The following is a 72,089-nucleotide window of genomic DNA, read 5'->3' on the forward strand; positions in this document are numbered from 1 at the left end:
AGGTTATGCAATATATATATATAATTTCTTTTTCTGTTTTATTATACTGGCTGTTTGCTGATTTGTATTGGATTTTACTCACTTGAATTTATTCATCAAAATTATGGATTTCTAAATTTATTCACTTAAGAGGAAGCTTTAGCTCGGACCCAACTCCGACATGCTGCCTATTAAAATACATGTAAAACGCAGAAATGCTTTCCTGAGATAACCAATGGACGATTTTAAAGGGACACTAAAGGGAAAAATGATTTCTTCCGCATCTGTAAATTACCGTTCTAAAACACCAAAAACGCCGCTCTTACAACGATAAGACGTTTGGTAAGCCAGAAAAAGCGCAAGAACGAAATACGGGTGGCGACGCCTACTTAAGTTCCCGCGCTTGGGGGCTGTGACGTCTTCGATTTTGATGGCATCTTCTAGGGCCTACTAATTATATATAGCCGTACAGATTGATTACATTGTGTTCTAAAGGAACCAAATATTCAACATGGCAAGCTTCGGAAACCTTTATTCAGCCAACGCGGCCCAAATGCGAAAAACATACTTTGGAATCCATGACGTCACGCTGACGTACCGGCGCTGGGGTTTCGGCGCGAAATTCAAATACTGATACTTGAACCTTCGTTTTCTCATCTAATAATCAAGCAATTTTTTTTAAAATGATTGCCTGCAAGGTTCTCAAACAATGCTTCATTAGTCTAAACTGATTTATTCTTTCACTTTAGTGTCCCTTTAATGAAATTTGTTGCATTTGAGAGGGAATGTTAAATTCTAGTGACTGTTGGAAGCGGAATTTTTATTTAGGGCCTGAATTTCTTCAAATGAATTTTCAGAAATTGCTACGTTTGAAAAGACATAGAAGCACGAAGCTTACAAATTCGTACTTCTACACCTAGAACAGGTATCGCACTTTTGTCAAATCCATCCATTAGAGCATCCAAAGCGAATAAATTTGATATGTCAATTTATATGCTACGTGGATTTGTTGCCATGTTTACAAGGGTTTTGCAAAAGTTCAACTCAGAAATGAGTGGTCTATTTGAAAGCCAGGCATAACATATCAATTTTGTCTGCTTGAGATGCACTATTATGTGCAATTGATATAATTTTTTATTGCGGAGTGAGTTATAGAGTTATAAGTGTGATCAAAATATTGACGACCTAAATCAACAATTCGCAACCAAATGTCACTAATTCTTACCTTTTTTTTTTCAAATGTAACAAACCGATTTGTCATCTCCCATGTACTTAGATAGGAGGCCCCGAGCTAAAGCTTTTGGCACACATGTAAAATCTGCCCGACTCTCGGCAAAGCCCCGTGAGTGGGCGTGTGCCATGGTGTGTGCCAGAGACGTCAAGGTCATCATCAATAAATCAGCGCCAGCTAGTCCTATCGCCATCGCCTGTAGTAATGGCGGCCCCCAGAAATAAGAGTGCGCAAATCGGCAATGACTTGACTGCAAAGACTGCGAGACCGCACTGATTAGTCGTGAAAGATTGCGGAAACAAATCGCCGGTGAAAGGGGGGCTTGCATAAAGCGTTGCCCTAGCCCAAGGTCGATCGGCAAGTCTGCGAAGGACGCAAGGAAAGATATAAAATTTGTGGATGCTTCGAGGCTTTGGTAACGTTTGACGATGCGCAGTGGCGCAGCATGTAGAGATGTCAGATGTTTGCTGAGTGCTGCTATACTGCTAGCCGCCCGCGTTATCTGCGAGCGAGCGAGAGAGAGATGAACTTGGTTTTACAAATTGCTTATTGTGGCGTATAGGAGTAGCGAACGCGACGGCTCTAGGCGCAGTATCAATGGCCTGAAGAGCATCGCTGCATGGTTCCTGAATAATGTGCGACAGCCAGCGCGGGCTCAAGAACCGCCGCGCCGTGATCGCTGTCGCTCTGCAGCATGGATTTTATCACACGCTCGGAACTGCGTGCAGTCGCTGTCGGTACGGTGTGCAGACTTGCGGTACATAAATGCGCGTTCTCATTCCTATCATTAAGCCCGGTTCACATGGTGCGATTTTAGATTGCGTTTTTCGCAGCTACGATTTCCGCAAATGCGAACTTCGCAATGCCATTTCACATGCACCCAGCGCTGCAGCTACGATTTTTACCTGAATACCTGAAAACACAAATACGAGTACTTTGTGTGTAAAAGCAAGGCTGCCTTTTAGCCTTCAACCTACAGAAAGCCTATCATACAATGTGGCAGCATGGCATTGAAATTTTCTTTGTGTGTGTTGTGCTCTTTATATGTCGACTGTATTCAGTTTCCATACAATTCTGTCACCTGTCAATATGTGAACAGCAAACAGATATGACCATTAATAAATGAGAAAGCTGGGTGCTACAAAAGGGCTTGCTGTTCTGTCCAGAAAATACTATACATCTACAAATCTAGAATCCTGCCAGTACTGGCACTTGAGTACTAAAGTACGCCACTTCCTGTAAAACCAGAACACGAATTGGGCATAATTTTTTACCAAAAGTTACATTTGTCCTGCAACAAATGTCTTGTCACAAGAAGTGACTGCTGTCACTAGACATACTCGAACTGTTAACCAACAAATACTTGGACTCATTCAGGATATGCCCAAAATAGATATGTGTATTACTGGAAAACTGAAAAGAACGAAAACTGGTGTTTAGGTCGCCTTCTCATGCTTTAAGTGGCACCAGTGTAACACTAAGCAACATGAGCGCAGAAACCATATTTGTGGAAGCAGCTAGATAATGGGCCAGTCTCATCTTTCAGTTCTCAGATTCTTCCTGAATTACACTTGTGCCAGTCTCGGAAAATTCTTGAACCTGGTCATGTTATTTTGACGACGTCATTGTTTTTTCAACTACGTTTGCCAGGTGTTTTCATCACATCTCGCCAGTTCTGCACGTGTATGCAGTGCCAGTTTCCAGCTAAAGTTGTCCGGATGCCACTTTCGTTGTTGCAAAATAACTTTGCTTGGTCACCTTGTTCACAATGCCAGCACCCCACCTAAACCCTGTGCCCTCCCGTGCTAAAGACATCTGCTTTTTCATTGTCATGTGTTCCTACTTTTGTCACTTATGTCAAGCACCCATTTGCCAACCTTCTAAAGAAAGATGAGCCTTTTTTATCCTTATGCTCCTTTCCACAAATTTTCTTATATTGGTGCACTTTGACCCATGAGCTCCTACAATAATTCCCACAGATACCAGCAGCCAGAGAATGAATGCTGTCCTTGGACAGTGCTGGCATCGTCAAGACTGCATGATAGCATACGATCTGCTGTTCTCCCCCGGAGTGCAACTGCTTGATTGCCAAGCACGAATGCATTGCCTTTGTCTGAGCAATTGCCAACTTTTCTCTGTACCTGCTTGGCTGTTCATTTTCGGTAGCGACGAACCACTACATGCTCTACTAGCTTTTCTCATTGGAGGACCCTAGAAGCTGCCTTGAACGGTGGGATTAGTGTTTAAAGCAATACTTGTTTTATGTAATGTATAAGTCTGGGCACCTGCATCAGCATGCTTGTCCAGATATCCTGCCGACCCACCTGACCTGAGCGACATCAACAACGATGCCTATGCTCTGTCGATAACAGGCTTCCTTTATTCCCGTGATGATAAACAGCACTGGGATCCTGCCTAAAATCCCATAATAGACCATCTCATCTCTGAGGCCTCATGACACACAGCTCTAGAGCTTTACTGTGTACAGTGGAACTTTAGAACACCACCGTGTTCTCGTCAGTGGCCCTGAGAGCCTGTGCTCCACTGTCCTCCAGCAGCTTCATAACATATCCACTGCATCGCTTTTTGGTGTGACTTAATTATGACCACTTTCAGTGTTATTTCTTTTGGCCTGGGCTTTATTCCGTGCAGAAGCATGTTGGCAGCTGTGAACCGTGCCAATGAGACACGAGGCCACCAATGCCTCCCACTGGCCTTCTTCAGCCCATTGACATTCCAATAGAGCCCTTCCACATCAGCCTCAACCTGGTTGCTTGACCCTCTCTTAATATTGGCCTCGATGAACAAATGGGTCGCTATCACGACAGCGTATACTACTCATTACACAATTACTCACAGAAAAGCAATGGATGGGGCTAGTTAATGTTCATAATTTTCTTGCACAATGTTTTTGACTGAAACAGAACAAATGAGAAGGAACAATGCAATTGGTAATGTGGAGGCATTACTGATAATGTGAAAGCGCATAAGAATTCTACGCCTCCATACTATTGGTTGTGTTCCTTTTCATTCTTTCTGTTCTCGTCAGAAACACAGTACAAAAAAAAAAAAAAACATGTAGCTTATTACTCATGCATTTCAGACCAGCTATGCTGCAGATCTTGCTGACTTTCTTCTCTATGGTGTGATTCCGTTTTACAGAGCCCCCACTATCTACAATCTTTAGAATTTGTGCAATGTGACTTTTTTTTAGCCGTTGTACATTGTAAATTTTCCTGCATCTTTGCAACTGGTCCATTCAGTAGTCAGTTTTCTTTTTTTTTTTTTGCATGCGCACAATATAACATCATTTTTTTTCTGCTAGGCTCAAGTTTATTTATTTACCACATGCATGGAGTTTCACATGAGAGGTTGGGATGAGGGAATAAAAGCTGCATTAAAAGCAGCATGATATCCCCACGTCCCCGGTTCACTAAGGCAGCATGGCAGTAAAAGAAAAATACATTTCTACGTCAGTGTCAAATAAAAAAAAACATGATATCCACATAAAACATATTTTACAGAAAGTGAAATTTAACTGTGAACATATTTAACACAGCATGCTTAAAAAAGAAATGTTGGAGAGTGTGCGAACGTTTTCATAAGAAATCTTGGATTTATTTAATGTCTTCGGCAAGCAATAACTTAATGCCATAGTTTGTGCACGGCCATGCCATATACCATTGTTCCGCATGTCTGTTTAGGTGCAAAGAAGGATTTAGTTGCAAGTTAGCTACACTGTGTATATAACCGCGATTTTTTACAGTATCAGATCTAAAGGAAAGTAATAAAGTGTATTCATATAGCATGTTTAATTTAATTACATTATATTTAACGAATAGTTCTGAAGTATGTGTATTAAATAATAGGTTTGCAACAGAACGTAGCTCATGTGTTTGTTCCCTCCAATTTCTAGAACGCTCACTTTCTTAGGAGGCCTTTTTGCCCCATTATTATTCCATTTCAGCCTTTTCATTATCTTTGCATGTAGGCCTTCCTTTATCATAATTGAGCATTTAACTTTCATTACGAGTCCAGTTCGCTAAGTCTGTTTCAGCACATAAATGACGGTGTTTAATGAATGCTTCTGCCTTGTTAATTCTTGTCGATATATGAATTTTTGCACATTTAGCATATAGCCTTGCTGTCATTAGCATTTTATTGTGTTCGGTGCTCGAAGAGAAGCAGTATAACCACACTTGAAAGTTCATTTATTACTACCAATAAATAGTAATTGTACAACTGCTCGAAAGAAATGGATTCACTGAAAATTGGGCTGTTATTCTGCTTGCTGTTTTTTTTAATTCTGTCATTTTTTCTTTCTTACAGCTTGTTTTCTTCGCTGCCTTTAAAAGAGGCACCGCCTTGTTCCTTCAGCCTCAGCACTCGAGCTGTAATGGCGGATTAAGGCAGTTGTTATTCAACTTTCTGTTGTACAGAATTGCATATGATCTGGTATTCTGGTTTTTTATAATGCATGTTTATATAAAAACGTATTATATATACAGTGTATTTATATATTATTGCAGCAAATAATTTGTGTGCTGATTCCTTTTTTTTTCTTTTCATTTACCTATTTGTTTCTTTTATTGCAATTTTAAATTTATTGTATTTTTTAGTGCAGATGAGTTGTGTTTTAGCAGCTAAAGCGGGCCTGGGCCAAAAAATCAGGCCCGTGCAGTGCTATAATCTGGTTCAGCTTTTTACAAATTTAGAACCATCATTTTCTTCATTGTGTGTTTTTTATCTATCGGTTTATTATATTTATTCACGTGTTTTACGCTTCACAAGAAATTGTGATGCAACGAACAGGTGCCACTTTCAGCACATGTGTGCCCACAGAAATATAATTTACTAAGTGTTATGCACGAAATTGCTGAGAATATAAATACCTGCATTGAGCAAGTGTGCTTCTATTCAAATGTGGAACTGTGTCGTACTGCAACCTGCATTAAAAAGAAGTTGCTCTTGCATATACAATGTAAACAGGAGACATCGTGTGTATATGCTTGTGCCAGGAACTTTTGTTTTTTTTTGCTTTGGGGCTTGTGCTTTTTGCAGCAGAGTGCATGCTCTTGCATTGTACTTTAAATTTCTCAGATATAAAACTTTATAGTGAAAAAAAAAAAACTTCTCCTAGTTTAAAGATCAAACCCATTACCAATGGCTTCTGTTGGGCCATTTGTGACTTGAAAAATTTTTTTTACAGCTCACAGTAACTTACATTTTTTTATTGTGATGTCATCATGTATGCAACCTTTAAGTGAAAAATATTGCTTATGTCATCAAGACATTGTAACAGAGAAGGACGAAGTTCAAATATATTTATTGTAATTGTATGTGATAGCGCACAATATGGTGAATACAAGCTTGAGACAAGACACTGCCGCCTCTTCCTCATTTGCTCACTGAGCTCAGCCTCTTTTGTAGCATTATTTTACTAACTGTCCTGTGAAGATATTGCTGAAGATTCAGGCTGCCACACTTGACTGCAGTAGCAGCTTGCACTAATACTACAGTCCAAATACCCTTACTTTATAGTTTTTTACTATTTGAAATATTTTTCTTAGCGACAATGTGTGAATTTTACAAACTTGGTCATTGAGCAATTAGATGTAGATACATTTGTCAAATAAAAGATGGTCAACTAGCCGTGCTCTGATCAGATCAGAAATTACCCTCTAGACTTCTTGAATGAAAAAAATAGCTGATCTTTACTATTAGTATCTATGTTTTCTTTATTTCTTTGGCATTTTATAATTATTCATGTTTCAAATGAAAAGCATTACTCAGGAAACCTGTCTTGTTTTATTTGTGCAGCATCGATGCCTTCCAGCTGTCCAGCAACTGCAGATGGTGAGATGTCACATCAAGGATGTTTCCATCGCTGTAACTCCTGTGACTATAAAACTGACAAACTGTCTAGTCTGAAAGTACACACCAGGGTCCATGCAGGCAAGCGGTCAGTTGAATGCCATTTCTGCCATCGTAGCTTCCCCTATAGGTCCGACCTGAAGCGACATCTGCGTACCCACACAGGCGAGCGGCCATTCCAGTGCCCTTTATGCCCTCAAAGCTTCTCACAAAAGGTAAATCTGAAGTCACACCTGCACATCCACACAGGCAAAAGGCCATTTCAATGCCCTTTGTGCCTGCAGAGCTTCTCACTGAAGGGTAATCTGAAGAAACACCTGAACACCCATGCAGGCTAGCGGCCATTTCAGTGCCCTTTGTGCCGTCAGCACTTTGCAAAAGTCCACCCTAAATGATCACCTGTACATCCACACATGCGATGGGCTGTTTCAGTGAGACTTTGCCCTCAGACCTTCGCACGTTAAAGCCTGCTCTGTAGGCATGTGCGACCACGAAAAGTGAGGATTTCAATGCTAGTTTTGCTCTCGGAGCTTTTTTGTAACAACACATTCGACTGGTCATGTAAGACAGCTGTAGATCTATGGGTTCAGTAGTTAAATATAGCTTTATCATCACTACTGGAGCATTCTTATTCATACAGTAAAACTGAGTGACTATCATACATGAACTTTTTAGCATTCCCATGTAGCATTCCTAACTGACCAGTCAGGTGTGCCATAACACACAACCTCAAGGAAAACTTGCTTATTCACACAGGAGAGTGACCACACCTCTGCATAATCTGCTTTGAATCCTTTGTGCCAAACCACTCACTTGAACACACATTTGAAGACACAGCACTCTTATACCACCAAGCAGGTCACCAGCCATGTAGGTGTACTTTTATGTTTTAAATAAAGTCTGAATGGGGAATCTATATATGTGTGCAGTATGCTGTATGGCATTCTAGTGTATAAGAACGCAGAAGTATTATGGTATGCTCTTAGTACATTGTAGAACAACCAAGTGACTTCGCAGAATGTTCAAGCATAATCTTGCAACTTCTTCCATTATGTCGAGATGCAGCGGAACCCAGAAATCTGAGCTGAGGTTAAACATATGCAGACAACACCATGATACAGTGTAGTACAGGGTGCTTTCTTTAGCTGCACTTCATGTTTAAAAATTGCCTGTGGCAGATAACATAATGACTTCATGAGGCAGCCATTACTTTAATGAGATAAATGATTAACATATACACTAATTTAATTTTAATTAATTATGATTCATATTTCAATCTGGTATTTGTAGTTAGTGAGTATGCAAGGCACGTGACTTGGAACGAATTTTCGACACTGCGCCAGTTTTGAGATATTAATTTTCGAAATGTTTAATAAAGTGCATTGGTTCTATTTACTTTGGTACTTCAATGCATAACACAGCATTTTGTTGAAAAAGTAAGTGGAGCAACAGTGAATTTTTACCGCAAGTTTGACGGCACATATACCAAACTGGTGCCGCCCTCAGAATTTGTTTTGAGTTGATATGCCTTGCATACTCATTAGCTGCAATTTTTATATTAATATTTGTGCCTTTAACAAATTGATTTAAATGTTAATTGGTATAATTGTGTTAATTGTTCAATTAAGGACTTTGATTTCTCATAGAAGTAATGGCCGCCTCATCGAGTAAGTTAGACCAAGGGTTACAAATATGCTATCTGTCAGGCAATTTTAAAGAATTTGGTACACCTAAAAGAAGAAAAGCACCCTATATGTTACGGTTCACGTAGATGCACATGGCGGAAATGAATAGATTCTGAATTAGAAGGTTGTTTCATCTTGTTAAGACATAGTGAGACCACTTGTATTGAATGCTGCAGGGATGTTTCTTGTGATGAATTTTCAGCACATCACTGCAGCCGTAACCTTGGGATATTCCATTATGTAATGCCAGAAATTTGGATATACAGTCTTCTCAAAATGAGTTGTGCCAGTAGGAGCATCAGTTGTATTGGCTTCTGGCGAAAAAGTACAAAGCAAGTCAACACGAATCTGCATTGGAGAGATGCAGAATTTTAGGTGCTGGAAAACAGCTAAGAGTAAGGAAGGTGCTCATTTTCCTCATTGTTGCCTTGAGTGATGCCAATGAATCAAGCCTTCTCGTATTCAGCTACCATCATTCACACTGGGGCTGTATTCTTTTTATTTTTTTTTGACGAGGATTATGCTAATAGTCTTGTGTCTTGATTCTGGCCTGGGAAGTTGAGAAGTTGTGTTGACAAAACTTTTGTTCCCCTTATTATGTCAGTGGTAGATGGCTAATGTTGTATTCGCACGCGAGCTAAGTGTCATGGTTAGAGTGTGTGACATTACTTTTTGTTAGTGGCTGTATCTTTTAGTTTTGCTGCATCTCTGTGACTGGTGCCTGCAGTAGCGTTGTTTGGTGCACAATTATATGTGGTCTTTTTCTGTTAAGCTCATAGTTCTGTTGTGTCTAAGGAGGCGGAGCTTTTTTTTTAGCTATCTTTATTATTATAATACAGCTGTTTGTTGTCTTTCTATGACAATCAGTCCTGCACTCATGCCAAGATAGACAGGGAACACATGTATCATAGTGGAGGGTGTTAACCTCACTGACTCGCTGTGCCTGTTAATTAAGGAAGTGACAGTTGCACCATCATGCAACTTATGACATGGTTACTTATCACACTTTCATATAAGTGCTTATTTGCAGCAATTAAGCACTTAACCATTTATTACGAGGTCAGTTCTGTAAGTGTTTCAGTGGGACTAAATAAATGACTGTGTTTTTTAACTGTGCATTGTTAATTCTTGTTGATAGATCAATGCTTCAATGTAATCTTTCAGGTTATTAGGATTTTATTGTGTTTAATGCTCTAAGAGACATTGAGTGACAGCACTCGCAAGTTCATTTATTATTGCCATTTAATGCAATTGTTACAACAGATTCCTATTGAGAAATTAATTTATTTTGTAAATGTTGTAATGTGTGTGCTTTTCTAATTCCTACTATTGTTCAACTATGGTTGTGGTGGTTCCGAAGTCACCTGTATGACTTTTTTTTCTAGTACAATGTCTTTGCAGTTCTTTGAGAAAATTGAAAGTTTCTAAATTTAAAAAAACCATGTTCTCAAAGTGGTTAACGTTCTCGAATCTTTATGCATCCATAAAACTTTCAGACAGAGCCCATTCTTTGGGAATGCTTATTGTAATTAAAACGACATTAGCAGTCAAGTGGTGGTATACGTGTAATTTGATGGTGGAAGGTCATAGATGGGTGACTTGTCAAGAGCCATCACCGAAATGCATTAAGAGGAAGCTTTAACTCGGCCCCAACTCCGACGCGGCCTATTCAAATAGTACATGTAAAATGCAGAAATGGTTTTCTAATCCTTAGACAGTTTTTAATTAAATTTGTTGCATTTGAGATAGAAAGGTAAATTCTAGTGACTGTTGCAAGCGGAATATTGATTTAGGGCCTGAATTTTGCTAAAATATTTTCGAAAATTCGCAAGCTTGAAAAAGATAGAAGCACGAAGTCTACAACTTAATTGCTCTGCATCAGGAACAGATGTCGTGGTTCTGTAAACGGCATCCATTAGATTATTCAAAGCGAGCAAATTAAATGTATGAATTTATGTGTTACGTGAATTTGTTACATTGTGTTCAAGGGTTCTGCAAAAGCTGTAGTTACACATTACTAAAAATTTGAAATTCATGTGTAACCTATCAATTTTGTCCACTTTAAATGTACTGTGAAATAAAGTTCACAGAATTGTGATATTAGTTTTCATTGCTGAGTTACGAAGTTGTATATAATATAATATAATATTTGGGGTTTTACGTGCCAAAACCACTTTCTGATTATGAGGCACGCCGTAGTGGAGGACTCCGGAAATTTTGACCACCTGGGGTTCTTTAACGTGCACCTAAATCTAAGCACACGGGTGTTTTCGCATTTCGCCCCCATCGAAATGCGGCCGCCGTGGCCGGGATTCGATCCCGCGACCTCGTGCTCAGCAGCCCAACACCATAGCCACTGAGCAACCACGGCGGGTCTACGAAGTTGTAAACTTCATAGTTTCGTTTTCTGAAAATTTACGATGTTTGCCAATTTTTAATAAAAATTTATCACCTAAATCAATGTTTCGATGTCAACAGTCACTAGATATAAAGCTTTTATTTTAAATGCAACAAACCTTGCGAAATTTGGTGCAGTGGTTGCCGAGAAAAACGAATTCTCCTTTTACATGTATTTAGGTAGGAGCACCTGAGCTAAAGCTTCCTCTTAAGTGTGAGCTGTGTATGGCAGCTGAGATCCCCACTTGTGCTTCCCTCAGGACATGCTGCGCCATTTAGTGGCACTCGCGAAATTTCCCTTCCTTTGCCTGGGCACTGCATGTCAACACTGAGAGTTAAAATTGTCAAATATCAGCACATTAAAAAATGTGGGGGACGAACATAGAAGAGACATACACAGCTTCTATGTTCGTCCATTGTTTCTTTTGTGGTGTTATTTGACAATCATGAATAACCAACCTGCCTGAATTATAGCTCTATTAAGAATGACTTTTGAAGGAACGCGCAATACTTTGCAAAATTTGTTGTCGTTCATTCAACCGTAATAAAGTGCCAGTCACAACGAAATTTGTCCTTGCCGTAGCATAATGCATTAAGAGTGCTGTCACTCCCGAGCTAAAAACCAAGAAACTGGCATTGGGGGACATGCTGATTGAAGTACAGTCGAAGAGACAAAGTTAAAGTCTCCAGAAACTGAATGTAATTGCTGAACAAACAGTGACTCTTACGCTGCACTGCAGTCCAAATGGTATGCAAGGTGTCATCTGGGAGAGAGATTTGTTAAATGAGAAAGACACAGACATGGTAGATGCCCTGCATGACCAAGTGACTGCTGTTTGGTGTATAACTGTTTGGTGTGTTTGGCGTAAGGGAGTGGACACCACGTTTCTCCCACTTCCATGGTTGAAGACAGTACGCCGTCATCGCAGCCTGCTCCCGCGGCTCTAGCAACCATGGTCCTTTCGCATCCCCTCAACACCAGCACATTTTGTGGTATGGACAACTGTAACATCGACGATTGGCTCCTATTGTACGAGCGCGTCAGCAACCACCATAGGCGGTATGAGACGCTAGTGCTCGCCAACATCATTTTCTACCTACGGGGCACAGCTCGCGTGTGGTTTAACACGCACGAATAACTGAGAAGTTGGGACGTATGCAAGGAGAAGATGGTGAAAAATTGTTTGGCCGATCGGTCATACGACAAATGACAGCCCGGCACGAACTCGTGGCCAGAGCTCAGACGTTGACGGAATCGTACATCACATATATCCAAGACGTGCTAGCTTTGTGCCGCACCATTGACAAAGACATGCCAGAGGCGGACAAGGTTGGCCACGTGTTGAAAGGCATAGCTGACAATGCCTTCAACGTACTCGTGTGTAAGCACTGCAGCACGATTGACGCCATCATAACAAAATGCTGCCGGTTTGAACAAGCAAAAAGCAGGCGCATTACTCACTGCTTTACCAGTCTCCTGAACATGGCTGCAACATCCTCATGCGAAGATCCCGTGACGCCCCCGCTGTTCTCGACGCCTAACAACCTAACCAGGATTGTTCACCAGGAGCTCGAAGCCATGGCTCCAGCTGCTTATTAGACACCTGCTCATGACCATTTGGTGACAATATCTCGCATTCAAGTTGTCATCCGTCAAGAAGTTGGGAATATGGGCATTCCACAAGCCACCTGTCATGCACCTCAGCCCATGTGCGCTTCTGGTCCTCACACTGAACACTACACCGTCCCAATTGTTGCTGCTGTTTCTGCTCCTTGGTTCACAAGTGGACGACGCCAGACGATTGACCAATCTGTTTTTCTTGCTCTCACGTCAGCCACATTTCACGCCACTGCTGCAATCGTCGGTATTACCGACCAAGTTTCCTGGGTGACCGCCACCAAGATCGTGGCCCGTCCTCTAGCATATCTCTTCTCAACGACCACCTTCCGGCCCATGAACCTCACCATCTATCTTCGCGCTCTGCACTGATGTACACCAATGGTGCTGCTCCAGTACACTGGTCTAACCGACCGCCGTCACCTCAGAGTCGCCAGTTGCGCTCTCCTCAACACCGTCACTCTCCATCCCCCGCTTACTCTGGCCACCACCCAGGAAACTAGCCAATGCAGCTCTGGGAGGTGAGGCTACATTGACGACATGGACCAAAAAACCTGTATTGACACCTACTTCAAGACACCATTTGCTCGGTGTTCTCGTTGACAGTGTGGCCATTACTGCTCTCATTGATACTGGCCGCCACATATCTGTTATTAGTTCTACGCTCTGATGCCGCCTACGAAAAGTGCTGACACCTGCCGTCTCTCCTACTGTGCAAGTAGCTGACGGCACCCGAACAGCGGTTCTTGGTATGCGCACTGCTTGCATTACTGCTGCCGGCCACCACACTTCAGTTCTCTTCGCTGTTCTCGACGCTTGTCCACGCGATGTCATTATTGGTATTGACTTCTTGACCGCCAACTCTGCCCTCATCGATTGTTCTGCTGGCATTTTGCAGCTCGAACTGCCGTTGTGTCCTGATGACGCCGCATTACATAACACTCGCCTACGTTCTGTGGAGTTTCTGTGACTACCTGATCAAGCTGCTACCTACGTCCTTCTGTCACCATTTCCCCCAGTCCCTGATGGTGACTATGTGGTCGCTCCCCTCACGGATCTGATGCCAACCAAGGCACTTCTGAACAAAATGATATCCCCCGACCTTTTACCTTTCCACAGTGAAGCACTCCGTGCTGCCCTATTTTCTTACCTTGATGTTTTTGATGTTGAGAACAGCCTACTAGGCTGTACACATGTCGTTGTCCACCGCATCGACACTGGAGATGCCAGCCCCCTTCACATGCACCCTTACTGAGTGTCTCACTCTGAGCGCCAAGTCATCCAAAAGGAGGTAGAGAAAATGCTTGCCAAAGATGTTATGGAGCCTTCCTCTAGCCCTTGGTCATCCCCTGTCTTGCTTGTGAAAAAAAAAGACAACAGCTGGCGGTTTTGCGTCAATTATCTCCATCTCAATCGGGTAAGGAAGAAGCATGCGTATCCTCTCCCTCGAATTGATGACGCGCTCAACTGCCTCCGTGGTGCCAGATATTTCTCATCGCTACATCTCCGCTTAGGACACTGGCAAATTGCCATCGATGACTGCGGCTGCGAGAAGACCGCTTTCATTACATGCGATAGCCTCTACCAATTTAAGGTCATGCCTTTTGAGTTGTGTAACGCACCTGCAACTTTCGAATGCATGATGGACACTCTTCTACGTGGTCTTAAATGGTCGACCTGTCTTTGGTACCTGGACGACATCATCATTTTCTCGCCCAGCTTTGAAAGCCACCTCCCTCGTCTGTCGGCCATTCTCGACACATTGCGCTAGGCCAGCCTCCAGCTCAACTCCTCTAAGTGCACATTTGGGTGCCACCAGATCAAATTACTTGGACACCTAGTTGGGGCTACTTATGTCCAACCAGACTCTGACAAAGTCCGTGCTCTCCACGAGTTCCCGGTTCCGTGGTCCACGCATGAAGTATGCGGCTTTCTTGGACTTTGCTTCTACTTTCACCGCTTCGTCCTGAACCTTGCAGACATTGCTCGACCCCTCATGGACCTCCTCAAAGAAGATGCAACCTTTTCTTGGGGCACAGACTAAGTGACTTCCTTTGCATCGCTGATTTCTGCCCTCACATCACCACCTGTGCTGGCTCATTTTGATCCAGCTGCTAGAACAGAGCTTTGCACCGACGCAAGTGGCCATGGCATAGGTGCTACCCTCGCCCAAACACAGAAGGGAGGTAACCATGTGATAGTGTATGCTAGTCGCCTCCTGTCACAGTCGGAAAAGAATTACACCAATTACTGAGCGGGAGTGCCTATCTCTCATCTGGGCTGTCGTGAAATTCTATCCATACCTATATGGACGGCCTATAATATATATATATATATGTGCGTGTGTATATATATATATATATATATATATATATATATATATATATATATATATATACATACACATTCTTGGTTGTGTACAAATCTGGCGAGTTACACAATGACGCTGACTGCCTATGTCATCACCCCGTCGAACCATCTGTCTCCACTGAAACAGACCCCTACACCTACATCTTAGCAATAACAGACTTCATCCATCTGGCCGACAAACAACGTACAGATCCATCCTTGCTCTCTCTTATTTTGACCGTCTGCAATCCAGCACTCTCGACTCCTCACTCCACATGTTCTTGCTTCAGGATAACATTCTTTACCGCCGCAATGTGCACTCCTCACTCAACTTGTTCTTGCTCCAGGATAACATTCCTTACTGCCGCACTGTGCACCCAGACGGTGCAGAACTCCTGCTAATTGTCCCGCGTCATCTACACAGAGATGTCCTTGTCCAGCTTCATGTCGTCCAACTTCCGGGCACTTAGGCGTTTTCAGAACTTGTGGTCGCATACGACGATGTTTCTTCTGGAAGGGCCTTTATCGTTCCGTTCACTGCTACGTAACGTCTTGTGACCTGTGTCAGCGCCACAAGAGACCTGCAACTCAATCTGCTGGTCTCCTCCAGCCAATTGATGTTCCAACCAAGCCGTTTTATCGAGTGGGCCTGGACTTGCTCGACCCCTTTCCGATTTCTGTGAAAGCCAACGAATGGATTGCAGTCGCTACAAATTAGTCGAGCGTTACCAACCAGCTGCGTCATGGATGTAGCCGACTTCCTACTGTACAACATCATCATCCAACATGGTGCTCCACATCACCTACTCACAGATCGCAGTCGCTACTTCCTGTCTCGTGTGCATAGCATAGCCATCAATGTACAGCCAAGCACTGCTGTCATGATACCATTTGTTGGTTAGCATAATGGCATCGAACTTGAAATAAAACAGATTAAAAAAGATTACTAATAATTTCTTTTTTGTTGGCTGCAGATCAAGAATTCAGGTGCAGAATGGAAATGTTGGAGTTAGGTTGTAACTGTAAATGATGCGGTAAGATGAACTCGTGATATGCCATGGCAATTTTTAGCGAGTATTCCCAGTAGCTTTAGAAACAGCAGACATAATCCTAGCAAGATCCCATTCTGCCAATATTTGCACAGCATCAGATAGCATCAGGACAGCATCTCTTGCATAGATTTTCCCATTGCTGGTTCACACAGATTTCCATTTATGTTCATATTTCCTTTTCAGGGCCATGCGAAGCAGCCTCTTTAGCGCTGGGCACAAATGTTCGTTCATGTAAACGGAGCACGTAGATTCTAATCCTAGGTCTCTGTTCGTGATTCCCGTTTTCTTTGCTTTTTTCAAGGTGGCGTCGCGTTTGGCTCTAGATTTAGACTGAACGTCAATGTTTGTTTTATCCAGGTTGCGAGTTGGAACACAGTGACAACACTCAACATTAGATGAACTGATTGGCTCATGAATTGCAGTGCCTATATCAGACAAAATAGTAGCAAGGTCCTCATTTTTTTCTTCACAACACCCTGTATTTCCAGATTAGCGTTTCACGAGTACTGCTCTGAATATGTGAGTCGCCTTTCAAGTTCTGCTGCTTTTTTTCCAGTGCAGCACATTTAGCGCGTAGTTTGTCATTTTCCTTTGCCTGACTTGCATTCTGTGAGAGCTCAGAACCCATCTTATGCCTCATTTCTTTGATTGACTCGTGCAGAAAGTCAGTGTTCGTACTCATTTGGCGTTGCTCATTGCACACCTCCTGGATCTCGTTCCCGAGGTCACGTTCCAATGCGTCGTTGAAAGTGTTGAATTCTTGTCTATCTTTTTTTTAGCAATTCAGCCCTTATCTCTTCGTTCAGCTTTGCGAGTTCCTTAACCATATTGGCAATCCTACCATGCAGCAACTGATGCACGAATCAAGCAAATACAAACTCAAATTTTGCAGTGGCGATGACACTGTATAAATAGAAATGTAAATGTATATGTACAATGGGCACTAACCTGTAACCTTTAGTTGAGCGCCAAGCAGCATGGCCACCAATGCCAAGTAAAAGGACGGGTGGCTGGCAGTCTGCTTTTATAGCAGGGGTGGTATCGCAAAGATGCCAAGAGATTCCCTAGAGCTGATGATAGGCACCACCACGCCTCCTGGTGGCAGCCACTCCAAAAACTATGTCTTCCGTGCTTGTGTGCCTTGTGTGCCTTGTGCAGCCTTGACTAGCCAAGTGCTAGCCGTTTACTGTTGAGTAAATACTCCCCGTAACAATATGTATATTTTTTCTTCTGTTCTGAAACTTCTGAGACATGGTTTCTTCCCCCACCCGCATTTATAACCAATCCAACTTTCGCTGACCATATGCTGTGCAACGGTTATTAAGGCACAAACGCCGGGGTCTGCGATTTCACTGTCATGGACCACAGACCTTTTTGTATTCTATATTGTTGTTTTTCTCAAATGTGTTTGCTTCCTAGCCTTCAAACTGCTTCATAATACTTCATGTGCATGAATTATTCGAGTGTGCACAGCATTTTGTAAAAACTAACCTTGGAACCCTATAAATTGAGGGTGTTCATGCTCTGAATGTGAGAACAATATTAATTTCATTGCTTACGTGATAAGTCAGTGAAGGCACGACACATTTACCACACCTATGAACTCACCAAATGTCCATCAATCAGTGATTCTATACTTGCCTTACCAAAGGAAAAAGACAGTTATTATCACTAGTTAAAACAAACCAAACTGAATGCTTGCTGTAAATACTGGGTCAAAATTGTTTAGAAAAAAATTTGAGCGGAACCCAGTCTTGACATTAATTTGATTATCATTGAAGCAAGCTAGTGAGGCTCAAAATTGTTTAGAAAAAAATTTGAGCGGAACCCAGTCTTGACATTAATTTGATTATCATTGAAGCAAGCTAGTGACACAACATATTGCCACCACAGATGATATGTATCAGGCATATATGCAGCCTTGTACCTCTCAGACTTCACACTGAAATGCTGCACCATTTGTCGGCACTGCTGTAAGTCCGCAGGTGGCACATGTGTGAATACATATTCAGACAAAATTCAGCATACAGTTGAACACCTTTATAATCAAGCGTTTAGGGCCTCTGAAATGATTTGTTATATAGGTCACTTCGCTGAGTGAGTGAGTGGAACTCGTGGCGCGCCCGGCTAGTCCCACATCGGGACCGGCAGGTCTAGCCCACCGGCCAGGTCCCGGGCACGCTGGACGGCCACTTCACTGTAAAGGTTGAACACCGTACAGCTCACATTAGAACCGAGACAGAATTATTCCTTCGTTATAAAGGTCATTTCGTTGTAGAGGCGCTTGACTGTACATGATGTGCGTTTGATTACGGCCAGCACCGGAGACATATTTAATGATTCTTTTTGTCGTTGAACAGCGGCACATAACCAGTGGTATATACCCAGTGACCAAATTCGGCATCAAAGCGCTTCATAGAAGAGCAGCACGTACTCGGGGAGACATGCCCAGTTACCCAAGTTGGTCTGATAGTTGGTTTTGTACCCTCTTCCCTCAGCACAGCAGCCCTACGCTGTACCCATTATTGACAAAGAACTACCGAGTGATCCAAGTTGGGGGGGTTAAGGTTATATAGGCAGGCAAATGGTCTTGTTGAGTCTTGCGAGCACTTGACGCAGATGGAGCTTGTGAGCTTCAACATTGGTGCTGTAAACAAGGATGTCGGCAAGATAGGCAAAGCAGCAAGTCAAGCCACATAATACCTGGTCAATGAAACACTCAAAGGTCTGGGCTGCATTACAAAGACCGAAAGGCATGTGCAGATATTCGAACAGGCCGAAGGGTGTTATAATAGCGGTCTTGGGAATATCTGAGGGTTCCACAGGAATAAGCTTTCACCAGGTCGTCCTTGCTAAAAATGGTGCAGCGGTGCAGTGCTGATGTAAAGTCCTGAATGTGAGGTATTGGGTACCGGTCTGGAACAATGGCCTTGTTGAGATCACCGTAATTGCCGCAGGGGCGCCAGTGACCGTTCTTCTTGGGCATCATATGGAGTGGCCAGGCCTCAGGACTGGAAGAGGGACAAATGAAGCCAAGGTCAAGCATGTGTTCAAACTTTTTGGCGACAGCTAGACAATCTGGCGCAAGGCGAAGAACCCGAGCAAACACGGGAGGGCTATTCGGGATGCTATGCTGTGAGTGACCGAGGACTGAAAGGAGGGGGGCCAGAAGACATCTGCAAACTCAGCAAGGATGGCTGACCAAGGGTCAGGAATGGCCATGTGCACCTGGAGAAGCCGAAGTGGTGGAGCGCAACAGGAAACTCCTTGGACGGTTAAGCTTGTCTTGGAGTCCAAGATGCAGGTGTGCCTCATGTTGACGACAAGCTTGTAGTGCCAAAGAAAGTCAGCTCCAATGATGGGCTGGTGCACGGCGGCGATGACAAAGTTTGAGCAAAAGGTACGTCTGAGGCCGAGTCACCGACTTTTCTCTGTAGGTCCGGATGGTTGATCTGTTGACCGCAGTGAGAAGAGGTGATTTGAGGGACATTGCAGAAGAGGCAATATGAGGGACATTGCATTTTACACGAAAGAAAAATCTAGGTGTTTGGTGTCAACATGTTATCCATGTTAGAAAAACACTGCCCAGCGAAGCTGTCATCATGATTCTTATTACTCTCGTGTGTTATTCTAGTTAAATATGGCCTCTTTATTATTGCGTAAAAGAAAGGGTTAGGGGCACATTTCATATGAAAATGTTTGCTGCTACTTTCACCACTCTCTAAAACAGGCCCCCATAAACGAATTGCTCATTGCTGCTAACACAACGGCATGTCATATGTAGAGTATTTACACATATATTTCATTCGCAAATACCATAACAGTGATCACCTGAAACAAAGGTTTCTGGGTTAAGATCGAGAGCCAATCACTTGCAAGCGATGAAGTGTTTCATAGTGGCCCTCAGTAGCCTTTATCGACAATATGGCACACCCCTAATGCCACGGTAGCAACCAACTGTCGTTATGGCGAGGCACGCATTGTTTGCGAAACCCATCAGTTCACTACAGCTTCGAATTCAAACCACGAAGCAATTTTTTACAGCGCTAATTGCAACGCCTAAAGTATACTCGAGGTACTGCAGTGCAGGTAGGGTGCCTAGAAAAGGAAAATTCAATCACCCTCTGCCTCACCATGTCTCGATCCAGCATTATCTAATTATACAAACAGAGAACTATTCACTTCGTTAGTACATAAGAGAACCTCGCAAACCTTCATAAATAAGACACCACAAGCCTTACATATTTCACTTGATTTTTGACCCTCCACTGGGCAATTATATATTCAATATGTCCCATACTACTAACGAGTGACGCTTTGGCTTCTTTCTGGCTGCAGCCATACGGCCAAAAAGGCATATTTCATTAAAACTTTTGGGCAGAGCAGCCTGTGTCAGTTCACCAAACAGATTCGTCATGTATATTCCTCAAGCAACAAACACCAGTAAATTGCTGAAGTGAGTTGAACATGTAGCACGGAAAATGGAATATATACTGGTACATTCCTTTTTGTATGCTGCAAACAGCTGTAAGCCTCAATTAGCCTTACTTCAAATTACTGCCACTTAAAATAAACATGTGAAGAACCGCCTAATTTCGGGAAGCAGTTAAAGAAGCAAGTGGTGCTGGTGGGATCCAAACTGCAGTGTTAGTAAAGTTCTTGTGCTACTGCCGAGCATTTCTGTGAAGAAATGCAAAAATTCGCTGTTATACAATGAACTACTCGTCGTCAGCAAACCTGTTTTAGTGGATTAAAATTAAGGTAACTGTTGTAAAAGTCATATATATCCAGTGCTTGTGACATACTTGTTGCACCGCGGCTGGTATGGTATCATAACTGGATTCTTACATGCTATGTTTTTGCGGTTGCCGATTCACGCATGAAAAACCTGCAATGGGCTGGTATGCACTCCTTCGGCTCTCGCTGTAGCATTGCCTTTGAGAACTGCGTTGTCATCTAAGAAATAAGCTCCTTGAATAAATTTTTACGAACGAAGACGCCCCGAACTGCAGCAAATGACAGGTGCGAGTCCATGCCTTGACGTCACGTGAGCAGCGCTTGCAGCGCCCATGTAGTTTGTTCTTGGAGGTAATAGTAATAATTGGTTGATTGGTTGACTGATTCATTGACAGGTAATCACAGTCTTGTTTTAAAATTTAAAGTGATACTCAGATAAGCTAGCTTGTTTTCTTTGTGTAGCATCGAAGCACTCCAGCTGCCCAGAAACTGTCAAGGGAGAGAAGTCATGGCACAGATACTTTCACCGATTTCATCTGTGCAACTATGAAGCTGAAATACCGTTGGAAGAGAATAGCACAATTCAGGGTTCACACAGGCTGGTGGTCATTTCAATGCCATATACGCCCTCAGTGCTTCTCGGAGATGATTAATCTGGACATACACCTGCGCACTCACCCATACAGTTGACTAACCATACTACTGCGTTCAAAAGACGAAAAGCCAACAGTGACAGCACACTAAGAAGGAAGAAAGACAGGACCAGGCGCTAGTTGCAACTGTTTATTGAAGTCAAAGGCGGCTGATTATATAGCCATGGGGAGAGGGGCAGAAAAAAGAGGGAGCACTGATTATGTGAATGCGCATGCGCGACAACACTGAAGATGTATATGAAGGGAGTCACGATTAATCAAAATCTAAAACTTATCAAAAACATGCTTTCATTTGCGTAAATATTCAGAGATGGGGTGCTGACACAGGCGTTTCCTCTTTTTAAAATCTGGTTGGCCTCCAACAATTCACGCACCACAGAATCTTTGCTTTTAAATGTGATTGTTGTATCATGAAGCCTTGCTTCACATACTTGCTTATTCTCATTCCTGCAGGCCTTGCAATGAAGCGGCAAGTTTGAGTCATAACCATTTTTCAATGAAAGCTTATGCTCCCGCAGGCGTTCATTAATACATCGGCCAGTTTGGCCGATATACTCTTTCCCACACTTTAGCAGTATGCGGTATACGACCCCTTCTACACACTTCACAAAAGGCTTTGTATGTTTAACAGAACATTCTACTTTTTTAGAGTAATCAGATCCAATCAGGCGGCACAAAGTAGCAAGTTTTTGGGGTGTGGACAAAAACCGGAAAAAAAGTGTCTTTGTTCTTTCTTAGTGCGCTGTCACTGTTGGCGTTTCATCTTCTGAAAGCTATGCGCCAACTAGCCCCGCAACATGCAACGGAGTGGAAGGGCTCAGCCATCATCTCCACCTCAGAAGTATTTATGAATGCAGTAAAATAATGAACCATGTACATTTATGAATGTTAGGCCTCTCGCTGGGACATGTCGGTGTCCTGCGGATATACCAGTGCCTATTGGAACATTCCTGAGAGTTGAGACATGTTTATGTATGAACAAGAAAAGCTAATTGTATGTTGCTTTTGTAAGGTGTTAATTCCTTGCCTTGCAGGAAAGTCCTGTGTACTATGGTACAACCAGTATGTGAATGACTTTTGTTGCGATGTGGTTCAGGGAGCAGGCTTATTGGTTGGAGTCAGAGATGCCTCTGAGGGCAGCAGGGAAGAAATGACAACAATCACAGCACACAAAAATATAGTCACACATAAAAAGTGCAAGTACATGGGCGCAGGGCATGGGGCAAGTGAGATCAAGCCTCCCTTCAAAGTTTTCGCACCAACTAACACAGCACGCTCACCGTTTGGCTGGCATCCCACAAAGCTGGCATGGTGCATCACTTAATGAATTGCACAAGAGAAGATGGCAGGCAAGCTATCGCAGACTGTTGTTCATTGGATGTTTGACAGGAGTGGAAAACATGTTGTTTAGAGGTCCCCTCATGCGTTGGCGCTCAACTGGGTTCCTCCGATAGCTGTTGGCCTCCTGAATGTTGACGTCCAACCTAAGCCAATGCACCTTCCTTGCTCAGCTTCTTAGCTCCGTCTGCTCTGCCAACGTGGTCTCTTCTCTTTTTGTAGGCTTCTTGAGCAAGCATTATATTATGGTTTGCTGAGCACTCTTTTGTGTTGCTTGCTTATTCGTAGGTATTTGTCTTCTTCATTTTTTTTTTCCACACCATTAGCGCACGTGCAGGGAAGTGTCGTCTTTGTTCTGGACGATGCAAGCGCCATGGTGCACGTGCTTGCATGTTTTCAACGGCACTTCATTGTCATCATTGAAGCGTCTCGTGGCACTTCACCATAACTTTTTAGAATGACAGAAAGTGCAGCTAGTTGGCAGAGATTCATGTTAGAAAAAAGGTTGGCGTGCAGACACGAACATGAAAAGGGAAACGGACAGCACAAATACTGATTATCATCTGAAAGGATGTATAGTATAAGAATATATTCAAGTTGTCAAGAACATAAGCAGTCTGAATGCCTTCGTTTAAGAACTTATTTTTTGGTTGTTGGAATCTTTTTTAGTCTCTTTCCTTTGTTGCACATGAATATTTGGAAGGCAAGTAAAACGTGGCTGCCAATGTGATCCTATATTCCACTTACTTTGGCGCTTTTGAAAGCTCTCCTCTCTGTGAAAGCGACCTTGCACATCTTAGAGACACTTTTGCTTGACTAAAGCAATGCTTTATGCACACCTCATTCCCAGACAAAGCTAACACTGTAATGAATAGACAGTCGGCCATTTCTCTGAAAGTCTGCCTTTACTTCCACTTCTCATTTTTCTTCCTTTCCTGGTCTTTCCCCTTCACACTCCGACACCACTGCCCCTCATGTGGGTCTTTTGCTCAAAGGTTGTTTTATGCGGGTCTTCTGGTAGTTAAGGTTGTTGTTAGTTACAAGCGCCCTGTTCCTTGAAGGTGGCTATGATGAGCTGAATTGGCTTTATGGGTTGGTCTTTAGTGTCACAGACATTTGCACTCTCATGGTTAGGGAAGGGATACAGCAAATCTTGAAAACAGAACTGACATCAGCCTCACCAATTTTCTGCTAAGAGAAATTGTCCACACAACCGTCAATAGTATCCACGTGTTAGGCACGTGATGAGCTTCCTCAGAATTCATTTCCTTGACCTTATAAAGATATGTCGAGGTTGTGTTCATTGCAATGACACCAAGGATGCAATATTTTGTAATGATGCACGACATCACTGTTGTTAACGTCTTACCACTGCGTGGGCATCAACGGCAGTAGCCATTTTGTGCTTCCAACTTTGCAGGTTTCTTGTGTTGTAAATGCAGATTTGTCACCTGTTCCGCAGTGCAGCGACACTTCTTTCAGCAATCAGCTAACTTGCACAATTGCAACCTGGTCCCTGATGTGTTTGAATCATAAGAGTTTGATGATGACATGTAGCTAGTCATATCGAGTGAGCCATCGGTATGATGGTTACGGGAAGTAGTAGTGTCCAAGCCTTTGCTGGGTTGGCATAGGCAGCAATATCAAATTGGCAGCATCAGTCTGCCATGTGTTTGGAGATTTTGGTGGAGCCAATGGCGTTATTTTGTGAGCTTGTGCTGCCATGGGTTCAAACGAAGGTGGACATGAAGGTTGTGTTGAAAATGGGTTAGAGTTTTCCTAAAACCAATGATAAAGTTCCACTCAATTCCACACAACTGGTACATGTGGCTTTCGTACTGGTCCCACGCCTTTGTGGCACCACAGAATCGTTTCTCTGCAACCATCGATTTTTTGTCATTTGGCCAGGCATGGTGAGCGCCCAATGTATTGATTGTTTTCAACCAAAATGTTAAATCAGCCTGGAACCCATGAAATTCCGGTAGCTTCGAGGTGGCCTGCGATGGTAACAGTATAAAGCTGAATGTGAATGAGCTGATGCAATCCTCACTGCAATAAGACAGGTGGCTTAAATGACTTCTACCAAGTCACCTGGTAAGCTGCTCGAGGAGCCAGGGGTGGCATAAGCAGACAGTGCGGTGGTAATGGTAGCTACGTCACCGGGATTTCTTACCAAGAAAGTATGGATGGCATTCCTCGGCAGCTCGGAGGTAAATGTAAAGCTGGGAGGGATATCCACAACACGGGAACAATAACCAAGAAAGCATGAATGGCATTCTTTAGTGGCTCGAAGGTTGGTGGAGTCCAGGGACAGAGATTTAGGTAAAAGAAAGCATGGACACTGTTATCTGGTATCAGGAACCCAGGACGGGGTGACCCATAAAGACAGAAGGACTCCGCAGCATGGTGCTTGAGGCTTGATTGCTTTACAGCTGGGATTTCGATAACTGTGCCGTAGCAGGGATGGGACAGCTGGCCACTCCTCTGAACAGCTGCATTTTCTCCTGCTTCTAACTTATCATTGGTGCTTTCTTGGTGTTTCCTTTTCCCAAGACAAAAGCTTCCATCAAACTTTCAAATCAATTTTTTGGAAAGCCCACAAGGTGGAGGAAAAATTACGAAAAAAAAAAAATACTTGTCATCCACCCCACATTAGCTGAAGCTACATAAGAAACCTAATACTGGTTTCTTAGAAAATAAAGCTTTGCAATTGCAGAAAAATTCATTATATTCTGAGAATTGAACTCGGGACCAACGCCTTTCCGGGGCAGTTGCTCACAATCTGCGCTAACCAAGAGGCTAGCAGATCGCAGAGCAAGGGCGAATTAATCAAGGGCTAAAAAATTTTCAGTTTCATGATTCTTTCTCCACATTGTGGGCTTCCACAGAACTGATTTGCAATATTCTTTGTCCTTGTGCTTCGTGTTGTCATGCCTAACATGGAAAGGAGGCAGGTAAGGTAATTGGAGCATGTGACATAGTGGTTCTTGCATGTATTTAATTTATAATTTGAACACTTTAATGTAGCTATTCTTTGGATTGCTGCTGATTGAGCAAAGAACGGCTCAGGAAAATATGAAACTCACTTTGTAGGTGAAGAAAACAGTGATAAAGTATGTTTTTCCACAGACATTAATGTAAAAGAGAATAATAATAAATTATACGATAGTATGGGTGACCAAATTTGGTTGCTGACTGCAAGAAATGGAAAACATCAACCAAAGACAAAGTGCATTAAGAAAACCTAAAAGATGAATTAACAATCAACAATGTTGATTCTATGCACAAGGTAACACTGAGCTTTATGAATTGGCCTGAAGAATATTGCAAACATATTAGTGATATCTGTGGAATGGGTTTGTCAAACTGTTCATGAGGTACTATGAATGAGAAAGTTGTCTGCAATGTGGTATCCAAAAGAGTTGAATACCGATCAGAAACGGCATTGTGTGCTTGCTTAATGTGAAATGGTGATCTGTTCTGACCACCTTTCCTTAGATTACATTTGCTGACTGTTGAATATATGTGGTTCTGTGTGAAAGGTGTTTTCAGTATTGCTGTTTGGTGCATGATATAATGAGATCCTTTTAGGTTAGGCTCACATTTTTATTGCATCTTGGTTCTGGTATATATAGACCTTCCCTTTTTTTATTAATAATGTTCTGTTTGAGCCTCTTTGTTGTCTTCTTGCAAACAAGCATTCTCTGCACATTCTGTCAATTTATGTTTGTTTACAATTCAGAAAAGCTTTTCTTAGTGAAAATATCTGTGAACTTCATAAACTCTGTCATTTATCAATTACATGTGAAATTGTTGAGCAAATCAATGTAGTTGACCAGCCACGTTGTGTTTGATATGATCTGAAATCACCTTCAAAACTTCATGAATTAAGAACAAGGTCATCATTAGCATTACTATTATGTTGCTTCATTTCTTCATATCATAATTACAGTTTTATTTTTAAAGGAACACCGATAACCTGTGATGTTTTATTTGCGCAGCATCAAGGCATTCCAATGATCCAGCAACTGCCAAGGGTGAGAATTCACAGCAGAGACGCCCACACCGATGTAACTTCTGTGACTATAAGACTGATAAACTCTTTGATCCTAAAGTACAAGTCAGGGTCCTACAGGTCAGCAACCATTTCACTGCCACATATGAGCTTGGAGCTTCTCAGTAATGCCCACCCTTTTGCAACACCTGCGCACTCGCTCTGGTGAGCGGCCATTTCAGTGCCATTTATGTACTCAAAGCTTCTCACAAAGGTCCACACTGAATTCACATGTGCCTGTTTATAGAGATGAGCAACCACACAGCTGCCCTGTCTGCTCCAAATCATTTGCATAGAACACTGAACCGAGAAAACACATAATCACACGACATCCTGATCTTACACCAAAGTAGGTTACAAGTCATGTGTGCAGATATATTGGAAAAAACAGATTCTGAAATTAAAAGTTGTTCCATCACATTAGGACAGAGGTGTGGCCATTTTTATTGAATGATACAGGGATGCACATTCCGATGAGTCGGCCACATGACAGTGGCCATGTTCACATAAAATTCCTTCATCTGAGGGCTTTTTTTTTTAAATCTTGAATGTTAGGTGTTTTACGGTTATGTTGCTGTTCTTCAAGTATTCTGCTACATATTTCAGTATTTTTATGAGTGAAGAAACGCTTATGTATGCACAAGAATGCTAATTGTACACTTTAAATAAGTTATTAATGTTGTGGCTTGTAAAAGTATCTCATGTGCTGAGGAACAACTAGTATGTGGATGTTTTTTTAAGGCTAAGCTGTCAAGAGCACTACTGGTGGACACAGTCATGCGAGAACTTATTTCATTGCTTTGTCAGAATCTTTTTCTTCCACATTAATCAATCCTTTGCCATACAGTAGTTGAGAAGGGGAAAAGTGGCCATCACTCCTGTCCTATGTTTACGTCATCTTCTCATTTATGAACACTTTTGCTGTAAAAGCAACCTTGGAACACTTAATTCATTGCTTTATCTTGACTTAGTATTCATCTGTAGAGTCCCTCTTGAAACACAAGTGAATAATCTAGCTAAGATCACAGCACACCACAGAAAATAGTCTGGGGATGCTGTAGTGCACAGTAATTCTTATCTGCACAATTAACACCTCAGTTCACTTTGTTCATAGCAATTATTCCATGCTTCATTCCTGGATAAAATGAATACCAGTGCTTTCATCCAAGCCATTTGCAGGAGACTTGTGCTGGCTTGACCATTTGGAGGTTCATTCTAGGTGTTCATTCTCTGCAGTGGTTTCATTATTTGGTAACCTTTTTACAGCTTGAATACCTTCCATGTCACTTTTTCTTCAGGTTCATCTGTAAACCTGATGTTGTTCAGTTGGAGCATGCCTTAATCCATTTAGATATTCTGCCACATCTTGCCCCCCACCCCCATCCCTCTCTCTCTCTCCATTTTTTTTTCCCTGTGAAATGTGTCAGGACATTGTGGTACCAGCTGGACATTTACTGGGTAAAACTGTGTACAAGTATGTGTTGTATGATGTGTACAGCTTCAGTCAAAAGAAACAAGGCCATTATGAGTATACAAGTGTGTTTTCTTAGTTCTGAGGAACTGTAGATGCTTGAAAACTGTGAAAGACAGTGAATAGTGTTCAGGAGCTTTCAGCAATTCCACTGCAGCTGGTGGCTGACAAGATGTCTCATACTCAGCTGCTGTGACTAACACAGCGACTTTGTTTCTTTTGACAAAAGCTGTGCATATGGTATTGATGCTGGCCTGAGAAGTTCATTGTTATGACCTTTGTTCCCCACTTCCTCCCCCTACATGTTTGTCACTGGTAGATGGAGAATGTTATATACCCATCGTGGTTGTTCAACGGCTATGGTGTTGGGCTACTGAGCATGAGGGCGTGGGGTTGAATCGCTGCCGCGGCGGTCGCATTTCGATGGAGGCGAAATGCGAAAACACCCGTGGTACTTAGATTTAAGTGCACATTAAAGAACCACAGGTGGCCGAAATTTCTGCAGGCCTCCACTACCGCGTGCCTCATAATCAGAAAGTGGTTTTGGCATGTAAAATCCCATAATTTTTTTAATGTTATATCCTTATTGCCACCATGTACTACATTTAGAATGTGTGATGCTAGTTTTAGTTAATTGCATGAAATATTTCTGCACCTGCGTGACTTGAGCTTTCAGTGTTGTTTTTACATGTGCAGTAAAAGATATGTGATATTTATCTGTGAGGCTCATGTTTTTTTTTCCCCTGGATTCTAGTACATATAGTTAATTTTGAAGCCTCCTTTGTTATCGTTCTTCCTGAATCTTTTCATTTTGTTCTTTTACAGTGATTAAGGTGAATGTTCAGTAGGAATTCAGTTTTTTCTCTCCATTTCGGAGTGCTAATTGAATTATGTGATTAGTGAACGTGCATTGTTAATTCTAATTCATAATTTAATTATTTGGCTTATGGCATTTAACTAGTGTAATTGCTTGTGAGTAAGGTTGATTTCTTCCTGTCTTTCTGTCACTATTATTAGAGCTTTATTGTGTGGTATGTTCTTCATTGATGGAAGTTGGAAGTTCATGTGATATTGATATTGAATGTACTTATGACAAATATTAATCGGTGATTTAAATTTTGACCCATGTGTTAATGTCCATGTGCTGATTTCATTCTACGAGTTAATTGTAACTATTGTACTGATTCTGCAGGCATTGGCACAACATATTTCTCTAAAATTATTTGTACAAAATTGCATGTTGACTGAATCAAGTAACGACAGCTGTATGTTTTTGTACAAGCAGTTTGAGAATTGGCCAATCACGTTTTTCAGTTCTCAAAAAAGGCTTTTCTGAATAGCACTTGTGCCAGTCTCTGATAGCAGATCTGTAGAACCATATTGGTATCCTGCATGTGTTTTCACATTCATAAAATCCAAATATTTGCTGTGCCTTGCTCACATTGTATGTTGCAGTAACGAGCCTGTTCAGGTGAAATTGAACATGTGAGCATATGTGCACTATAATCCCAGCGGCCCAGTTAGATAAAGCACAGTGTACTAGATGGATACATCACAATTTTATTAATTCTATGTTGCACCATTTGTATTGTACTCTTCTGTGTTGTAATTCCATTGCTGTGTCACATTATTACTTGCTGAGTACACTGGTTGTATTAAACTAGCTCTTGCAGTTTAAGTAGCGGGAGGATGCGTACACCTACCAATTACAATAAAACATATATATTGACATTTTGGCGCGTGAATGTGTTCAGTTGCATGAACATGTGGTGATTCTTAGTACTCACAAGTGTAGCAACCTCCCCAGGTTCAAGCTTAGCAAGGTGCAGGAGCATATCAGCAGTGTGTGCAGCTCAGCACATGATCTGGTCTGTGGTTGAGTGCATGCACTTAGCCTTCAAAGGGAACATAGTGCCATGGTACGACGTAGTAGTGTCGGGAGTTAATGAAGGACAATTTTTTTTTTTTTTTTTGCCTCCGGCACCATCCAACTGTCTGAACCTGAATGCTCGTCATGGGCAGCATGAGAAGCAGAGGCCCCCCCCAGGCCATGAGTGAATATCAGAATGAGCACTTCTAGCTTGTCACTGTGAGAGGAGAGGCCCCTGCAACATACAGGAGACAGCAGCTAAGCTGCATACCCTCACACTAACTAAGCACCTGGTCACAAGAGCATAGGGCCGTCTCCATCACTGTTAGCCTTGGATGAGTGCAGCCCAGCATAGTACAACACCACGTGAGCTCTGTGCTCCTCTTCAGCTTAGAATTCAGAGAGGCACAATACAACGTATGCACTCAGTGTAGGTACTAGGCACTGTAGATAAACTCAAGTTTGAGCAGTTTCCAAAGGGGCCATCAGAAGAAAGAAAAGTGTGTGCACACCTTGACTCTCCCAGAAAGGTTTCATTGCATTCGCTCACACAATTGTGCCTGTTGCACTGTGCAGGGGCTCCAGAAGTGCATTTTGAGTATGGGGGCAGAAGCTGGGATTCATTTCACCAATACAACCTTTTTTGTTTTGTTTATTGTTGTGAAACCATTGGTCAACTTATTAGAGGGAGGTCTCCCCCCCCCCCCCCCCCCCCTTGTATCTGTTCTGGAGCCCCTGGCACCACATGCACTTGGAATAGCGAGGGCACAATTCCGATCAACAAAGGCTTAATGGAAACTAATTACTGGGCCTTGCAGTGCAGAGGGATGTCCGAGTGACAGCCCAGCTGTCCATCCCACAGAAGGAGGAAAGGGAAGAAGGGCAGGGACAGAAAAATAGGCATGCATCCACACAAAGGCAGCGAGGCATGCAATTCTTACTTTGTACATGACCTCCTGAGTGAACAATAAGCTCATCATTAGCCCTAGTATCTGTGTTGTCATTTCTGTAGTATTTCATAATACCAATTTCACTTTCAAATGAAATGTGATACTCAGGTAGTTGTCTCATTCTCTTTATGCAGTATCGGGGCGTTCGAGCCGTCCAGCAGCTACTGAGAACGAGAAGTCTCAGCAGGGACGCCTTCACCGTTGTCATCTCTGTGACTATGTGACTGAAAAGCTGTTTAATTTTAAAGTACATTACCGGATCCACACAGGCGAGCGACCGTTTCATTGCCACTTCTGCCCTCAGACCTTTTCACAAAGCCCCCACCTCAAGTCACACCTGCGTCTCCACACAGGCGAGCGACCGTTTCAATGCAAGGTCTGCTTTCAGAGCTTCTCTGTAAGGTACAACCTCAAGTCACATATGCGCCTCCACACTGGCGAGCGACCATATCGCTGCACAATCTGCTCCAAGGCCTTTGTGCAGCGCGGTCAATGGAACAGACACATGAGAGCGCATCAGCTCCAGGATACCACCCAGTGAAGTAGATGATGTAGTTGTTTGAGTGGACTTTGCAATCTCAGAAGTCAAGTGAGGAACTTCTTGGTACATTAGAGCAATGGGATGTTATTTTCCTCCAAAGAGCCAGCTATATCAAGATTCGTTTATTTGGTTCCCTAGACAGTGTCTAATAGAAGCTGAAGGCTAAAGGCTAAACTGCCTGACGAGGCCTTGACCTCTTTTGCATACAACATAATTACGTTCTACTTTTTACACATCAGCTTGTTGAAAGTGCGCACAATACCATGGAAGATAATAACACAAAAATTAGAAGCATAAGAAACGTAACATATAAACACATATAGCAGTTACACAGCTTAATAAGCCCTATCAATAAACAGGTAGTAAGCATCAAAACATCTGAGAAAATGAAGCACTTCTTCTGTAGATGTATGCATAAAATTGTGACGTGGTAGGTGGAAGTGAAAAGGAAATATACAATTTATGTCCATGGGGAGATCGTAGGAGGAGAATGAAGTACATGAGTAACTCTCAAAAGGCATTGCATGATGCATCAATGAGTTACAATGGCACAATTCAGTGGTAGTAATACTAAGAAGTCAGCGTGCATACCTTTTAAGTAAATGACATGCTATTGGAAATAAAACCTGTCTTCACAAATAATAGCACCTGTCCATTGTACCTGTCTTCTTTTCGTCCTCGTCTCCTTTGCGCTGTTTTTTCTTCAAGTATGTTACACCAACTCACCCACATCAAGCTCTTACAACTATTGGAAATAAGGAAGCCTCTAGTTTCTTGATTGTTAGGAGAGCTTTTCTTGTTCATGCTAAGGCCACTCAGATTCTGAAACCAAGCAAACAAGTTGGTTTATTATCTTGTGACAAAATGAAACTTTATGACACTTTAATGACATTTTTTTAATGACAATTTATAACACTCTAAAGACTAACATGAGAATTTCTCCTGCTTTCTTTTCACCAGTGCTTATGTGCTTGTAATGTTTCTGCATGTTAGGACATAGCAGATTAACACTGAGGCATGCATTAAAAGACTCACCCATTACGAGCTTTTACTTGTTTTGCTTGATGTTGCTCAGCAATTCAAATGCGATGCTCAGATGCTGCTATTGCTTTTTGCATCACTTATGGGTGCTGGGGACACTCAGCTAATGCATTATGGTATAGTGTAAAAGTGAGGGCCTTTGTGATGCATTTTGACTGCATCTGACTTTCCAGTGATCACGCAGCACTCACTGGTGGTGCTAAATGTGCCAGCCACCATGCGGTCAAATTATTGCATTTGAATTGCTGAGCACTATACTAATCTTATCACTTAGTTGTTTTTTCTGTGTCGAGGTGCTCTGTCCAATTTGATAACTATTGCAAACTTTGGAATGTTTTTCAGGCGTACAAAAGAAGTTATTCTCCTCACATTGTTCCTAAGAGCTAATTCGCCAAGTCATGGGAATGTCCAATTAACAAATCCTAAGATATTGGAAAATGTTTAAACACCTTCGCATATTGCAGCATAGTAACACACTTTGTGAGCTTAATAATTCTTTGCAGCAATAGCTGTTATGGGCTGTTAACATGTTTGGATGTGCTCAGAGTTGTAATTGTTCCATTACAAATATAGTATCGCTGCAGAGTCATGGAAGCAAATACTTAAAGGGCTTCTGACATAACATTTTTGACTTGTCATATTTTTGCATTAAATAAAGGTCCCCAGCACTGTAAACCCTATAATAAATACAGCAAATACAATAAATGGCAGCTGTCAAAAGTGCCATCAATAATTTACTAATACTTTGTTTCATGAACTAGTTTCGCTACTAAGGAGATGTATGTGTCGTAACATAATGACGCACTGCATTCCTGTGATCACTGCAGCTGCCGCACATTAGCACAGCCGGAAAAAAATTGTGCCACAATATTCAAATTTTTAATGAGCAATCTCATCATAGTCATCCTTATTGTTACATGTCGTCACCAAATTTTGCTCATGGTCATGGGGTCATGAGAATGTTCATGACGCCAGGTGTGGCATATAAAGGCCAACTATTGCATTAAATCAATGTATCTTGAGCTTTCCAACCTTCATACTAAGTGTCATCCTTGGACATGTGAGGAAGGGTGTGGTAAAGGTTAGGATGCTTCCAAAATATGTTACAGCACCCTTTTAAGGGTTGTGGCACATGTGGCTTTTGGTCAGCACAAATGATTTAAGACACATGCACAGAGTTACCACCGCACATCACGAAATACAGAAGGCTCAATTGTGTAAGCTGTCACACTGGTCAGTGCAACCCTGCACACGTCTTTGTGTGTCCTGGAAGGCACAAAATGACTGCTCAGTTGCTACTTCCCTGCATATTGTGCAGCATACAGAGCACTCCAGGGTCTTTCTTATTCTTACATATTGCTGATGGCCAAATTTTGTAGGAGACTTAGATTCAAAGCATGTGAAATGTGGTAAAACTTTCAACACGTTAGAAACATACCTTCTCATAAAAGCTACGCTGTACACAGCAAGTTTTTGTCCAATATTTTTAAAAATTTAGTTGCCCGAGTAAACTACTGTGTGCTGGCACAACATTTCCTTATATAATAAAGGGGAAAATGAGACATCCATTCAATCGTAGCAATTGCTACAAAAAATACCCGTACGGGTTCCTTGAAAGAAAAGCCTCGCAGTTGAAGAAAAATTCTGTTGGTCGGTCGGTCGGCTGGTTCGGTCGGTCAGACACTATCGCCAACTGAAGCGCCTGTTAGAGTAAGCCCATAACAGCTTACGCTGTAAAATATGAGTGCTTCAAGCAATTTTTTGTTACGCTGTAGCTCATTCACACTTCTCTTTTGCCTACTATTGGTTATGCCTGTCTAATTTTCATTTATATATAATCTTGTCCACAAGCATTAATCCCAGTATTGCTCTATAGTAGCCGTTCCTTCTTTCTTTTTTTTTTCCTATTTGAAGAAGTAGAGATCCCCTTGCTTTCATATAAAATGGTGTCACTGTGTTTTCGTTCAGTAGTGGGTAAAAAAAAAAAAAATGGGCAGTTTCACCCAAAGGGCAAAGCATCAACGATTGCAAGGTTTAGCACTGCTCTTCAACTCCTCAGACAATGTTCTAACCATAAGTGGGTGTGACATGTTGGTGTAATACAGCACGCAGCGCAAGTGTTGCTGGGCGCAATCATCCTCGCATACGACACTGGTGTGACAGGGATCGCCACCAGTGGTGTTGGATGCGTCGCACCTCGAAAGTGGGCACGATGAGACCAACCACAAACCGTTGGCATTAGTCAGCACTCACTAAAATATTAGATAATGTTAGCTTTATGTATACTATTAATTAAGCTTAGACTGGTGCATACACACAGCAACTCAGAAGTTGTGTGCGTGCACACAATGTTCTTGCCAGCAGCGAAAGGCAGAATACTGTTCTTCCTCTGCCATCAAGACAATTGAGAAAAGCACGGGTGGTGCATCCACTTCGCCTCGTCGTTTTTGCAGCCAAATGCAGTCTGCATCTCTGGAGACCCTCTAAGTGAATGAGTAGTGCATGTGCTGTCAATACCGGGACAGCATGACAGTGCGTACTCCAATGACATCACCTGTGGCAATGGTGTGAACACACCTCAAGCATGCATGTAATTGCTGTCGGAATAAAAAAGAAATGTATGTGTCTGCAGCTCTTATAGCTTTGCAAACAAATGTCTTTTATATGAGTGTCATACCTCGCACGCATGCACCAACATTGGGAGCAAGTACACCGCAGTTAGCTTTATCTCCAGAGATGTCAGCATACCTTTACATGCTTAACCCTTTAAGGATTAGGCATGTAAATAACCAGAAAAAATATTTATTTTCTATTTAAATGTGCAAAACACATCAAGATTAAGCGTAATCAACAACAACAACAAAACAAAGATGTTGCAGAAATTTTTTCAGCAATAGGGGGAAAACCATAGTCAGAAAACTGGAAGTGGGCTTCACTCCGAGCTGCCTAAGGCTTCGTTTTCAATTTTTGTAGACAGCTCTCATCATATGTGAACCATAGATGTACATTTCATTTCCTTTACATCACGTGTGGCACCACTGCAGCTGGATATCTTGCATCGGCCTGTCTCCTCTGACCTTGCTTTCAAAAAGCAGTGAGTTGCGTGCCAAACTTCCTCCTTGTCCAACGTTCCTGCTCTAAACCAACAAATGACACTTGCTGCCTGTCAGTCAGTGTTTGCTAAAGATGTTTAGCCAGAAACTTTGTACTTAATCTTGAAACTCAGTAAGAAAAAAAAAATTTTTTTTGGTATGTTGCCTTTATGGCAACACTCGCCAATAAAAGGTTAAAGTGGTCCTGAACCACCCTTTGGGCTTGGCGAAAAAACATAGTCCACTGATAGCATACACTGCTGTGAACATGTCAGCACTTCTCTTTTCAACAACGCTCGCTTTTCAACAGAAGCCTGCTCTTCACTCTTTTCTGGAAGCTTTATTTTGTAATATAGAAGATTCCCATATGCGGCTTGCTATAGGCCACCAGCTGACATCAATCAAGAACGGTGTTTGGATCAGTATGCTGCTTCCTATTGTTACTGTGTGTATTTATTGACGCAGTTTAATAAAAAGACTGAAGTAAGAGAAAATATGCTTTCAAAGTTTCATAATAATTGCGTATTTCAAGAAGAAGCCAACTTTCGTCTGCTCCCACTCGGCTGCTGTGGCCCGTGTAGGAATTAAACTGTGGCCACCTTGCTTATCGGTGTTGTAGGTGTCAGGTCTCACTAATTTCAACTAGTTTTGAACACTCGCATCTAGCCTTGAGCCACACGAAACTTAAGGTCAGACCACATGATACTTGTCAGTGCATGAGCACTCGCTCTTGGCTGCTCCTGGTTAGATGCCTTGGCAGACTTCGCTTCACGTTGAGCTATTCATAGTGCTTCAAAAGGTGCAAGTTGCATGTGGCTACTATATGTCAGTCAAGCTGGTGCAGGAAGAAGCTGGTCCGCTCTGTGTAGCATGGCCAGACTGGAGCATATGAGCACGAGCATGCACTCAAGCCCTGTCGTGCTCACAGCATATGCTGCACACACGCACTGCAGTTGCACACAGGTGTGGCCTGCTACATAACGTAGATATCGCGGCCACCGCAGGGTGCCGTGACAAGTCCGCTGGCTGAGCGCACTGGGGCTCGCTGAGGACACCCGCGTTTGGCGCGTTGTAGGTGCCAAAATCGGGAGCAGTGGCGTCTGCGTGAACGTCCAAAATCAATTTTGAACTGCACACCATGGTGACGTTCAGTAGGCCGAGCATAGTGGCCACGTTCGCTCCGCCGTAACCTTCATAGCGGAAGTCATTAAAGAAGGAGTGGAAGCAACACGAGGGGGATGTTTGATTGACAATAACTCTGCTTCTGCTGAATGTATTTAAGTAGTTTCCGTGGCAAAGATTTCTGAAGTAGTCTAATTGAACTTCAACTGCATTTCTGGTGGTTTCTAGTGGTGCAGGGCCCCTTTAAATTTGTTTCTGCTTCATCATCTTAATTTATGTCCACAGCAGAATGAATGCCTCTTTCAAAAATCTCCAGTTACCCCTGTCTTGCATCAGTTGGCTCCTCCTTCTGCTTGAAAATTCCTCACCAAATCATAATACTTAATCCCCTGCCATAGTGAACTTCCGTCACTGTAATAGACCACTGGCTATCTGCTCTGCAAGTTGCATGACTTTCTTACCTTTTAATCTCAACTAGCAATCTATAATTCATAGTGCTGTCTGTCTGTCTCTGTAACAGCACTACAACTATCATTTTCCTTTCTTTAGCTTGTTATGTAATCATTAGTTTTGCTACAGTGAGGGCTATTCAGCTAACATGAAATGTTACAGTAGTGCCAAGACACTTGCACTTGTCTGTTTGACACAACTAGTTTCAGTGTTACAATTGTACAAATTTCCTGTGGCTGACATGTGTGGTGTGGTTCTGAAATCTGTTTTATTGAGACTTGCAGATGCCAAACACCTACTACACCCCTGATTTATTTTTAACAAGAGTTTATTGAGAATGACTTTGTCATTTGGAGGTCTGGCTTCAGTGTAAATTTTGCAGTCTTCCACAATTAGTCTAGCTTGAAAAGTTGAATGCCCTCTCACCAGGCCCCATTGAAAATTTTGGTTATAGACAGCTTGGAAGCTGTAAAACAGCGTCTAAGGAGCGTTTTACCCATTAATCTTTTTCATATCAGTTCATTATTAGAGAAAGAAGAAAGTAACTGTCCTGTTATCATGCCAACAGGAGGTGAGCCTCACTGCTAATGGAGACTCTCTGTCTCTCTGCCTCTAGTATTATCCCAAGTGGTGTTTCTTCTCCGCCTTCTCCCATACCGGAGTCGAGGGACATACTGCGGCATTGAGCCTCACCTCCTTTTTTCTCTTCGTTTTTTTACGGCATTGTGCCTTCCGCAATGCATGATTTGCCATGGTGATTGACGAAACATGCACTGTGAAGATGTGTTTGTGCGTGTAACCGTGACTGTCCAACACGCAGTAAGCTTTCTCAAAGGGGAAGACATGCAGTGTTTGGTTATGAAATTTTAGCTGTTCTCACACGATCGTCAATGCATCATGTATACCCTACACTTGTTAGTTCAAAATGGCCAAACCTAGTGGCCCTTTAAGGCCACTCACAATGTTAAATACAATACATGTCTAAAGATTTGTGGCATATGTGATTTCATGATGCAAATGTTTGACCTATTCCCATCTATGCATATGAATTACCAAACATGTTATGTACAGTTTGGAGATTTTGCACAAGATTGCATGAATTTTACACAGAGTCAAGGCATCTGACGTCATCAGTGACATACAATTTAACATATACTAATGGCATTATATGTCCATTATGACAATGTTCTACTGTAGCACATAGTCGTGCAGGCCACGCCACAGATTGTGTGTTTCTTGGTCTGGACCACAGTCAATAAAGATGTGATGCATTCATGAACACACTTGTATTCTTAGAACTAAATGAATGCCTTAAAAGGATGTACTCAAATGCCATTACGAGAATAAGTGCAAGCAAGAAAGAAATACTATAACAAATTCACAGTAGAACACCAAGTGCATTTAGGAGCTCATTTGAAGTCAACAAGTTGTACTGGTTGTGGTGTTCCAACACATTTCACATTGCCTTCACACATGTTTGGGCAGTGTGATTAAGGTACTATAGTTGGATACAACTTAAGTCTGCAGTGAAGCCTCACCCAGGCCCCATAACCCCAGTCACTGTTTCTCCACGAGGCTGCAAATAGTTTGTGCTTCAAACTTTCCCTGTTACCTCAACAAGACAGTAACCACAAAAATAAAATTATAAGCACATAATTTTATACTTTTTTACTCGTCTATTATAGTAGAACGGTGAAAGCCTAATTCTTTATTGAACTGAAATAAACCGCTTGCTTCATTGCAACTTTTTATTGTCAAGTTTCACTTCAGTTGGCAGTGAAGTTTCATGAGTAAAACGGGATCAGCAGTGAAATTAATTGTACCGCGGACTTTTGAAGAGTGAAATGCTCAGACTCCCTACACTTTGTTCGTGTCTGTCGCACACCTCATCACTTCCACCGATGAAAAGACTTTCCAAGAACACTGGATGCTCGTGGGGTATCTAGTATGATGCCATTTTGAAAAGGTTGCATGACGAAGATTTTGTTTGCTTCTGTGATTGGCTGGCAGAGCAACACAACCCCACGCAGTCCATGTGCCTTGCTTGCCAACTGCTGTTTTTTTAAGTTGTATCCTACTATAGCAGTATTGAAACATGAGTGACCTTTTCTTATGCAGTGACTTTTAGAAAAAGAAAATTGCATTTTATTGACATTTTTGTAGATGTTCCTCCTTCAGAGCCCTCAGATGGAAAGAAAAAGCTTTTTTTCAATCTTTTCTTGATTTTATTTTTTTCATGTGTCAGTTTGAAATAGTATGCAAAAGGCTCACATAATTATTTTCATGCAGCAGCAGGAGGCACGCAGCTACTGTCAACACAAAACCTCTGTGACTGCTACAGCTATGCTATCCCATGCCAGTGAAACCTCATAGCCCACAAGCACATGCGCAAAGGAATTGTGATGCTGCTTCTGCCCTCCGAACTTGTTGGTTAAGTCGAACCTCAAGTTGCACCTGCATATCACATGAGGAAGTGACCATTCTGCCGTACAGTTTTCTTCGTGCCCTTTGTGCATACTGGTCAGCTGAGCAGTCACTTCAGAACAGATCACCATTCATCAGTGAAGCAGAATGCCAACTGCATATGTGGACCTTGTGAGGAGTCGCTGGATGAGAAGATGAGAAGATATGTTTGCCTGCAGCATGTCATGTGCTGTTGTGGTGGGCAAGCTAGGCAGAAGAACTGTATATGATGTGGTGTACATCATATTGCCATGTCACTGTGCAAGACACTCAAACATTGATTGAACAGGTTGTTTTCTAGTATATTAAGATGTTATTTCTTGCTGAAATGAAAGTCATGAGGAAGTTTGTTGTAATTAAATAGCAGTGCATGGTGATGTTCCATAATGTGAAGGCACAGCCAAGCTAATAGCTTGCGTATCAAACATGCCTACCTTGGGTAATGAGGCACACATTAGAGGGCTTAGACATCATGACCTCTTACTCAGTGAATGATTAGGTTGCCTTTCATGGAGACATAATTTGCAGCTAATGCTGCTGCATGACGGAATGTTATCATGGAATCAGCAGTGTCTATGTGATACAGTAGCAGCTAGTTGTGTAATGCTGGTATTACCTATGAAATCTATGGAAATATGTTATGTGTACTATGGTATGAATGATGTGCAGATGCTTAGTTGCATGGAAGCTCATTAGTATTTCAAAAAGTGCTATCAAAAACACAATTGGCAGATGCACTCTTATGGCTTGACCTTTCCTATGCTGAGCTATTTTGAATCTAAAATTTACAATTATTCCTTTTTTTTTTTTTTTTTTTTCAGGCTTGGAATGCATATAAAATGATGTCCAGGTTTGTTGCAGCGTTATCGAAATTCTTAGAAATTTTTAGGTGTGAGTTGACATCATGCAGTAGAAACAGCGGGTATGTGTTTTGGTTGAGGTTGCCTTGTTGCTCTAGGAAACAGTCTGAAATCAAGCTGGACTTGCAGTGTGGAACAAGTCAGAATTGTGGTGCTCGCGTTCACCATTACTTGACAACTATGCCTTACTTCTACATTTCTCAATATATGCACAGTAGTAAAATTGGCAGCTTTTGAATTCAGGCACTTGGGAGCAATTATATGTTAAGCACTTGTTGTAGTGTCCCACCTTATGAGTCTGAATTCATCCATTCTAGGCGAATATATTACATAGCTTGCATGCAGACTGAGCCGCTTGTTCCTCAAGTAGTGTCAGGAATGCTTTGTTAATGATGTCATATTGCCTGATTTCGCATAAACAATATGCATGACTGAGTGATTCTATATTTGTAGCATTTTCAGTAATAAGCTTACCATCTGAGTTTGACATTAGGCATGTTTATTGTCCATGGGAGCAATCCTCCTTTGTAAGTGTGAATTGTGTTGGAATCAAGGGACACTGATGAATTGTGATTTGACAGCCCAGGTCACAAAATAGACAACAATTAGATCTTATGCAACTGGCTTATGGAAGCATCAGCACTGGGCCATGTTTCTCTGTAGAACTGCTGTGTGAACTAGTTCTGAATGCAACAGCTGTTATTTATGTGTTTATTTATACTTATTTGTATGTATGTATGTATGTATGTATGTATGTATGTATGTATGTATGTATGTATGGTGCTATGTACCTGTGGGCCTGTGATTATATCGAAATTATATTCTTGTGTTCTTTCAAGCACGATATGACTAGCAGCATGGCACAATAGCTGCATGCACTGATGGTGATGGTGATGGTGTCTTCAGGGAATAAGTAGCATCCATTCTGTTAGTTGGCCAAATGCAGTAGACTTTAGTTGATATATTCCTGTGAATTCATTCTTTTTTTTTTTTTTTTGGCCAATTCGATCTCAACTCGAGGTCTTGATCGGCCTGCTGTTGGACATTGCTGTGCGCCCAAACTGTCGTTATTTCTGGCTTGGGCCTCGCCGAATTGGTGAAAGGCATGTCACTTTCGCCGCATACGCCGATTTTCGGCGAACTTTAGGCAGATTTTGAAGCGATCATGGCGGCTCAAATTACATGGTTTTCATTTTTACCCAATCCTAATGCACAGTTTCATTTTCTTACGTTTTTTTTTTTTTTTTCAGCAAAGCTGTTAAGGGCTGCTTTCTCCACTATCGTGTCCGCGTGTAGAAAAAAGAATCCTGAGGATAGTGAAATGCCGGGCCGACCCGCGGCGGAGGCGATGCAGGCGTTAAGCACTCTCCATGCGTGGGCCGATCCCGAAGATAGTGCAATGCCGAGCCTACCCGCGGTGGAGAGGAGGTGCAGTTCGTCATTAAGAGGAAGCTTTAGCTCGGGCCCAACTCCGACGCGGTCTATTCAAATACATGTAAAACGCAAAAACGTTTTTATGAGATAACCCCTGGACCGATTTTGATGAAATTTGTTGCATTTGTAAGAGAAAGTTAAATTCTAGTGACTGTTGGAAGCGGAATTTCGATTTAGGATTTAAATTTTCTTAAAACGATTTTCAAATATTTGACCGTTTGAAAAAAATAGAAGCACGAAGTTTACAAATTCATAGCTCTGCATCAAGAACAGATATCGCGGTTCTGTAAACGGCATCCATTAGATCATTCAAAGCGGACAAATTTCATATGTCATTTTACATCTTACGTGAATTTGTTACGTTGGTTACAACGGTTTTGCAAAAGGTGTATTTCCCTACGATCAAATTTTTTTATATTCATGTGTAACATATCAATTTCGTCCGCTTTAGATGTACTATTAGATGCAATTCACAGAATTGTATTATAATTTTTAGTGGTTGAGTTACAGAGTTGTAAACTTGATAGTTTCGTTTTTTGAAAATTTACGATTTTTGCCAATTTTTAATAAAAAATTGACGACCTAAATCAAAAATTCGAAACCAACAGTCACTAGATTTTAATTTTGTCTTTTAAATGCAACAAACCTCGTTAAATTTGGTGCAGTGGTTGCCGAGAAAAACGAATTCTCCTTTTACATGTATTTAGATAGGAGCACTCGAGCTAAAGCTTCCTCTTAAGAGGCTCACATACACAGCTTCGTTGGTCATTCTTCTTCACAGAGTGGAAGAGCACTGAACTTTATTATATATATATATATATATATATATATATATATATATATATATATATATATATATATATATATATATATATATATATATATATATATATATATATATATATATATATATATATATATATATATATGTATATATATATATATACTTACATGCGAAACCGAAACTGCGTTCGCGACGTTAGCGTGCGATGGCCTGTAGGGTTTACCGGTTTTACTGTCAGAGCGAGCGCCATCGTCATCACAAGATGGCGGCTGAATTCTTCTTGTTTATGCGTTGTATGGCGACGACGACGCGCTGCATTCAAGCTTACGAAGGCTCATTCAAAAGATAAGTTGTTGTACATGCAGGCAGCGACAACAGAGGCGTGTAACGTGCTTTTGGCGCTGCGGATACTTGCATGCATCGCAAGATCAACTGGCAAAGTGGTTAGTCATAGCGTAGGCCGCCATCTCGTTCGCAATGGTTGCGGAGTTGGTGGACTGCACGGTGAAAAAACATGTGAAAAAGGTCTTTTAGATAGACAACAATAGTCATCAATGTAGGTAAATCTCCCATTATATACTCATTCTTTTTTAACAATGAAAGACATTGCGTGCCACTTTAAGCCGACTGGACGATAAAGCGTCCACAGAAGAAAAACTGACTAAGGTCTCGAAAGTCACCCGTGCTGTGGGCCGCAAAAGCACTAGCTGCTGTACTTTTACAAGGCTACTGAGCTCTGCGATTTTCTTTTGTGCGGTGAAGGTTGTTATCTGTGCGTGCGCGCACCACGTGTTCATTTCCATAGTTTCTGCCAGCTTCTTTCCCTCCCAGTGTTGTAGGGTCGCAAACTAGGTGAAACCTGGTTAACCTCTCTTATCCTTCCTTCTCTCTGTGAAGGTGAGCTATTTGCCATTGCCAGAACCGGCGGCATACTACCGTTGCTGTATTTGTTGTGAACATGTGTGCGTGTGATAACATCTGGCGTGTTAGATTCGGGATTGTTACGTATTATGAACTCGTAGAAACGCTGCGCATTTGATACGGGGGCGCGTTAAAATTTTGGTAAGTACCACCAAATGAAGCAATGGCGTGTTCGAATGTTTTTTTTTTTTTACTTACTGTTTCTTTTGATTCGGCCTGCTGTGTGGTTTGATTAATCTTGTCGTTCTCGTTAAGATTGAATAAACGGACGTTGACTATACGTCGGCACGGTATGTTCAAGTGGGGAATCAACCTGTCGCTGGATATGATTCCTGAACGTGTCACATTTTAAAGCTAAGCTTTTATTGCCTGTCTCCCAGCGGTTTGACATGGCCTCGTTGGTCTAGTCAGGTAGTCTCAACAATGGGTACTTTCACGGCTATACAGCACCAACTAGCTAGTCAGCACTGCTAGTTGACGATGAGGAGATCAATTTTGTGCATTAAAAGAAAGCCTATCAATTCGTGAAGTCATTAATTTGCAACCACAATTCTACAATTTCAGTGGGATAAAACGGCATGTTTATTAAAGCTTTCTTTGTGCCACATGAAGGCTTAGACATAATAGGCGTGGGTGACCCTGTGATCAAAGAGGTCCATACCCGGAGATCCAAGTTGGCGTCAGGTTTATTGTAGAGCGGTACATACTGTGTGTCATTTACCCAGTGACCGCAGTGGTCTGACAGTTGGTTTCGAACCTGGTTCCCTTAGCACAGCAGCCAAATACTCTACCAGTTAGATCATGGACTACCCAATGACCCAAGTCGGCGGTAAAACGGTCAGAGAGATAGACCCACAGATGGATACCAGAATATGCTTGAAGTACTAATATGCTTGAAGAATGCTAATTGCATTATCATTAATGTTTATTGGTCATCATGTTTTTGTTTATTTGTCAACATTCATTTTCACCAAAAACGATGTGTCTTCATTGGTGGTAATTGGACGAAGGACTTAAGATGGTTTCCCATATTTCTGTGCACATGTCTGCAAAGTTGGCTTAGCAACATCACCTTTTATTTTCCCCTGCTTTCGTCTTATTTTTTGCCTGTTCATTCTGTGTATATGGTGGGGCATGTTGGCTTACACACATTCTCACAAAGAACCTTTTGGCTAACACCGTCTTCACTGCTGGGCTGCTGTACTATGCAGGGTGTTTCACATAACTTGTGCTAAGGAGTTATAGTAGTTAGCCACAACTGAATGAAACCAACGGCTTATGGTTTGCTGTCATGTGGCGCTCCTTAGAGTATTTTTTATATTTCGCTTAGTTAAGATGAATTTTTAATATTCATTTTTAAGGCCAAGTGCGTTTTGTTGCACTGTAGAGGAGGTTCAGAAACGACCGATACAATTTTTTGTGGCAATGTACATGCTGCGTGGTGATTTTCTATGCGTTTAAAGAAAGCCCACGAAATTTGAAATAAAACCATGCGATGGCACTCATGCATTATCGTATTGCAGCGCTCTCAATTGCAGTTAGTGCTAAAGAACCGTGCACGCGAACCATGGCGAAGTGAGTGGCCGCAGCTCTAGGCATTGGCTTCACAGTGTGTCAGCATCTTTGGCGCTGGCACACTGAAAGGAAGCACCGTCGTCCCTGATAAGCGATAGGCTTGACGCATGGTTGAGAGCACTGCAATACGATAGCGCACGAGTGCAGTCACATGGTTCTATTTCATATTTCGCAGGCTTTCTTTCACCACCAAAAATCGCCATGCAGCATGTACGTTGCCACAAAAAATTGAATCGCTTGTTTCTGAACCCCTCTACAAAGTAATGAATGGCACTTGGCCCTAAACTGAATATTAAAAATTTTGCATAATTCATCTTAGTTAAATAACTAATTAAGCTCAATGTAAAAAGTACTCTATGGAGCGCCACATGACGGCTAACCACTTTTTTTAAATCCTTGGCACAAGTTACGTGAAACAGCCTGTACATTTTTGGTAGTGTGGTGCATAGGTGTTGTTTATTCGTTTCTTGTACATTCATGGGCAACAAATAACTAATGGATTAGAATAGGTTAAGCCAGTATGTCAGAGGAAACAGAAAAAAAACGTTTCAAATGCTGTAGTTCATGATGCAAAGCTAGCAGAAATTTGTAGCGATAAAGAAAAGGTAGGGTGGAAGAGACAGTGTGTATAGACTTTTGTTTGCTTAGTGTCTCTTGCGCTGTGTATGTGTGACACGGCACAGACTCTAATGCATGAAACATTGCAGAACGAAACCACTATAAAACAAAATGCAAAATATAGATTTGATTAAGAAACACTCATACAATTGCAAAGTGAAATTTTTACTCCAGCTCATGTTATGTCGCCGTTGATTTCTGCCGCAGAATGAAGACATGCTACAACCTGTCATATGGCCACTCATGAATGCCAGTGAGATCGGCAGACTGATAAACCTGCTGTGCTGCGTGCCTGCCGGATTCTTTACTGCACAGAGCTGTCTATGCCTAAGCTACTTGCATATTTATGCTTAGCCTTTCTGAATGACAACTATGGCCAAGACATTTTATGCTTATAGTGGCTAACACAAAAAGCTAAGGTATATGTGTAATACCAGTGCCACATGAAAAAAAAATTCCATTAACTAGTCTTTTTTATCCAAGTTTAATGCCATTCAAACAGTGTCGCACAGATGTACTTAAAGGCCAACTGTAACAAAATTTTCAACAACATAAAACGCTTAGATTCAGATAGATATACAGCAGCCTTCATGCAAAATTCTATGTTTGAAATACCAGTGGACATGACAGGAAAAGTGTGCTGCTAACCTGAAGGTTAATAGCTTTATTCTTCTCCTTCCGGAAGTTTTGCCAGTTAGTAAATGTCTCATTCTCCAGCCTCTATGACGTGTGTGTTTCTGAATCAATGTCATTTCCTGGGTGCCCTTTCTGCTGATGCCTTACAATTGAAAAAGTATTTCTTTTTGCTGCTGTGTACGGCTTTGTGTACCTTCTCCCTGGCATAGTTTATTTTTGGATCTTCTCTTGCTGTTATTAAATATCCTTTCTTATATTCAACGTTGATTGCACATTGTTGTTTCTATAGCAGTGTGATGGTGAAGCCTAAGAATGGGCTTGGATTCACATTGTCTGTTGCAGACAGTTAAATAAAAGAAGTCTATGTCATTTACAATGTCGTAAACTTTTATACTGTTTGTATGCTTCCAACGAAGCGGAGGTGAATAACTATTGCCATAGAACCCATTTGTGATTACAAATGGTTGGCAGAAAGGTTAAGAAAAATGTATTTTGAGATATCTTAAGGTCAATGTTTTTGCATCATTTCTGCGTCCATTAAGCTGTGATATTGGTGGCTGTGCAAATGCTACTTGACTGTGTATAAATTATGCTTTTACTTGAAGCATGCTTTAGTAATTGCACTGTTAAAAATTGTTTTGTGATGTTCAGCCAACTGAAGGATGTGGCCGTTATATTTTTCAACTCTAAAAAAGCTTCTTCCTTAACTGTATTTGTTTGCTCTTTGGCAGTGCAATTCCTAAGAAACACTCTTTATGTAGGGTGTGCCTCTAAATTGTGAACCTCAGGAATTAACTACATGCATCTGCGCGAGGGAGCGGTGGCCCTGTTTGGATGTGACAATGTACGAGCAGCATAAACTCGGTGCCCCTTTTGGACATTGAAAGAAATATGAGAGTTAGCCCTTGCACATAATTTAGGGTTGTGCAGTGCCTGCTGTCCTGTTTTACTCTTTTCTGGTGTAGTAGCACAACTGAGGTACACTATTTTGCTGTTTTTACACTGTACCGGTTGCTTTCTCCGAGTTAAATCTCTTGGATTGTTGTGATAGACGAAATTTGCCACTAAGCATGAACCGCTTTAATATACTTGTGCACTGTGCGTTTTCCATTTATTGTGAAGTGTTTTATGCTATCTTATGCTTGGGCAAGAGTTCACCAGAGCCAGCTTTAGAAGCCATTCACCACGCATTATTATTACTTACAGCACGCACTAATAACGAGGACAACGAAAAGAGACGAAACACAAGCACCTTGTTATTTGTCCTTGTTATTAGTGTGCGCTGTAATTACTAATAATGTGGATGTACCAACTTGCCCAGCTAGCTACCGTTCTACAGTTTATTCGCCACACAGCAAACATTCACTTGCACTGGCCCAGTGCAGTTAGCTGTATTTTTCGGCATTTTCACTTTTCCCAACAGTGCATACCTCATTCGTTTTGTGCCGCAAACCTCTGAGCAGCACGTGCATGCTAGCCAAGCAACAAATAACACGTTGCAGCCCATGCAATTTAGCCTATCTTTAACACGTTCTGTGTGGAAATAGATTCTTAAGAGTTTTTGTATCATTAGTAGTAACCTTCTACTAGGGCAGAAATATTAAGGTGAACTAGGCAACTTCACGAACAATCTACTGTAAACACATGACCCAATCATCCTTTTAGTTTGCTGTGCCCGTTGACCACTACGTTGCCAATAAGCACTGAAACTTGTTATAGGAAAGGCCTTTCTTTACTGTTCTTGTGTTAGGCAAGTTGAGGTTTCATTTCAGTGACACAAGCCTTAGCCTTAATGAATTGTCATAGGAGAAGAAGAAAAATTTGTTGTTTGCATTAGTATGTATGCACTCTAATTTCTTTGGTGTTTCATAGCTGCAGCTTTGCTATCAATTAAAAACGATACTCACGTAGTTCTTCTCATTTTTCTTGTGCAGCATTAGGTCGTTCCAGCCGTTCAGCGACTGGCAGAGGTGGGAGGCCAAAGCAAGGACCACGCCGCCACCGCTGTCACCTCTGCAGTTACGTCACTGAAAAACTGGCACATTTGAGAACGCACGAGCGCATTCACACAGGCGAGAGGCCATTTCGTTGCCACTTCTGCTCCCAAAGGTTCTCGCAAAACTCCCACCTCAAGTCGCACCTACGCCTCCACACGGGCGAGCGACCATTTCCGTGCGCCTTCTGTTCCATGACCTTTACACAGCCCAGCCAACGTAACAGACACATGAAAAGGCGTCACCCAGATGCTACACAGTGAAGTACATTGCTCTATTGTGTGAGTAGACCTGGCTTATTTATAACAATGTGCATGACAATCCTAAGTGCAGGGAAGCAACTAGGTATTTTATTCGCACAGAAAAGGAAGTATCATTGCACATTCAAACCTCAATAAAATGAAGTCTGTAAAATTAGCACTTTACTTCACTATAAAGAAACTTTGTTATATAGCAATGTCAACCTTTTATTCAAGAAAAGTAGCCGCCATCGGATTTTTCTTAGAAGAGGCCATAAAGCTTTCCAAGTTACTAGGCAATCCGCATTTTTCATAAACGTTTTGGAAGGGTGCCGGTACTTTCGCTGGTTGGTTTGTGTACCTCCCTCCGCCCATGTTGAGTGCGTGTCTGTTTTGCGTTTCGTGGATCACTAATCATTATTAATGGCTTCTTCGAGTAGCATGGTGTCCCTGGAAGCCATGTAGCACTCACCGATTACTGGGTGAGCAGGCCTGAGTGCGCTGTTGTGCAAACAGTGTGGCCGATAAGGGCACGCCAAGTTCCGTTTGCCGACACGGCTGCCTTGGAGTTTGTTGTTGCTGATTTCTACACTTGGAGCTCGCTTTTTGCATTCTTTTTACACATTATTTAGACATTTTGCATATTCAAGAAGTCTTCGAGCGCAGCCTTCGGTGTTGGATTTATCAAAGTGGTTCACTTGTTTACATTGACATATACAGCTGCAGATCTTTGTAAGCATCAAAGATTGTGGAAGAAATGCACCGTTGATATGAAATAATGAAAAAATGTAGCAAAACATACATATCTGCGCAAATGCGCCGTGTTGTTTCAGTCTGAAACGAGCCAAATGTGGTGAGAGACCGCACCACTCAAACAAGTAACCCAAACACATATATTACCGGTAGTTAATTTATTACTGATTCTCACTTTTCTCTAACTCAATCATACTTGCAGTTGGTATGTGCCATAAAGCATTATTAGAGAAAACTGCTCGCATATGTGCTCATTTATAGGCCGTGTTCTCTCATGAAAACGCGGATGCCATCACTGACACCGTTGGTATAACTGAGCAAGACGGATGTTTATGCAGCTGTATACCGAATGTGCCAGCTTTTGCTTGCCATTGGACGCAGAGTTAAACAGTGAATCTATGAAATTGAGAAGTGTGTTGGCATGAGACATACAGGCCCACCCATGTAAGTAGCGAATGCGACTGGTAGCCTACGAGAATTGTAACGTATATAGATCTTGGCACAGCGCTGTGTCGCCACTTGCTGCTTATTGTGTACGCATCGTGCGAAGTGAAGGGTAGCCAGTTTCAAATCATTAAGGCCAGTACTGAACTATAAAAGTAGTTTCCTTTGTCCTAACTGCCTACTTTTCAGTTCAGGTCTTCTGGCTTGACCTTCACTGAAGGCTTGACCAGGCTTGACCGGCACCAGGCTTGACCTTCACTGAAGATAATCAACATTGGCTCAAACTTAATGTGCACGGCTTGAAATGGTTGAAGCTTGTGCATTTAAATTTGGTAGGCGTGTTTGACTCAATTTTAGCGTGATTAATTATATATACAAGTAGAGATGCTGTTGCTATTGCGTTGTCGGTTCGACGCAGGGTTCGGTCGATCGATGGTCGGTACGTTGTTTGTCGGTGCAGTTGACAAGAAAGCCCATTGCACTACAACTCGCGCTCATCGGTTGCGTTGTCGGCCTGGTATGATAAAATGGTCTCAGCAACGCACTGTGCTAAACAGTCGGCCAATCATACGTTGGCGTAAGCGTGTTGTCGCTCTCATATCGACCCAGCATTACTGCTCCTTAAACAAGTACGTGAAGTCAAGCACGTGCTACCACCACCAGCAACTGAAGGCCAATGCTGCAAGAAGACTTCGTCGGTAACATGATGTTTTTTAAGTGTCACTCAAGTGTAACGCATGGGTTTTTCGTTATATTTGCTAGCAATCAATAAAACGCGGCGACTGTATACCTGGCTTACTGTGCAGTCCGGACAACTCGGACAAAGCCCTGACTGCTTTCTGTTCTGAAGTGGAGTTGCAGTCTTATGTTGCATACGTTTACAGCACCACGCTGATGTCGAGCTACCAGTGGAGTTTCAACACGGTAGGCGGCACGAGTGTTTACAACAGCGCGCGTCTAAGCATTTTTTTTTTCTTTTTTTTTTCTTCTCCCAGGTGACTTTTCGACGCGCGGCCTGTTCAACCCTTCCGAAACGTTTCGTGACTAATCCGCTAGGGCAGGGCACATGCGCCGTCGCGGCATGACAAAGGTGGATTGGAAGAAACAAATATTTTGCTAAATTTGAGAGTTGGTGGCCAATGATATGCTTGCGTGCTATTTTGACAATATTTTCGCAATGGCGGTACAAGGTACGCCTTGTGAAGCTTGTGTGCCTACTCCGCCATGGCGGCTGTTACTGTTGCCGACAGTGGGACGGTGCTGTCATGAAAAGTGCAAACCTCTTGCTTCAACAAATCTCCAAAACTGGATATTATGCCACCTCCAGCACTCGGGGAGGCAGAGCACAAGAAGCTACAGCCATCTAGGTTTGCCAGTCATTGCACCCGCTGCATATTACCTCCATGATGGGGTGCGCAGGCCACATATGCGCTTGCCATGCTCAGCTACTGCTGGGCTAGAGGAGGAGATGTGCACTTCCCACAACTTCCTAGCACATCCTTCATCCTATTACTGCTCACTAGCTGCCCCCTCCCCCTGCTTGCCTGCATCAAGTCACCATCATTTTCGTCTCACCTTCGCACACTTTCCCTAACAACCTAATCATGCGGTGCTTGATAGTCTTATCACACTTGGACTTTATATGGAAGATGACAGCAAGAGGGTCTTGCTGCCATTCTGCTGTGCTTCGGCGGCCATTCGGTCGTGCGGCGTTCATAAGCAGCCGTATTTAATTCCAGTTTACATTTATTGCTTCAATATTCCTTCACAGCAACAGGGAGATATTGTTATGTTAAAATTGCGTATAAACACATTTCGTTACACTGAGGTTAAAAATACATGGTGCTCTATTGGCAAGAAGTTTGTTATATCAGGTTTAACTATATTGTTCTTAATAAAAATGCGGGCGCTCTTCCGTAGTGCACTCAAAAGTTTAGTTAATGTTGCGCTGAAGGCAGGCACCACCACACAGTGAGGAGCTCACACCACACAGCTTGAGGAGAAATGGCAGGCATCATGCTAGCATCGTGTCACATTGAAATGTAAAACATTGCAATTTGCTGATTTTGTTGGTGCAGTGAAATGCACGATGAATTGAACTTTGTGCTTGAAAATTCACTGTCAAAACAATGGAGTGAGGAAGCGCGGCGGCAGCAGCAAGTGCATTGACCTTTGTGCTGTGTCTCACATCAATGCGAACTAAGCTGCAAAAACAGAGCGCTAGGCAGGACTCTGTCGCTGTCGCAGATGGCTTTCAAGATACAGCAGCCAGTGGGGTGGGGATTGTGTTAATGTCGAGAGGGTGGAAGGGAGAGGGAAGCGCAAGGCCGGTGATGTGATGCAGCAAAACCATGCAGTGCAAGGTGCATGGCACAAAGGCAAGCGTGACAAAGTGGCTTCTCCTTCCTCCTTGGGTTTTTGCATTTTTTTTTCTTTTGAGGTGCACACCCAGTAGTCAGATTTAATTGTTATATACTGTAACGTAGCACGGGAGCATTGTAGTATGTGGTTTATTTTTCCATGGAACACATAAAAAAAGTTGACGGTGCATCAGCTGCTCATTGTTGTATTCGACATAGTGTTAAAACTGGTATCATAAGTGGGTTCGACTGCACCCCAAACTTTTGACTGTTGCGGAAATAGATTTGTCTAGTTATGAAAAATTGAAGCAACAATCTGCCTCCTAGGAATCTGAAGTCTGCTGTTAGCATTGTGAGAGACATAATGCTGGCCCTGTCTCTTGCTTTCGTTATTTTTCATAGGTGCTTGAACAGGCTTGTTTCAATTTTCTTCTGTAGTAAAGGCCTCGCTACTTTTCATTTAAAAAAGCAGTTCTTTACATTGCTGTATTATGGAATTGTGCATTTGTTGTATTCTGTATTGCCGCATTTTTCTTGCTATTTTGTTCTGTATTTGTATATTGCTGTGATATAATGATAACATTGTTCATCTCTTATTTTATTGCCTAAAAACTAATTACATTGCTGGTTTTCACTATTATGCAGCACCTGTGCGACCCAGAATTTCCCAAGGTAAACAGGGCCTTCGTGGGGTGCTGCAAAACACCTTTAGCCCTACATGATATCGGGATCAAATGAAACGCAAACAACGGAGCACATAACTGAAAGTATAGGGCGCACTGTCCAGTCACCACCATTTACAGGCGCGCACATCCGGTTTGACTGCACATGATGATGGTCCCTCTATACTGTGATATTTTCGTTTGTGTTCTGGTTGTCTTTTATTTGAAAGTGAGAAAAGATGACGGCGCAGTAATGATGACTGCGACAACTGTACCACACACACCGCTGTTCGCATTTCATTTGACAGCACATATCGTTTCGCCGCACTGGGCAATAATACTGACCCTGTCCTGTGATACTTTCGCTTCTGCTTTCTTTGCTTTTCCTTTCCTCACTTTCAAATTAGAGAGAACCAGAACAGAAACGAAAAGGAAGAGCATCATTACACAGTGTGGTCAAGCCAGATGGTTGCACCTTCCAATGGTGATGACTGGACGGTATGCACTATACCTTCAGTTATGCTCTCCGCTGTTCACTTTCCATTGGACACTGATAGTACCTCAGTGTGCAGTATAAGCTTCTAAACAAAATGAATGATAAAATGAAATTCATTATTTTCAGATTGTCTAGTCTTTTCTATTTTGCATATAGTAGTAATTACATGTTGTAAATAAAATGATAAATAGCTCTCTTGTTTGACTTTCCTTTTTTTTTTTTTTCTGCAGCCACAGGATGGCATCATGGCCATCTGGTAACCATCAAGCACCAAGTGTCACTGCACAGGTGCCGCGACCCTTGTGGCCAGTGTTATTCTATGACCCTCAGACTATCATCTCTCATAGCAAACTGGGGAGTGCGTACCCACACAGACTGGAGGCCATTTTGGTGTTTCTTTTGCTCTTGGAGCTTTTCGCAGACGGGAGACCTCAAGTTGTACTTGCGCATCTAGATGGGCAAGTGACCATTCCTCTGCCCAGTCTGCTGTATCTCCTTTGTGTGGGCTGCTCGTCTGAACGGTTTTTGTGAGCATGTCAGTGTGCTACCATAGAGAAGCCGAACACCGACTTTGTACGTGGACGTGGTTCACTAAAGGGGGATAAATGAAGTTCTGCTACATATGCAGTATGTTGCATAGCGCTTTGGTATGTTGGGGAGCGGAAATGTAACCATGTACTATAATATGTTATAATAATAAAATAAATAATAAAGTCGCTCTTTAAAATGGTGCAGCAAAGCTAAAGAAGCTGTTGAGACACTGCTGTGGCCAGTTAAGGTTGTTCCACTGATTTTCCAGTGCCTTAGTATAGTGGGTGGGGCATACATAAATATAGACAGCCGTGATATTACGCTTTATTTGAACACTGATATATTCATAGGTGTAAGCGAAAGAAAAGCTTGCTATGTCAAAAATTTTTGATACCGAAATACTGCGAAGCAAGCCGTTGTTGCAAATTCAGACATTTCCTGTAATTTTTGGAGGTTGCGGCAAACATAAGCTTACTGAATGGTGCATCTAAGGTTTCTAAATTGCACGGCTTTGTGAAAGGACATGCTTCATACCACGGCATCGTGAGGACATGCACAAGTGCAAAGCACAAGTACCTGATCTGCCATCATTACTAGACTTAACTGGCACTCTTTGCTGAAGCACAACAGCAGCAGCGAGAGAAGCAACCATTAAAAAAAAACATTTCTTTTTTTGGGGGGGGGGGGGGGATCTCTGAGAATGCACTGCCGTGACGACGCACTTAGCAAGAAAAAGTCAGTGGCTTGCAGTTTTTGTTTCTTAATCGTCTGTTTTTTTTTTCTTTATCATTATTACTGTTAATATATATTTTGTCCTGATTTTTCTGAATACCGGTATCCTTTGGAATTTAACTTATGCCACTTGGCATTGATTTGTTTGGTTTTGATTCTTCATTTTTGTGTCTAGAGTGTTAATATTGTGCAACAATGTAATTTGTTTATAGTTTCTATGGATCAGTATACAGTGAGCTTTGCTGTATGCTGTTCACTATGTTCAGTGAAATGTGTTGCAGCTAGTATTCAGTGCAAGTAACCTTTTTATCTATCATCATATGGTATGAAGTCTCAAGAACCTGAGTTTGCAATATATAGTTTATTTACTATACTTATACCAAATAATGCTGCCTTCTGTGACCTGCTATTAATGGGTGTGTTACAAAAACTCATTAGTCAATTTACACTTCATTTCAAGCAGTCAATCAAGATATCTGCTTGAATTAAACTGACAGTTCATGCTTACAGAAAGGGGCGAGAGACACAGATATAACTTGAGTAATCTGCATACATTTTTGTGGGGTTCCCACAGCAGCCAAGCGAAGCACAGTGTACTTGCTTGACGAACGATGGGATACGACTTATGTCGCAAGATGTTGGTTTATGGTCAACAAACAGTTGTGTTAGACTTATTGGCAAAGGTAATTCTCTACCAAACTGCATAATTATTGTATTCCTTCTCTTCTTGAAGATTATGGCATTGAATGCAAAGTTATAGGCATGAATATTTTACCACGTTAGTTTCCACACTCTGTACCTTGCTGCACCAAAGATTGAGAGAGTGGCTGGAAAAGCTCACTTCTGGTACGTTAGAGTGCTTTCACTTTTATCACTGACATTTCAAAAAAGAAAAAAAAAGTATCTTAACAATTCAACAGTGTTTTAACAAGGTCATCACACTGTCTGCATTCAGTAAATTCCAAAACAAAACTTTAAACCCCGGTTGATTCTTCCAGTGTACGGCCAGCAGGAAAACAAAATCTGTGGAAAAATGGAGAATCGAGGTAGGAAGTGGATGGGGAGAAGAGTGTTCTTACATTCCATGAGCAAGGTACAGCTGCTTGTGTTGGCCTTTTCAATGGCCTGTACCATGTTATTCAGTATAGTGCATATGTCATGTAGTGGGAGTTCAAAATAAACAGGCAGTGTTTTAATTTTTTTGAGTGGTATCATCAAGGGAACTTTTGCACTGCTTGATAAAAACAACTTAATCAAAATATTCAGATCCTGTATATGCAGGTTCGACTGTGCTCGCAGAAATGATATCGAACCTTTCAAAGGGACATGTCGCTGTGCAAATATGTGATTTCACATTTTAAAATTATTGTATCTTTGTGTTACAGGAGAATGGCTGACTTCATATTGCTATTCTAAACTACCAAGTTCCTAACTCACAGTATCGTATTATAATGTTGATTATACCAATATATTATACGGTGTTTGGACACTTGCTTGTGTCAGTGATGCATTGTGTTTCAGAGCTTTTGAAGCAGCTTGCCCTATGAACCTCTTTAATTCCTTTCCCCAGTGCTTTCCTTGGCTTCATCTCGGTTAGCTTCATGTTGTAACTAGCAGAGAATGGAGCCCATACGTTCTCCTTATTCTTGTCACGCAAGGATGCCAAATGCTTTATTCAATACTGTGGACTGAGAAATGCATTCTTGTTGCGACATTAGAGTGAGACCAAATTGGCAGCAGTAAGTTCAAAATCATTTTTGTAGAAGTTGTTAGAATAAAAATGCAGGTTTCTGTACAACGACAGTTCTTTTCCATTGTGTTGGCTGTGCCTGTGTGGCATTAAAACATGAGCAAATACTGTATTTGCCTGATTCTAACACACCCCCAAATTTAACGCAAACCCAATTTTTGCGGGTTAAATATAAGAAAATAAAGGTGCATCTGAATGTAACATGCCCCCCAACGTTCACTATCAGAAAAACGAGAATGCAGAAGTTACCTTTCTTAAAGGGACACTAAGGCAAATATTAAGTCAAGCTAAAGTGATAGATTAGTGCTCGAGACTCGCGAAGGCGTCAGTATTATCGCGAACAGAGCCTTAATAATCGAGAAATTGAGGTAAATGCAGGACATGGTTAGAGACTCCTCCGGGACATTCAAGCACTTGCCCGATGACGAAAGCACTCCTCGGTTATATTCTGTCACTAGTACTCAACCATTCGTTGCAAAAAGCATCTTTGTATTGTATTATAAGACAAAATAAAATGCTACTTGTCCCGTTCCATTTTATTTTTTAGAAAAAGAATTCATTGAAATTACCCTTGACAATGACGCGGGCGGTCAAAAGGTTTCATTGCCACTCGGCTTCGCGCCACCCACGCTTTTGCGTTTCGCTATATTTGTTATCGCCTAGTGCTGCACTGGTTTTGTTGGCTCGCGAAACTCGCACAAATTGCAAGTAGCAGAGAATTCAACTTCCATGCAATGTCGCGGGATGTCTGAACAGTCTACGCCGCTTGACCAGAAAATAGCTGCAGTAACGAATCCACCACTCTGTCTTGGCTCGATAGCGCTGTCTGTCGGCCAGGGTTTTACTCACCAACGGCAGCAAAAGGTGATGATGGCATATGCAACGTAACCACTCCCCTGGTTGGGTGGCGGGAAATCTGAATTTCGAAAAAAGCATTCACACCCTTCAGATGAAATTTTCCTGCAAACTAAGTCTTTTCTTGGCACGAAACAAGCATTGCAAGGGTTCTGGAATGGCATTCAAACAGTCCATGTTGACTTAGTATTTGCCTTTAGTGTCCCTTTAATGAAAGTGGCATGTCATCGTCTGCATTGTTGCTTTATTAAAGGCCACAGATACCAAGTATTCTCGGGCGATCACTTTTAGAGATAGTCTACGCTCGTTACAATGGACCCGCTTATGACAGACTCAGTTATAATGGACCATATTTCAGCCTTAGTTTGTTCTACCTGTTTTATTAATGCAACTAAGTTCGCTTCCAATGGACCGCACTGCAACAGACTGTTGGCTACAGCGGACGGAATTAGCGGCAATTATTGTCAAAATCAGCCGTATAAAAGGGACTTTTGCCATGTCGACTGGGCTGGCAACTGACTTGCGAGGGTCAGTCGACGATCGCGGCTCAATATCTTGCGCGCGAGGGAGGGAGGAAAGTGGGGGCGAAAGTGTGCAGTCTTTCAAGGGAAAGATAGGGGCGGGGGGGGGGTTCTACTTTGATGGCTGCTGCTAACGCCATGGGCGCGCATCTTCAAAGTGATCTGCGATGTGGACAAAGTGCACACCCGTGCGGCCACCATATCTTGAAAGCGATCTGCAATGTGGACAAAGCATGCCCAGTGCCAGTAGTTTCGTATGTGCTGTGCTTTCGACGTTTAGTTCATGTTGAAGCGAGAGACAGCAAGAAGGACAATTCGCTCGCGGCTGCTGCCGCACTTATCTTGCTTAATTTGCTATCGCAATCGATGCTTCACCTTTCAGGTGAAACTGCGACTTTGTTTTTCACTTTGGACGTATGTCACTCACTTTGTGCAATAAAGTTGTTAAACATTGCGGCGAAAGTTTCGGAAGTGAGGCGTCTCGGATATTACGGACTTCGGATAAAACTGGCATTTTTTGTTGGATTATCAGGGACCGTTGTAACGAAAGTCGACTGTACTACTATCACTTTTGCAAGATTTTACATGACTCTGCATTGTACTTGTTTAAATACCGTATTTACTCGCATAATGATCGCACTTGTTTGTCAAAAAAATTGGCGCAAATTCGGGGTGCGATCATTACACGGGTTAAATTTTCCGCGGAAAGAAGAAAATTTTTTCATCCCGCGTTTGCTGCGGGATGGCAACAGGTCAACAAATAAGCGGCTGCCGCTGTATGTAGTGCGGGACACCAAAACAAAAATGGTGGCCGGCGGTGCAAGCCAAACATGCCGAACGTGATTTTTTTTTCTTCTTGTGAGTACATTATGTGCATTGAAACAGTTTTTTCCATATCAGTAACGAATAATATTGTTAATATCGGCAACTTTGCGGCAATAACATAGCCATGTCCACTTTGAGGGAACAGAAACAGATGGGCGCGCTTAGCTGCCAGTGACATAGAAACACATGGCGGGCATACTGTGGAAACTGCGGCATTTGTCTTCACTACTATCCTAATATGGCACGTTTCCACTGAAGGTGGGCGAACATCTTAGCTGTGTTACAAGCGTCGGCGTATGAATAGGGTACACTTATAACGTATCAGTGTAAATTGGACTACTGTTGTTGCCGCTTGCGATTTGTTGTGTGCCCACGAGTGCAGATGAGAAGAATCAAAAGGCACTTTTTTTGTTGTTGACCACAACCATTATAAAGCCTACACATAATAAAGGCAAGTTTGATTGTACTTCTTTTTGTCATGGAAGTGCGGAAAGTGATGAAAGGAATGAAATGGGGCATCTATAAAGAATGTTTGGTGCGTGCAGACCGCTTGGTTTGTCTGTCTTGGAAGAGTCGTTCGCGTAGCATTCGACAGATGGTAAGCACGATAATTATTAGCTAGACTTGGCACACGACATATTGCTGAAGCAAGTTCGGGGTGTGATCATTACACAGGAAATAAAAAAAATAGAATTTTGATGACAAAATTCAGGGGTGCGATCATTACGCGAGTAAATACGGTGTGCAACTGACAGTGTTCCTGGCACTGCATGCAGATAGCAAGTGCGGCGCATCACACTGGCAGCCATATAACCACCGCTTCTGGTGCTGAGTCGTGAGAAATCTCACGAAAGTGATAGCGCCATATTTCCTGGACTACAAATTATACCTTTTTGTAAGTATAATTGATATGCAAGTTGTGTCAGTGTGTAAGACGCGCTTATCTCACTTTGGTCGACGTGATGAAGCTTGATTATGCACACTTGTACATGCGTCGCAAAAATTCCATACTTACCTGTTTCAGGGCACTAAACAAAATCAGGGAGGCCAAGTGGGCTGCCACTGCGCTGCCTGCTTGGCGAGCCCAAGGAGCTAACATCTATCGTCACAATCATTCCACTGTTAATACAAAGTTCGATTTCTTTCAAAATGTTGCCGTGCACGACTTCTTGTTCTCTGGGAGGGGAGGGGGGCGCTCACGTTGGTCTCACCTATCCGCATGCCTTTATGCATATAGAAGTCACACCGTTGCACAGGATGCGCTGACAAAATTTTGTTAAATAGAACAGGACTTGTAGTCTGTGAATTGTGGTATGTACCTCGAAAAGTAATTGACCGAGAATACCGTTCCAGTTCATAGCAGAGCATAAAACTAAACCCATAGCAACCTTCACGAAAACGTGCTCCATTGCCATCTTGTGATGGTGATGATGCTGCGTCTGACAGTAAGCTGTTGCCAACACTGCAAATGTTGTTTTGGTTCTGTATCCTATTGTAATGCACAGGCAATTATTTCTTCTGAATAAAGGTGTTTGTTAGATTCTGGTAAATACAGTATGTTGGCTACGACTTCACCATGCCATAGAATATACTGTCTAATGAAGCTGTACAGACATAAGAGCATAAATTGCAAACCTGGATCTCAGATTCTACGTCATGAAGCACCTTTTCTACATTTATTCCACTCCTCATTCTTTAATTACGTTGTGTCTGCAGTTTGTTAGAAGTGACCATGATTTCCATTCAGGTGTTAAGCACGACACTTTCATTTGCTCAGCAATATAAATACTTATCCTAGCTGCCCATTTTTAGCACCAATTTCAGGGTGATGTAAACTCCTTACATCTTGGGTACCTTTCATGGCACTTGTATGAGAAGTCTTTGTTAATCTTCTGTATTTCAGTCTGAGAGCACATTAATATATTTAGACATTGTTATATTGTGATGCTTTTTCTCTTTTCCTCTTTTTTTTTTTTCATGTGATAAATATTGAAAGGATATGTGGTAGCATGTTAACCTTGTTAGAGTCAACTTGTGCACAATATCAAATGGTATAATATGTACAGTGTTTGCCAAACATGACAAAACAAATCCACTTAGAGGTTGGATTGCTGAGTGATGGCTACATTGTGTTGCACCTCTGGAGCTTCTGGTTCTAGAAAGCTCAGAAGGGTAAGGAAAAGTGTTTTCCTTTTTGTCCAGATCTTTTGGGCCGAGCAGATCCAGTGGGTCGCTGACTAAGTGCAGTCACTGAAGCATTGTCTGCTTTGTCAAAAGCTGTACTTCCTACCATATATCTCTGCACCCACATTCATCCGCCTCGATGCTGGTGCAGCTGATTCATTGAGATAACATTGTTCCCCCCCTCTTCACATATGCGCCGTTTGTACTTGGTGAATGTTTTGTCTGTAGCCACGAGAATAGATATTTATTTTGAGCCTTCGGGTTGAGTAGCTATATGTCTGAACTTCTTTACATTTCTGTAATTGCTATCTTCAGTGTTGAATTTGGGTGCATGCGGGAACGTTACCTTTTCTTTATAATTTTTATTAGACATAGTACATTTAGCATTTCTCATTGAACTTATTCTTTCATACTGTTCAGATCTCTTTATTATATTCTTTTCATGTTGGCTATTTTTCACAGCAAATAGCTGTTTAACCTTCGTTATCATTTGAACTCACTATATGTCTGTTTCAACCAACTGAATAAATGACTGTGTCTAGTGAATCTGTGCTGTTTACTTTTGTTGATGTATCTGTGCTTGCAGTTACATTCGTAAACTGTTTTCGATAATATGAACCCTCTTTTTTAAAATGAGGAAAGCTGCTTAAAAATTGAAATGGTTTTTGTAGAGCACACTTGTTATTACAAATAATTGTCTTTAAAAGGACACTTAAAGGCAAATACTAAGTCAATGTGGGCTCTTAAAATTTCAAGAAACCTCGCAGTGCTTGTTTCATGCCAAGAAGAAACTTGGTTTGCGTGAAAATTGTGTCTGAAGGGTCCGCATACCCTACCCTCATTTGGGGTGTGGTAATGTTGCGTACACCATCACCGTCCTTTACTGCCATCGGTGAGTAAAACAACACCCAATAGTTGGTGCAACACTTCCTTGTGCAAAATGCAGACGCACAGTCATGGCAAAACCGAGCTAAGGCAGAGCACTGGATTTGTAGCTGCAGCTGCTCTTGGTCAAGTGGCGCGCGCTGTTCAGGATCTCGAAACATCACATGGACCTGGAATTCTCTGCTACTTGCAGTTTGTGTGAGTTTTACAAGCCTGCAAAACCAGTGCAGCACTGCGTGATAACAAAACTACTGAAACACGAAAGCATGGGCAACACAGAGTGGACAAAAAATTGTTTCGAGCGCGAATGTCGTACTCAAGGGTAACGTCAGTGAGTTCTTTTTTCTCAAAATCAAATATAACTGGACAAGTACCATTTTCGTTTATCTTTTAATGTAATACAACAATCTTTTTATTACGAGTGGTTCAGTACTAGTGACAGAATTATAATGAGGAGTGCCTTCATCATCAGGCTAGTACTTGAATGTTCCAAAGGAGTTTCTAATCGTGTCCTGTGTTTACCTCAGTTTCTCAATTACTAAAGCTCTGTTCACGATAATATTGATGCCTTAGACATTCTCGAGCGCTAATTTATCAGTTTAGCTTGACTTAATATTTGTCTTTAGTGTCCCTTTAAAGCTATGGAAAAAGCCTCAATGACATTCCAAGCTAATTGTTAAGATCCATGCACTTGAACCATGTCCTTGTTGAACTATCTTGCTGGTAGCTGCGAAAGTACCAGCATGAAATTTGCGCCCTAGTTTTTCTGTACAAGGCATTATTTACCTCATTTGAAGCACTTTGAGTTAAGTAGGTAGGTGGCTTCCTCGCATCGCTTTGTTGCCTCTTCAGCAAAAAAATGTTTACCCGATGCTGGGATTGAACTCTGGCCTCCCAGTGCGCCAGCATGATGCTCTAACAATTATGTCACACTCGTACACTTGTCGCATAACAGCGCCAACTAGCTACCTGAAATGACTGGCGTGTGAATCACATTGAATAGCATAAGCAAGGGCACCTGCATGTGCCAGATTTCTTCAAACTACAAACACTGAAATTAAGTGCACAGATGGCCAACTTTACCACTGTCTTTTGTCTGTGTCTCGCTGAATAGCAACAAGTTGCTTATAAAAAAGAGCATGCCAATTTCTCCCACTCTTCTCTACTAGCAGCAGCACTTTGAGGCACTGTGCTTGACTGCAACGCCTTCGGGGTTGGCCCACATTCCTGTCTTTTCATCTTACTACCTCGTACAACATAGATGTCATGAGGCATTCTACCACCTTCATGATCAGTCCACTTAATGGAAAAAGTTTTTTAATTTCTTTGCCAGGGTATAAAAAAATTAAGTCATGCTGTCTCATCTATACTAGCGGTGTCACTCACATCATTGTCTTGCTGCTGTCATCACACGAATGTGTGCCTTGCACAAACTTGTTGGTCTGTGTGGTAACACTTGACAAAACCCCGCGTGATGTATAGCCAGCTGTCTACTCGTGGCTGTAGCTCGGTGGCTACGGTGTTGTGCTGCCGAGGTCTCGGGTTCGATCACGGTCACAGCAGTTGCATTTAGATGAGGGCACTTAGCAAAAACGCCTATATATTGTGCATGAGTGCACATTAAAGTACCAGCCCTAGACCTTGCAACTCACTTAGATAAGGCTAGCATGAACGAATGTGCTGGGGAGACCCAATACATCATACTTGGTGGCTTACCCAAGGAGCAGAACAAGGTCTGTCTCAGGCTAGCAGATCAGACAATCCATAGTCCGGAAAAGCGTCAGATCCTTATCCTTGACACGCCCTTTCATGAAGATGGGGGGTGCCAATGCATGGTTTAAGGAAATGAAACACATTGGGAAGTACTACCGCCATTCAACCAAGGGGACCTCACAATGAACCAGGGGAGCAGGCACTAAAATTGACCACACGCTTGTCATGGCACCCTTCCTATCTCATGCCTGCCGTAATGCTGTATGCTTCTCGCCTATGTACAAAAAGAGGAAGCTAGAATTTTTATATCACGAATCTAAGCAATGTTGTAATAGGCCTTTCTCGGCACACAAGAGCATAACTTCAGTGCCTCTGCAGTCTTTTCTACAATGGGAGCCAGCGTTGAAGAAAGAAAATGGAACCACAGTAACTGTCAGACATTGGCTTCCTCTGCGAGACTACCCCAAGTCCCATGAATTTCCAAGTATACCTCCGAAGACTCCGCCATAGGAAGATTAAAGGATTCTCGGAAACAAACCTATTATGTGAAAGACAAATAAGGAGGCCCACACCCCTCAATGAGCCTTGCTTAGGCCAGTGGGTGTGATAAGACTCTCGGTGCTCTCTTCACTGATGCTGCTTGGGATCCTGTCACCCACTCTGCAGCCATTGCCGCCCACCATCCGGGTCAAAATGGAACCCGTGGCTGGCTACATCAGTACGAGAAGAAGAAGGACCTTTGACATGTGTGCTTGAGTTATGTGCAATCAAAATGGCTTTGGAATGTCACATAGCAATCCATGCAAGGCTTGCCAACATCTAACATCACGTTGGGCCAGGCTCCTTAAGCTGAGTCTGTGACTGACGGGATAAAACAAGCAAGCAAAAAGCAGTTGTGCATTCTGCTTGCAAAATAAAGTAGACGTGTAGGTGAACTTGGTGCCCAGTTATGTGGCTGGCATCAGTACTTTTGTCACTTGTGTCTACGAGAGCGTCAGTGAAACTCCACTTGCAGTACGGGCACACCTCCACACCCACCTGCACTTTAGAGGACCCAGAGGAGAAGGCCAATTTGCTTAAAGAATGAGGCAAAAGAGTTCTGTATTCAACTGTTCCAGCTAACCACCATCCACTGCGCAAGCCACAATCACGTTGCGAGTGCAAATCCACATTCATGAAGTGAGAGCAGGTGCAACCTTTAGAGAAAGCATACTTGTCAGATAGTGTGCATATGGAAGTCACCATGGCACACAACAATACTTTAGTACCATCAGCACCTGCTGGATGTGCAGCATGCATGCCTGCCTTACACTGAAGCATCTTGTGTGAGATTGCTCTACTCTAGGGACTACTTGGGCACTCTATCGTGTTAGTGTGATCATATGACACTGGACTTCAACCCTCAAAGGCAACACTACACGGGTCATGCATTCGCTGTAGGATGTTCCCCTTGGAGCAGGCACCTTTGCAAGGATATCATTTTACCTCGTTTTACTATTCCTCATTTCCCCCAACGTTGGGCAGCGTGCCACCAACCTGCGTAATAGTTTTTCCATTGCATTCCATCATTTACGTTAGAAGAGGTGCATTCCATGTTGACACTACATATCAAAGATGAAATCATCCTGTTATATGGGAAGCATGGCACAGCATAAAATGAAGACATGGGAGTCAAAGAAGACATCGTTTGTGGAGACACTAAGCTCTGTTGCATACTCACATATGTCTTTCTTGCACAACTCTTGCATGTCTCCTTACATTCAGATTTCCTGTATGGCACACACAATGGTAGGACCCAGTGTCGTAACATAGCTACAATAGCTGGCACAAGTGCTCCTATGTTAGTGCCACCTGATGGCATAGATAGTTCATGTATGCGAGAAAGTTGCTTTCTGCTTTTTGATTGTGGGACTTCAGTGTGAAGTCTAAAAGCGCACTTTTTGGTGCACTCAAGGATTGTCCTGCAGATGGCTTCCCTTTTTAACTTAGCAGCACGGCAGCAGCATAGGTAAACCTGATTGCTTAGGCATGCTTTTGGTTTGCAGGACCATACCTGTGAATGACCCAGACCTCTCAGTTCAGCATGGGCAAACTTTCCTTCTGTATTCCCAGCTGGCGAGTCTAACATTCTGAATTCCTCAGCATGTCTCAACAAGAAACTTCTCTCAGTAAACCAGCTAGCTGGAATTATGCATTCAAGGAGCAATGAATGCCCTCTTTGTGTAACTACACTACTGTATGTTGCATCTCTTGTTTCAAAGAGCCAATCAGTCTCGCATCTTTCATAATTTCTGTACCTCCCCTTGGGTCCTGGTCTTATGTGCTGTAATTTTTTTTCATGTTGCAGTACCGACGAGCCCAACATTGAACATTGGTGAAAGAAACCCTCAGTGCTGCATTGAAGAGGCATTGCCATTTGCAATGGTGCATTCTTCAGGAAGAAACGAACTTGACTTTTTCCAGTGCTGTATAGAACATGTGGCTTTCAATTTCTTTTCTTAGTCTCCAGCATCCCTTCCTCTTGCTCATCACAAATTTTTTTAACAACAAACACTGAAGGTGCGGGACAGATCAATCCCAAAAGTGGTGTTCTAAATGTGGGCCATAAACCAAAAGAGAATATGGATTTTTGCCGAAGCTTGTTCTCGAGCTCAAGTTGCTTTCCATCTCACAGTGCCATTTCTAGCAAAGTCGTACATTTCTTCCATTCCTTTTGTTATGCATGTTTTTGGCAAGCTGAAATGTTATCTCGTTTACACCTTTGCTTGTCCTGCTTGTTCTAATGTCTGAAAGTGAAAAAAAAAATCTTAGCAACCATATTCAAGCTTGCCAGTTTTCTACATTCATGAGTGCAGTTTTTGTTGTCCAAAGTATGCGCAACTGACTGTTCTGATTTATGTTATTTTATTTTGTGCAGTAACAAGGTTTCGTGGCCATTCTGCTGCAACCAGAAAGCATAGACCATCACTGGAGAAGCGCTTCTACTGCTGCCACCACTGTGGCTACGTGACTGATAGGCCGTCACATTTGCTAGTGCACAAGCGTACCCACACTGGAGAGCGCCCATTTCAGTGCCAATTTTGCCCTCAAACCTTCTCGCACAAGTGCAACCTCAAGTCACACCTACTCCTCCATCAAGGCCAACGACCTTTTCCCTGCAGCATTTGTTCCATGTCCTTTGTACAGCCAGGCCACCTGAACAGACATATGAGAATGTACCACCATGATGCTACACAGTAAAACTGGAAATGGGTGAATATTTTAAACTTTTGAATGGTAAATCGAATAGTGTCTTATTCAATTCGGTCTTTGAATTGAAGTCACTATTCATAAACGAATATTTTGTAAATAGTTTTCTAATAATTCAAAACATAACTGTGTGCAATCAGACATGAAATTAGAGCAAAAGTGCAATAAATTTTATCCCGGCCAGCATGTCAAGACATGAAAACTAACATAGTGCAGTAAGAGGCTACGTCGCTCAGGGAGCCAGACTTTACCGGCTATACAGTGAACACTCACACTTTCTGAAAAGTTCTGTGCATGCGAACAAACTGCTCGTTTGTTTCTAATAATCAATTTGTGCTTTTGATAACCCTTGTTAACATGCAATGCGGTGATATCATCATAAGCCTATTTTATGTCCACTGCAGGATGAAGTCCTCTCTCTGCGATCACAAATTACCCCTGTCCTGTGGCAACCGATTCCAACTAGCACCCGCAAATTTCCTAATTTTATCATACCACCTAGTCTTCTGCCTTCCTCTACTGTGCTTCCCTTCTCTTGGTACCCATCCTGCAGCCCTAATGATCCAACGGTTATCTAACCTGCACATTACATGATCTGCCCACTGCCATTTTTTCCTCTTAATGTCAATTAGAATATTGACTATACCCATGTGCTCTCTAATCCAAACCGCTCTCTTTCTGTCTCTCAAGGTTATGCCTAGCAATGACAGAAACTTGCCAATGTAACGATTACTATGATGTGAACACCGTCTTATGATATTTGTAAAAACTGTTGTTCATTATTTGAAAAGTATTCAATATTCAATTCGCTTCTGGCACTGTTTGAATTATATACGATTCGGTCTCAAAAATAACTATTTGCGCACTGCTATTTAAAACAGATCATCCATTCTTTCAGGTGGACCTAGTATGCTTAAAAAAAGGGCCGGACCAGGAATTTTTTAAAGCGTAAATCATGGTGTGAAAATAGTTTAGGTGAGAGGACGCCGCCACTCTCCACTTCACTGCAAAGCTCTGCTTCTCGAGCGCCCTAACAGATGGCGCTAGCAACATAGGCCCCCGAAAGGCCGGTCACGGTGTGGGCCAAGTAAACAAAAAGCCAGCCTGGTTTCACAATGGCATCGTTGCGAGGCCAAAGCAAGCTGTCCAGTAAAATAAATACCTTGACTTTACCACCTTCGTGTTCCGGATGATAAAAGTGCATCGTTTATCAAGCCCCTAGTGTTCGGTTTTATATGCAGCCAAGGCGAGACAACGAGTTTGGGGGCAAAGTCCCATGTGTCTGGCTGATGTCTGCGCATGCGTTGGGTAGTTTCTTTGATGCCAGCTATCGCATGAGTAAATGTCTGCAATGTTTTCGTTTTCCCTAGTCAATCATCGTAGGCAGTCAAGTGCAGCTACTGTTATAACACCGAGTTTATTTTCCATTGCTCACATGTGGCCCACCATGGCGATAACAGCGTGGGTTGGCGATAAGCATGAAAGAAAAGAGAATTCACAGGAAGTAGTTGCAACATCTTGGCCTAGAAAACAGCTAATAAACTGTTATAACCCTTGCAACTTTATTCAGCTGTGTCTAACATACGTGTCTTTGACAACTACAAATTTGATGCTGTCTGTCATGTATACTTTTTTATTCTAACTTTAACCCTTTCAGGGTTGATTTTGTTTTTTTGCCATATACGACCGCTCAGGGTTGATTTTTTTTATTGCAGATTCCAGTTCTTCTGCGGGACCTATCTTGAAAAAAATTTACCGTGATTTTTCTAGGGTGACCGTAAAAAGAAAACAATATTTTGCATTAGTATATATGCACTCTTTAATCATGAGTAACAACAATAAAAAGAATAAGCTTATAAGAATTAAAAATTTCATGCATTGTTATTACTCATAGTTCAAGGCTTCGAAAATGCGCACACGAGAATATTTCACAAGTCTCAAATGTTCCTTTTCTTACACTAATATTTGCGTCCATAGCGTAATCGAACTGCGTAGGTGAGCGCACTCAAGAAAACTGTGGTTGTGTGCCCATCAAAAAAGCGAAATGTGTGACAAACTCCTGCTAATCTTCATCTTATCGCCAACCAGAGGCAATTAGATTTCGCGAGTCTCCCCCCAAAAGAAAGGAAAGAAAAGGAAACGCATTCACGGTGGCATCCTTCCTATGCTCACCCCCTTTGAGCAATAAACAAGCGAGAAAGAGGCGGTCGCCCTTTGAGCGATTAATAACGAGATAGCCATCAGTTTTGCAAGTGCAAGAAGCCAAAACCGCCCGCAGAACAAAACCTGAACCGCCGCACGCCCTCATGCACACCAACGTGCGAGCGATAGTATAAAGACGCGCCGGAGCAAACTAGCTCTAAAACAAACCATGCAATGAAAACCGATTGAGGGAGGCGCGAAAAAAAAATTCCATGCTTTCCTACATAGTGGCAGCACGTGCCAGGAAAGAAAAAATTAGGAAATTGGCGGACTTTTTAAACATACAGACGGCGCCATAAATATACGGCATCGACCATTTTGGACTTGTTCGCGGCGCCGTATATTTACGTCATCAACCCTGAAATGGTTAAGATACATACAGTTTATAGTCTTGTTCATGAGAAGAATGCATACATTTGTGTGGATGACAACTAAGCCTTGACCTCATAAATGCCATTTATGTGCAATACAGAAAAATTACATTTGTAAGAGTGACAGTGTACATCACACCATACACACACAAAAGAAAGTTTAGTCATATATATAGTACACATAAGTACTATATCACACAATTTGTAACACATTGCGCTCGTCCCGGATAAAGGCAGTCATACAAGTTTCGACAATTTATGCAAGTCTTGGTTTTTTTTACATGCTTTTTCTTTAACTGTTGGCAGTAATGACGCATGTGCAGGCACACATAATAGTGCAAAAGCTTAGCAAGCATTTCTTTTTTATGAACAGCACATGGAAATGTGAAGTTGAAGTTTTCTAGCACAGCGTCAGTCGTGCGATCATATACAACCCTTTTGCCAGCATGTTTTGCGAGGTGCTCCTCAGCCTTTTTAAAATAAAGAAACAGATGCACATTCGAATGTGCGAGCCTTCCTCTTGTTTTACAGTTTACCAAGTCAGCTTCAGGTAGCTTTGAAATACCCTTCTGTCTGAGCAGAGCCTCCTTACAAACTGTACCGGATGTTTGAGTGCGAAGCTTTCATGCCACAAATCCAGTGACATAATACACAGTGCAGTCAACAAATGCAGCATTCAAATAGTCATGCTCAAACACATCATCGCACTCCCAGGTTTTCTCACTGATAAGGCCATCCAGCTTCTGCTTGAGGTCATGCATTTTATCGGTGTGCTGAATAGCTGCAGGTTTAAACACTTCTGTAAAATCGTTGAGGGTGAGAAAAGCAGATTGCTCTTTTTCTCAGGAGCTACACAGTTGCCAAACTGTGGTGGCCTCAATAAAGAATAAAGAGAAAGCATGCGGTAAAGCTGCAGGGGTGGGGAATGTTGGAAATGTGGGAAGCTCTTATAATAAAAAAAAAAAAAACACTCCAAGGGGTGCTGATTCATTTTGGCTGACAACAGCACATACTTGAAATCGCACTCCTTCAGAAGGAACGCTGACAGTTCTTGAACAGACTTAAGGATAACATGTAATCCTTTGGCTGTAGATTGTGTTAAAAAAAGATCTGTGTGAATGTCACCCCTCACAACTTTGTACCATGCCACAGCACGGTACAAAGCACTTTTCCATTGCATAGCACACCAGTACATTGAACAATAAAACAGATCAAAGCACAAACGGGTGCGTGATCACAAGAGCAGGCGCAGCGGGTACGACCAGCATGGATTGGGGGCTAGGTGGGCGCTAGTTTCACACGTCACCTCTCGAGAGGTCTCCTAACCAGAACTTAATTCGCCTCTCCCCACGAAGCGTCACATATACGCCATTCTCTCATCTGACCTGTTTTACACCGTGATGTAAATTGTTACCACTGGCCACACTGTGACGTATTTTGCTGAGCTGTGTGAGTGTACCTGGTAACTTCAGAAGATGCTGAATGAGAAGCTTATGAAAGGGTGCATGGAAACAGCGATAGCTTGCAGCAAAGTGTGACCATGTGCTGGACACTGAAATACTTTGAGGATACACGAGAACACTAGAGGAATGTGTCATGTTAGGACATTACAATGGTCGTGTGGAGATATGTTGCATGGAAGTTTGTTTTGCTGATGCTGCAATGCATTTCAGTGCCTATGTGCAGGTCGTATTTCTGTATGTTAACATGCGACAGACTCTGAAGCCCAAGCACTTAAGAAACCAAAGTGGGCGCAAATCAACCATTGCTTTTATTTTCGTGAAGTCAGCTTGTCTGTACCAAGGTGCTCAAGCCAAATTGATCTTGTAGATTCAGGAGTGCTTATGCATGATAAAAGCATGATGCTGTTATCAGACCAGGTTGTTGAACAGGAACCTTTTGTGCCATTAACTTTGACTACTGCCAAGCCTACAACTGTTTATCATTCATATGTTCTGGTAAAAAATGCAAGAACGAACATGCTAACCGAGAAAATATGCGATCCAAAGTCACTACAATAGTGACAGACTCAACTGGAATTGACATCTACATAATGCGCGAGTCATTGCAGCACAAAACGCTTACGCGTGCTGTGCTAGAGGGGCCCAAATGCAGGGCCTAGACTAGCGGGGCCTAGATGCACATTATCATTTTTGTGGCTTCGGCAAGCTTGCGTTTACGCTCCTCGAATTCATCCTGAGTCAGCAGCTTCTTCGAGTGGGGAATTTTAGCAGGAAGTTTTGACATGTCCACTCGGGGCGAATCGCTGTGGCACGAGGGGCCAATAAACCGCGAACAGGTGGGGCCTGAGCAACCTGACACGCACATTATCGTTTTCCTATTGCGTAGTGTTTTAAGACGGCGACGGGAAAACGAAACGAAATTGAGCTGGTGGGCCATGCTGGAAGATGATGCCTACGATGCTGCCAGAGCGAAAGGTGATTCTGACTGCTGCCTGCAGCAGGGAGAGGCGGCGGTGCATTCTGGTTATCTGTTAAAAGCGTACAGTATGCTTTCACTGGCGCTGC

At 42.2% G+C, this 72,089-nt stretch overlaps 1 protein-coding gene and 1 long non-coding RNA gene across 7 annotated transcripts; both read left to right on the forward strand.

Moving 5' to 3' along the window:
• The first annotated feature begins 584 nt into the window (after positions 1–584).
• Positions 585–32,450, forward strand: LOC142579558 (uncharacterized). 5 transcript variants are annotated; one of them, XM_075689897.1, is made up of 5 exons: positions 586–1,625; positions 5,540–5,665; positions 7,031–7,299; positions 26,915–27,132; positions 31,393–31,564. In XM_075689897.1, the coding sequence occupies exons 3-5, from the start codon at positions 7,036–7,038 to the stop codon at positions 31,424–31,426; spliced, it is 516 nt and encodes a 171-aa protein (XP_075546012.1). In that variant the 5' UTR covers positions 586–1,625; positions 5,540–5,665; positions 7,031–7,035; the 3' UTR covers positions 31,427–31,564. The 5 variants fall into 5 exon arrangements, with proteins under 5 accessions (XP_075546011.1, XP_075546012.1, XP_075546013.1 ...); XM_075689896.1 differs by lacking the exon at positions 5,540–5,665 and having other exon boundaries at positions 585–1,625; XM_075689898.1 differs by lacking the exon at positions 5,540–5,665 and having other exon boundaries at positions 26,915–27,048.
• Positions 32,451–49,053: 16,603 nt separating this feature from the next.
• On the forward strand, positions 49,054–58,197 carry LOC142579559 (uncharacterized). Of its 2 annotated transcripts, none has more exons than XR_012827414.1 (3): positions 49,054–49,070; positions 51,221–51,315; positions 53,974–58,197. It is a non-coding gene; the product is annotated as an uncharacterized LOC142579559 (long non-coding RNA). The 2 variants fall into 2 exon arrangements; XR_012827413.1 differs by lacking the exon at positions 49,054–49,070 and adding an exon at positions 51,110–51,149.
• Positions 58,198–72,089: the final 13,892 nt, after the last annotated feature.

This window comes from Dermacentor variabilis, chromosome 4 (assembly GCF_050947875.1).
Source record: "Dermacentor variabilis isolate Ectoservices chromosome 4, ASM5094787v1, whole genome shotgun sequence".
Lineage (NCBI taxonomy): Eukaryota > Metazoa > Arthropoda > Arachnida > Ixodida > Ixodidae > Dermacentor > Dermacentor variabilis.

Excerpts from the sequence above, each read along its gene's own strand:
- LOC142579558 (XM_075689896.1), top strand. Across the intron at positions 7,300-26,914 it reads CTCAAAGCTTCTCACAAAAG|CATCAAGGCATTCCAATGAT; the intron begins GTAAATCTGAAG and ends TTATTTGCGCAG. Across the intron at positions 27,133-31,392 it reads ACACCTGCGCACTCGCTCTG|TATCGGGGCGTTCGAGCCGT; the intron begins GTGAGCGGCCAT and ends CTCTTTATGCAG.